We start from the raw sequence: 72,089 nt of genomic DNA on the forward strand, positions 1-72,089 counted from the left end.
TTAAAACTTACTACTTCCACCACCAATAAACAATTCAGAGTGAAACCTCAGCCCAGTGCACACAGATTTAACAAATATTTCCAAGAGTGGAAACTCAGATTCATGACACTTGACCATATTTAGTCAGATGGAGAACAGCATTTTCTGTGGCCTGGCTTGTTCTTTGCAGTATTTATTCTTTTTAAGGACATACGATGCCAGTCACTTGCTAGTTATATTGCATTGTTCTTTAATCCTTAGATTCCTGGGTGGATTCCGGAACTGATGGGTCCTGACATCATGAAAAAATTCACCTTCCTTTGCTGCATAGCACTGTCTCTTTATTTTTCTTTTTTTTTATTGCAGCTGTCTCTCACTGATGCATGTGAAAGATATTTGAGCTGGACAGCTTAACCAAATGATGCATTTTGCTAATATGGTAGCTTCTCTATAGATTTCTTTAGATTTATATATGTTCTGGTGCAACTTATCAAACATTCTTATAGTGCCTTCTGGCTCACCATGGCTTTTGAAAGAAGAGAGGATCTTTTGTCATTTGAAAAGTTTCATATCTTTGATGTTTTTCATCCACTGGTATTTAGGTTCATAAGCACAGACTATTTTCTTCAAATTTTTCTGTTCACCTAATTCTTTTTTTCTCCAAAAAAGTAGTTTGTATGATTTTGATATTATCACATGTTCACTTGGAAACTTGGAAAAGGATAAAGAAGAAAAGAATCATCATTAATAATCTCACAGAGACTAATTTTGTTAAGATATTGGTATATTTGTTACTTGCAAAGATATTGCTATATTCCTATTCCTCTGCATTCTGTTCTTTCTTTAAAATAATTATATTAAGATGTAACTGACATAAAATAAGATTCACACATTTAAAGTGTACAACTTGATGAGTTTTAGCATATCTACAGATTGGTGAAATTATCGCTACCATCAAGATCATGAACATTACTACCATCACCCCAAAATTTCCTGGTGCCCCCTTTGTAATCCCTTCCTTCTGCTCTACCCCCAGGTAACCACGCATCTGCTTTCTTTCACTAGAGATTGACTTTTCTAGAAACTTATATAATTGGAACCAAACATTATGCATTCTTTTTTTTTTTTGGTCTGACTTATTTTACTCAGCATAATTATTTTAAAATTTTACATGCTGTTGTGTGTGCATTCCTGTTTATTGATGAGTAGTATTCTATTGTATGGATATGGCACAGTTTTTTTCTGAGCCTGGAGACCAACATTTGGGTTGTTTTTGGATATTTCAAAAAGAAAAACCTACCATAAATTAAAACTACAATGAGTTACCACCTTACTCCTACAAAAATTGCTGTAATTAAAAAGTCAAAAAACAATAGATGTTGGTGTGGATGTCAAAAAGGAGCAGTTTTCCATTGCTTGTGGGAATGTAGTTGGTACAACCAATATGGAAAACAGTATGGAGATTCCTTGGTGAATTAAAAGTAAAACTACCATCCGATCCAGCAATTTCATTACTGGATATCTACCCTGAAGAAAAGAAGTCATTATATGAAAAAGACACATGCACATCCATGTTAATAACAACAGAATTCACAATTGCAAAGATATGGATCCAACCTAAGTGCCCATCAACTGAGTGGATAAGGAGAATGTACTGTATATATACCATGGAATACTACTCAGTCATAAAAAGGAATGAAATAATGTCTTTTGCAGCAACTTGGATGGAGCTGGAGGACATTATTCTAAGTGAAGTAACTTAGAAATGGAAAACCAAATACCTTATGTTCTCACTTACAAGTGGGAACTAAACTATGAGGACACAAAGGCATAAGAATGATATAATAGAATTTGGGGACTCGGGGGGGAAGTTTGGGAGGGGGTGATGGATGAAAGACTACATATTGGGTGCAGTGTACACTGCCCAAGTGATGGGTGCACTAAAACCTCAGATATCACCACTAAAGAAATTATCCGTGTAACCAGAAACCACTTGTACCCTCAAAACCATTGAAATAAAAATAAATAAATAATGGAAAAGAGCTACTGTGAATACTCCTCTACAGGCCTTTGTGCAGACATATGCTTTCCCTTGGATAAATACAAAGAGTAGAATTGCTGGGTAGTATAGTAAATGTATTTTTTACTTTTTTAGGAAACTGCCAAAGTAGTTTCTCAAGCAGTTGTGTAACTTCACATTCTCATCAGCAGTGTATGAGGGTTCTAATCCTCCACATCTGTATCGGACTGTTTTCATGCTGCTAATAAAGACATACCCGAGACTGGGTAATTTATAAAGGAAAGAGGTTTAATGGACTTAACAGTTCCACCTGGCTGGGGAGGCTTCACAATCATGGTGGAAGATGAAGGAAGAGCAAAGGGACATCTTACATGGCAGCAGGCAAGAGAATATGTGCAAGGGAACTCCCTTATATAAAACCATCAGATCTCATGAGACTTATTCACCGTCATGAGAACAGCCTGGGAAAGACCTGCTCCCATGATTCAATTATCTCCCACCAGTTCCTTCCCATGGCACGTGGGAATTATGGGAGCTACAATCCAAGATGAGATTTGGTTGGGGAGACAGCCAAGTCATATCAACATCCTTGTCAATACTTGGTATACTCCACCTTATTAAATTCTTTTTTTAGCTTCATTTCCAGTTCCACTTTTTTTTTCAACTTTTATTTTAGGCTCAGCAGGTACATATGCAGGTTTGTTACATGGGTAAATTGCATGTCCCTAGGGTTTGGTGTGCAAATGATCCCATCACTCAGGTAGCAAGCACAGTACATGATGGTCTTACAATCTTCACTGCCCCCCACCCGAAGATCCCAACCCCCAGTAGTCCCCAGTGTCTATTGTTTTCATCTCTATGTCCTTGGGCATTCAGTGTTTAGTTCCCATGTATAAGTAAGAACATGTGGTATTTGGTTTTCTGTTCCTGCCTTTACTTGCTTAGGATTATGGCCTCTACCTGCATCCATATAGCTTTAAAGGACATGATTTCATCCTTTTCATGGTTGCATACTATTCCACGGTGTGTGTGTGTGTGTGTGTGTGTGTGTGTGTGTGTGTGTGTGTGTGTATAATGTTTCCTTTATTGAATCTACCATTGATGGGCATCTAGGATAACTCCATGTCTTTGCTATTGTGAATAGTGCTGTGATGAACACACGAGTACATGTGTGTTTGCGGCAGGATGATTTATTTGCTTTTGAATATATACCCAGTAGTGAGCTGGCTAGGTCAAATGGTAGTTCTGCTTTAAGTTCTTTGAGAAATCCCCAAACTGCTTTCCACAGTGACTGAACTAATTTATATTCCCACCAACAGTGCATAAACCTTCCCTTTTCTCTGCAACTTCTCCAGCATCTGTTATTTTCCGACTTTTACTAATAGCCATTCTGACCCCAGTGTGAGATGGTATCTTATTGTGATTTCAATTGGCATTTCCCTGATGATTAGTGATGTTGAGGATTTTTTCGTATATTTGTTTGCTGCATGTATGTATTCTTTTGAGAAGTGTCTATTCATGTCATTTGGTCATTTTAAAATAGGGTTATAGGTTGTCTCATTATTCTGCTAATAATTTCTTTGCTGTGCAGAAGCCTTTTAATTTTTTTTTTTTAAGATGGGGTTTCACTATGATGTCCAGGCTGGCCTTGAGCTCCTGACCTCAGGTGATCCACCCACCTTGGCCTCCCAAAGTGCTAGGATTACAGGTGTGAGCCACCGGGCCCAGCCACTTTTTAATTTAATGAAGTCCCACTTGTCAATTTTTGGTTTTGTTGCAACTGCTTTTGGGTACTTAGTCATCAGTTCTTTGCAATAGCCAGTGTTCAGCATGGTGTTTCCTAGATCTTCTTCTAAGATTTTAATAGTTTTAGGTCTTACATTTAAGTCTTTAATCCATCTTGAGTTTGTTTTTTGTATACTGTGAAAGGTAGGGATCTAGTTTCAATCTTCTGCATATGGCTACCCTGTTATCCCAGCATCATTTATTGAATAGGGAGTCCTTCCCCATTGCTTGTTTTTGACAGCTTTGTTGTAGGTATGTGGCTTTATTTCTGGGCCCTCTGTCCTGTTTCATTGGACTGTGTGCTTGTTTTTGTGCCAATACCATGCTGTTTTGGTAGCGTCATGCCTCTGACTTTGTCTTTTTGTTGTTGTTGCTTAGGATTGTCTTACTATTCAGGCTCTTTTTTGGTTCTTTATGAATTTTAGAAAAGTTTTTTCTAATTCTGTGAAAAATGACGTTAGTAGTTTGATAGGAATACCATTGAATCTGTAAGTTACTATGGGCAGTGTGACCATTTTAACAATATTGACTCTTCCTAATCATGAGCATGCAATGTTTTTCCATTTGCTTGTGTCATCTCTGATTTTTTTCAGCAGTATTTTATAATTCTCATTATAGAGATCTTTCACCTCCTTGGTTAGCTGTAGTCTGAGGTGTCTTATTCTTTTTGTGGCTATTATAAATGGGATTACATTTTTGATTTGACTCTTAGCTTGAATGTCATTGGCATATAGAAATGCTATTAATTTTGTACATTGATTTTGTATCCTGAAACTTTACTGAAGTTCTAGGAGCCTTTTGGCAGAGACTTTAAGATTTTCTAGATATAGAGTCATATCACCTATGAAGAGAGATAATTTCACTTCCTCTCTTCCTATTTGGATGTTTTTTCTTTCTTTCTCTTGCTTGATTGCTCTGGCTGGGACTTCCAGTACTACGTTGATTATGAGTGGTGAGAATGGGCATCCTTGTCTTGTTCTGGTTCTCATGGGGAATGCTTTTGGCTTTTGCCTGTTCAGTATGACATTGGCTGGGGGTTTGTCATAGATGGCTCATACTATTTTGAGGTATGTTCCTTTGATGCCCAATTTGTTGAGGATTTTTAACATGAGGGATGTTAAATTTTATCCAAAGCTTTTTCTGTGTCTGAGATGATTATATAGTTTTTGTTTTTAATTCTGTTTATGTGGTGAATCACATTTATTAATTTGCATATATTGAAACAATCTTGCATCCCAAGAATAAAGCCTACTTGTTTATAGTGAATTAACTTATTGATATGCTGCTGGATTCAGTTTGCTAGTATTTTGTTGAGGATTTTCACATCTGTGTTCATCAGGGATATTGGCCCAAAATTTTCCTTTTTATTGTATTTCTGCCAGGTTTTGTTATTAGAGTGATGCTGGCTTCATAGAATGAGTTCAAGAGGAGTCCCTCCTGCTTGATTTTCTGGAATAATTTCAGTAGGATTGGTACTAGCTCTTCTTATATGCCTGGTAGAATTTTGCTGTGAATCCATCTGGTCCAGGGCTTTTGTTGGTTGGTAGGTTTGTTTACTACTGATTCAATTTTGGAACTCATTATTGGTCTGTTCAGGGTTTCAATTTCTTCTTGCTTCAGTTTTGGGAGGTTGTGTGTTTCCAGGAATGTGTCAGTTTCTTCTAGGTTTTCTAGTTTGTGTGTATAAAGGTGTTCATAACAGTCTCAGAGGACTTTCTGTGGGGTTGGTTGTAACACCACCTTTGTCATTTCTGATTGTGCTTATTTGGATCTTCTCTCTTTTTTCCTTTGTTAGTCTAGCTAATATTCTATCAATTTTGTTTGTTCTTTCAAATAACTATCTTTTGGCGTCATTGATCTTTTTTGTATAGATTATCACATCTCAATTTCTTTCAGTTCTGCTCTGATTTTTATTATTTCCTTTTTTCTGGTAACTTTGGGATTGATTTGCTTTTGTTTTTCTGTTCTTCCAGATACAATGTTAGGTTGTTAATTTGAGCTCTTCCTGAATTCTTGATGTCGGTGCTTAGCACTTTAAACTTTCCTGTTAACATTGCTTTAGTTATGTCCCCAAAATTCTGGTGCATTGTGTCTCTGTTTTCATTAGTTTTAAAGAATCTTTTTTTATTTCTGCCTTAATTTCATTATTTACCCAAAACTCATTCAGGAGCAAGTTGTTTAATTTCTATGTAATTGTATAGTTTTGAGAGATCTTATTCATATTGATTTATATTTTTATTGTACTGTGGTCTGAGAGTACGGTTGGTGTGATTTCAACTGTTTTGAATTTGTTGAGACTTGCTTTCTAGCTGAACATGTGGTCAGTCTTAGAGTAAGTGTTGTGTACAGATGAGAGGAATGTATATTCTGTTGTTGGGTGGAGTATTCTGTAGATGTCTATTAGGTCTAATTGGTCAAGTGTCAAGTTCAAGTCCAGAATATCTTTGTTAGCTTTCTGCCTTGATGATCTGTCTAACACTTCAGTGGGTTGTTGAAGTCTCCCACTAATATTGTGTGGTTATCTAAGTCTCCTCTTGGACCTCTAAGAACTTGTTTTATCAGTCTGAGTGCTCCAATATTGGGTCCATATATATTTAGGATAGTTAAGTCTTCTTGTTAAGTTGAATCCTTTATCATTGTGTAATGCCCTTTCTTTGTCCTTTTTGATAATTATTGATATATACTCTGTTTTATCTGACATAAGAATAGCAACTCTTACTCTTGTTTGCCATTTGCATGATAAATCTTTCTCTATCCCTTTACTTTGAGCCTTTGCATGTGAGATGGATATCTTGAAGACAGCATACAGTTGAGTCTTGCTTCTTTATCCACCTTGCCACTCTATGCCTTTTAAGTGAGGTGTTTAGCCCATTTGCATTCCACATTAATATTGATATGTGCAAAATGTGGCACATATACACCATGGAATATTAGGCAGCCATCAAAAACGATGAGTTTGGGTCCTTTGTAGGGACATGGATGAACCTGGAAACCATCATTCTCAGCAAACTGACAGAAGAGCAGAAGATCAAACACCGCATGTTCTCACTCATAGGTGGGTGTTGAACAATGAGAACACATGGACACAGGGAGGGGAGCACTACACACTGGGGTCAGTTGGGAAGAAATAGGGGAGGGACGGTGGGGGGTGGGGAGATGGGGAGAGATAGCAAGGGGAGAAATGCCAGATGTAGGTGATGGGGAGGAAGGCAGCAAATCACACTGCCACGTATGTACCTATGCAACAATTTTGCATGTTCTTCACATGTACCCCAAAACCTAAAATGCAATAAAATAAGTAAATGGGGAAAAAAAAAGAGAAAAATTAACCCAAAAAAAAAAATTGATGTGTGCGGATTTGATCCTGTCATCATATTGTTAGCTGGTTGTTATTTAGATTTGATTGTGTATTTGCTTTGTAGTGCTAGTGTCTATGTACTTAAGTGTGTTTTTTATGGTGAAAGGTATCTTTCTTTCATTTCCATGTTTAGCATTCCTTTTAGGACCTCTGGCAGGTCTAGTGGTAACAAATTCCCTTAGCATTTGCTTGTCTGAAAAGTATTTTATTTTTCCTTTACTTATGAAGCTTAATTTGGCAGGATATGAAATTTTTTGTTGGAATTTATTTTCTTTAAGAATGCTGAAAATATGCCCCCAATCTCATCTGGATTGTACGATTTCTGCTGAAAGGTCCACTGTTAGCCTGATGGGGTTCCCTTTGCAAGTGATCTGCCCTTTCTCTCTAGCTGCCTTTAATTTTTTCCTTTTGCATTATCTAGGAGAATCTGATGACCATGTCTTGCATAGTATCTTGCATAGTATCTTAAATTTACATGTTAACCTCTTTAGCAAGATTGGGGAAATTTTTGTGGACTGTATTCTCAAATATGCTTTCTAAGTTTCTTACTGTTTCTCCTACTCTTTGAGAAATGTCACTAGGTTTGGTTGCTTCATAGTCCTATATTTCTTAGAGGTTTTTGTTCCTTTTTAAAAATCCTTTTGTTTTTCTTTATTTTTGTCTGCCTACATTGATTCAAAGTAGGAGTTTTTAAGCTCTGAGATTCTTCCCTCAGCTTGGTCTATTCTGTTATTAATACTTCCATTTGTATTATGAAATTCCTGTGGTGAATTTTTCAATTCTACAAATTCAGTTTGGTTCTTTCTTAAGATGGTTATGCTGTCTTTCAATGGTTGGATAATTTTGCTGTTTTCTTGGAATGCGTTTCAACCTTCTCCTGTGTTTCATTGAGCTTCCTTGCCATCCAGATTCTGAATTCCATGTTTGTCATTTCAGCCATTTCAATCTGGTTAAAAACCATTGCTGGAAAGCTAGTGTGGTCATTTGGAGGTAAGAAGACACTCTGGCTTTTAAAGTTGCCAGAGTCCTTGTGCTGGTTCTTTCTTATCTATGAGAGCTGGTGTTCCTTTATCGTTTGAAGTTGCTGTCCTTTGGCTGGAGCTTTTTGTTTTTATGTTCTTTATTTCCCTGGAAGGTTTGACTGTGGTATAAGTTGGATATAGTTGATTGGCTTCATTTCAGGATGATTTCAGAGGACCAAGACGCAGCTTGGCACTCCTGGGCTATGTGCTGTAACCCAGCAGGATTTGGACCAGGCCCACAGCTTTGTCCTCTCGCACTGGCTGAGTTTGGGGGGTGGGGGACAAAATGCTCCCAAGCTGCTAGCAAAAGTGCTTCATTGGGGGTAGTAGCAAAAGTGCTCCATTTGGGTGGCAGGGACTGCTTGTGAAAGTATTCTAGCAGGGCAGTAGTGGGAGCCAGTGAAAGTGCTCTCGCAGAGTGGCAGGGGCCACCAGTAAAAGTATTATGGTGGTGGTTCCTGGCACAAACACTCTGGCAGACCATTGGAGGCTGTGCTATGTGCCTGCTCCCATGGGAGTGGCCAGGCAGGAACCCTGGGAGGGACTGGTGGATGGGGGATGCACAGATCAGACTCATCTCAGTCCTGTGGGAAAGATGGCCTTGCTGTCTTCAGGTCCAACAGATAACAAAGGTCAGAGGCACTTAGAGGAATAAAAAGAGCCTTGGGGGATGGGCACCTCTGGCTGTGTCCCTTTGCCTCTGTCCCCATGCCAAACTCCCTGGGCTCCAAAGAGACTCAGAATCTATTCCTGCCAACTCTGCAGGCAACTCCCATGCTAACTTAAATGTCCATGGTGATGTGGGATCGACTGCAGCTAGGACCCTGCAGGTCTGTGGTAAGAGTGGGCTGCCCTGCAATCATTTCACTTGCTGTTTCCTTAGGAGTTACTTAGTGCCGGGAACAAGCCCCAGCACTCAGCAACCCTGCACAGGGTTCTCAGCTTCCTCCCCATTTGGACCCATTGTCTCCATCATCTCTTCATCTGCTCTCAGTGCTTCCTGTCAGAAGATCTGTTCAGAGTATGCTTGTCTACTTGATATTCTGGTCTCTCTCAGCAGGAGAAGCTCTTCCTGGCTGCATCTTCTTGTCTACCTTCTTAATTTGAGATGTTCTAGTGGATGGATAATGTATATCTCATTGTGGTTTTAATTTTCATATACTTAATGACTAATGCCATTGAATACTCTTTTGTGTTCTTATTGCCATCCATGTGTATTATTTGGTGAAATACCTATTCAAGTCTTTTTTACATTTAAAAATTGTACTGTATATCTTATTATTGAGTTGTGAGTGCACTTTATATATTCTAGATCCTAGTGTTTTGTCAGATATGTTTGGCTAGTATTTTCTCCCAGTGTGTTGCTTGTCTTTTCATTTTTGCAATAATGGGTTTTGAAGAGTGTCTTTGTCTGTTTGGGATGGCATAACAAAATGCCTTAGATTGGATAGCTTATAAACAACAGACATTTATTTTTCATAGTTCTGGAGGCTGGGAAGTCCAAAATCAAGGTGCCAGGAGATTTGGTGTCTGATAAGGGCTCTCTCCGTGCTTCATAGATGGCACCTTCTTGCTGCATCCTCAGAGGGCAAAAGGGGCAAGGCAGCTCTCTGCCTTTGCCCTTTCTCTTTTCATCCAAAGGATGATGTAAGGAGGGCCTTTTTCATAAGGGCACTAATACCCACTCGTGAGAGTTCCACTCTTATGACCTAATGACCTCCCAAAGGCCCACCTTCTAATGCTATTAACTTGGTAATTAAGATTCAACATATAAATTCAGGGGGACATAGATATTCAGACTATAGCAAAGAGAAAAGGGTGTTAATTTTGGTGAAATCTAATGTGTTGATTTTTCCCTTTATAGCTTGTACTTTTGTGTGTCCTATTTAAGAATGTTTGCTAAACCCATAGCAATTAAGATTTTCTCCTATATTTTCTTCTGTATGTTTTTAAAGTTTTAGCTCTTCAATGTGAATGTATGATCCATTTTGAGTTAATTTTACATGCGATGTGAGGTACGGATCCATATGTGGTTCTTCAATTGTGGCATTTTGAATAGTTTTGTATCATCCATTAGTATTCATACTAGGATGAACTTGGTATCTCTGCTCTGCCATTGACCAGTTGTGTGACCTTTGATAAGTCGCTTTGACTTTCTGAATTTCAATTTAAAGGTCTGTAAAATAAGAATAATAGCTATTGGCTCCATTTATCTGACAGGGTTGTTATAAAGATCAGCTTGAGATAAGTAATATCATTTATGATTTTTTTCTTTGAAAAGTTGAAAACTTGGGAGTCAACTCCTCCCTTCCCATCATCCCCACACTCAGGTACCTCTTAGAAATTTGTTGAATCTTGTCTTCTCACTGCTTCTACCTCACTGTCCTGGTTCAGAGCAGACTCTTCTCTCACCTAGATTGTTGCAATACCCTACTAACTTATTTGCTGCTTCCAGGGTCTTGCTGTCCTCAGACTTGACCTCTCTGCTGCCCCTGGGGTGATCCATCAAACCTTGTTGGTCATGTTGTCTTCAGCTTACCCTGTATCACCTGCAGGGTCAAGTCCAAGTTCCAGATCTTGTGTCCAGGCCCCTCAGGCTCTGGCTCTGCCTCACTTCCAGCCTCATCTCTCACTGCTCTCAGCCGGGCATTTTACCTGTCAAAACATACTCCCTCCATGCTCCCTGAGCACGCATACACACGCGCGCATGCACACACATGCAGAAGCACACACCTGCACCATTGTTCACCTCTATCAGTCTTGACTCCGGCTATGAGATTTGCTAGTTCTCTATGTTCCCAGTGTTCTACGGGCCTTCCTCTATGCCCAGAGCATCACATCACCTTTACCACATTGCATTATAAGTACCTCCTTGTGTCTGTCATAATAGAATATAAATGACTCAAGGGGAGGACTATTGTTTTATTCATTTTTAATTCTTGACATCCAATATAGAGTCCTGCCCACAGTAGAACCAAGAGTTGTTTGAAGATCTAAACATGATACCAGGAAAGGGATAACTATTATTGTGAAGAATTATAGCACTTTGGTGCAGAAATGGCTCTTAGAAGTCGTTCAGTACTGTGGTTATGGAACTGTCTCTGTTCTTTGAAATACACACTGAAATATTTAGGAGAAAGTGGCATGACATGCGCAACCTACTCTCAAATAGTTCAGAAATAATAAAGGTTAATTATAAAGCACATGTGACAAAATGTTAAAAATGGATGACTCTGTATAAAAGATACCCAGGAGTCCACTGTACTGTTCTTGCAAGCCTGTCAGTTTGAAAGTATTTAAAATAAAATCAGCCAGGCATGGTGGCTTGCACCTGTAATCCCAGGACTTTGGGAGGCTAAGGTGGGTGGATCGCTTGAACCAGGAGTTTGAGACCAGCCTGGGCAACATGGAAGAAACCCGTCTCTACAAAAAATATAAGAACTAGCCAGGCATGATGGTGTGTGCCTGTGGTCCCAGCTACTTGGGAGGCTGAGACGGGAAGATGACCTGAGCCCAGAAGGTTGAGGCTACAGTGACACATGATCATACCACTGCACTCCGGCCTGGGTGACAGAGAGAGACTTTGTCTCAAAAACAAAACAAAACAAACAAATAAAAAAACACATAAATAAAAATAAAATCATTTAAAGATTACCTTTGGATTGATTAAATAAATGACGCTCTGCCCGTACAAGGGCATATTTGGCATTCATGATAAGAAATATATTTACTGGCATGGAACTGAGTTCATGATATGTAATTGATTGAAGAAAGCAAGTTGCAATATGATCTCGGCTTCCTTAGGACAAAACAAAAATCTCCTGTCCTAAAAAAGTCTGGAGAGATGCACATCAAAATGTTAATTCTGATTATTTCTGACTTATGGAATAAAGGGTGACATAAATGTTCTTCTTTTTACCTATATTTCCTACTTTTCTACAGTGTACATGCATTAATTATGTAGTAAAAGTTAATTTAAAAAACATGAAGAAACAAATGATAAACAAGCTTTAAAGCCACCCAAATGCTTGGACTGATGTTGGAACCCTCTTAGCTGGGGTACCTGCCTTTTTTTTTTTTTTTTTTTTTTGTGAGACGGAGTTTCGCTCTTGTTGCCCAGGCTGGAGTGCAATGGCGTGATCTCGGCTCACCGCAACCTCCGCCTCCTGGGTTCAGGCAATTCTCCTGCCTCAGCCTCCTGAGTAGCTGGGATTACAGGCACGCGCCACCATGCCCAGCTGATTTTTTGTATTTTTAGTAGAGACGGGGTTTCACCGTGTTGACCAGGATGGTCTCGATCTCTTGACCTCATGATCCACCCACCTCGGCCTCCCAAAGTGCTGGGATTACAGGCGTGAGCCACCGCGCCCGGCGTACCTGCCTTATTTAGTAACCTCTTTCTGGAGCAGAGATTCAAATTGTTTCAACTTCACAAATCACACTGTGGTGATTACAAGGAAGAAAAACTCTTTATGCACCATCCTCTGTCTCCTCCAATTTTGCCGCCTTCAGTTATTTCTAGCACATTTGGTATTCTAAATTGTTCTCCACGGATTTTAAGTATTTTCTGACACTGGTGATTTGAAATAGAGTTTTCCACTGCTGCTGTGCACATTCTCGTGGACTTGTCCATAACTAATTGCAAGATTCTGGACACTGGGGACTTCATTGAGCGCTGTAGGTATGGCAAGCATCACGACACTCTTCTAAGCTTCTATTCTCACTGTTTCTCAATAGGTGCCCAGGAATGATTACTGTATCCCTGACCTGCTTAATTTTGAGGCTTGAACTATCCAGTAATCATTTTTCAGAGATACTTTCTCGGAAATCTGTTGCTGAGAGGGCAACTCTAGCCAAGGCAAAAAGCACAACAGTTGTGTTATCATTAGTGTGTAGATTTAATTTTTATCTAATCTAGTCTCTCTTTCAGAGCCATCTTTAATGGCTGATTCCACTTCTTGATGTCTGAAAAAGCAGATCATTATCTACCACATTTACCCTTTAAGATTGTATTTTCCTCTTAATTGAGCATAATGTCACGGTCTTCTTATTTTTACTCAAAATGTTTTAATGAATTTGTTTCACATCCATCATTTTTTTGTCTTGAATTTTTCATTAGCTTCTTTAACGTTCAATTTCTGAATACTGATTTAGAATCTTTTGCTTGTTATACATTGTGCCTCTTGAGACATGGTGGATTTTCTTGTCATTTTGACACTGATTTACCAGAATGAACTTCCTGTGAGAACACTGTAGCAAAGAAATTATTCTGCTCTGACAGTAGATGATTTTCATTATTTTTATTTTCCTCACTTTGGGAGCCCAGTGCATGCACATTGAAATGTGAAGTAGCAGCGATCTGAAGCCAAGTGGGTCTGGGCTTTTTCCTAATGTGAACTCTTGCTAGCTCATTATATTAGCTTCTTAGATTTACAGATAGGCAACTTGGTTGGAAATATCATTTTTAATATTGGTATACTGCCAAGTGGCAAAATAAATATAGCATGGGGTAAAGTCTTATTTTGATATTTGCTCAACTTCACATATTGCTAGAATTGAGTTCTGAGAAATTGTTTTTATTACCTACATCATTTGTCCTTTAAAATAAAGTCAAATGAGCTAAAAAGCAACATAAAGCTAATCAAAGGAAAAACTCAGCATTCTCAAGGTCATGGTTCTTCAAAATAGGAGACTGTCCGAAAATCTCTCCTCCCATTTTTATCTTAATGGCCTCCAATTTTTTTTTTTGGAAGCAAAACAGCTTGTATGTTTTAAATAAATTTATTTACCTATGTGGTCATCTCCTCTAGGTTTGGAAGTACTTGAAAAACCTAGACCTAAAATTATACTCAAATGGAAAATGGGACAAGTTCATAGTCATAGCCATGCAAAATAATAGATAACTGAGGCAGAAATCTACCTAGGTAGGGTGGTAGTTTTTTATAGTGAAGAACCCTGAGTTTCATCAGCAGCCTCAAAGCCTGGAAGGAGTTGGTGGAGGCATGTGCTTTTGCTGTAGGTGCCACTGCTACCAAATACTGACCTTGGTGCAAGCTGGAAGCCAGTGAGCCAGGAGAGGTCCAGATATCTGTCCTTTGAGCCAGTCCTTGTATATCTCTGAAAGCCACAATTTTCATTTCCAGTATTGCCACTCAACTGAGCTCTCAGTGTCTCAGTAGTTTCCTAACTGGTGTCTCTGCCCCCACACTTGACTTCACTGGTCCATTTCCTAGAGTGCTGATCTTGACATAAAAAGTGGTCATGCCTCTCCCTCCCCCCAACAGAAAAGCTTCCCATTCTCTCAGGATAAAATCCAGTTCCCATGTGATTTAGCCCAGCCTCCCTCTCCTGCCTCATCTGCTACCTTGTTCCCTTCCAATCTTATGGTCCAGCCACAGGGCCTCACTGGTTTAGGTTCCTCAGAAGCTCTTTGCTCCCACCTGCCTCTGTCTAGGTCAGGATCTTTTGTTATTGCCTCTCATACAACCATATACAGTTGTCCCTCAGTTTCAGCAGGGAGTTGGTTCCAGGACACCCTGCAGATACCAAAATCCAAGGGTGCTCCAGTGCCTGATATTAAATGGCATAGTATTTGCATATAACCTATGCATATTCTCCTGTATATTTTAAATCATCTCTAGATTATTATTGTACCTAATATAATGTAAATGCTATGTAAATAATTATACTGTTTTTAAAATTTGTATTATTTTAATTTTTTTATTCCTTTGTTTCTGGATACTTTCTTTCTTTTTTCTTTTTTTATTGAGACAGAGTCTTGCTCTGTCACCCAGGGTGGAGTGCAATGGTGTGATCTTGGCTCACTGCAACCTCTGCCTCCTGGGTTCAAGTGATTCTGCTGCCTCAGCCTCCCAAATAGCTGTGGTTACAGGTGCGCACCGCCACGCCCAGCTAATTTTTTTGTATTTTTGTAGAGATGGGGTTTCACTATGTTGGCCAGGCTGGTCTTGAACTCCTGACCTTGTGATCCACCTGCCTTGGCCTCCCAAAGTGCTGGGATTATAGGCATGAACCACCATGCCCAGCCTTTTCCTGGATATTTTCTATTTGAAGTTGGTTGAATCTGAAGATGCAGAACTAGCAGATACGGAGAGCCAACTGTGCCTTTCTGTAGAACACTCACGTTTAATTTGTGATGGAATGTTCAATATTGTCTCTCTTTGATTAGTGTGGGGTCCAAGAGAAGAGAACCTTTTAACATGATGGTATCACCAGCACCAAATCCAAGGATAAAGTTAATGTATTAGTCCATTTGCATTGCTCTAAAGGAATACCTGAGACTGGGTAATTTTTTTAAACAATAGAGGTTTATTTGGCTCATGGTTTCGTAGGCTGTACGAGAAGCATGGTGCCAGCATCTGCTTCTGGTGAGGATCTCAGGAAACTTTCATTCATGGTGGAAGGTGAAGGGGAAGGAGGCATCACATGGCAAGAGAGAGAGAGAGCAAGAGGTGCCAGTCTCTTTAAACAACCGGCTTTCATGTGAACTAATAGACTGAGAACTCACTCATTACCATGGGAAATTCATGAGGGATCTGCATCATGACCCAGACACGTCTCACTAAGCCCAATCTCCAAATCTGGGGGTCACATTTCAGCATGAGATTTGGAGGGGACAAATATCCAAACTATATCACTTAAAATTGGTAAAACTTAAGTCAAAGTCTAGATTGATTTACCAGTTTCTGTTGAGGAGTTGAGGAGATCTTAGCTCCACAAATTGATTATGTTTGAATCATTGCCACCAAGAGACCAAGCGAGACTTCTGGTGGTACCTCTTGAGTAAATTCCTGTTATGACAATGCAGTAAAAAATAGTTACATCTTATAATATTTACCATGCAAATTTCATTGGCTTAATCTTCCTCTGGCTCAGTGGCTGAACTGGTCCCCTCTCCCCTTTGAAGCATCCCTCAGCTTTTCCTGGAGGTTTCTAAAGTGTAATGGTTGCCACCCTTCATCCCTCTGGCTCGTTCCCTCTTGCCCTGCTCCCTAGTTTTGATGTCTGTGACACTGGACACCACCAGAAGGAACAACACAGTGGCCTTTATTGATAATCACCACTGTCCACATCCTAGCTGGTTACCAGGGTCCCGATACAAGCAATCTTCCTAAATAAGGGAAAAATCTGGCCCAAAGGCAAATATAAGTCTCCACCCATAGAGACCAAAACCATTTGCAAATTTTGAAAAGCAAGCAAACAACAATAACCATAAAAATCTTTAGGGTCCAGAAATTAGCCAGGACATAAAAAACATGCATTGCCTTAATTGTCACAAAAATCCACTCAAGTGTATGTTACTATTTCAATTTTGAAGATGAGAAAAACTGGCTGAGCACAGTGGCCCACGCTTGTAATCCTAAAACTTTGGGAGGCTAAGGCAGGTGGATTACCTGAGGTCAGGAATTGAAGACCAGCCTGGCCAACATGGTGAAAACCTGTCTCTACTAAAAATACAAAAATTAGCTGGGCATGGTGGCAGGCACCTGTGATCCCAGCTACTCAGGAGGCTGAGGCAAGAGAATTGCTTGAACCGAAGAGGTGGAGGTTAGATTGAACTGAGATTGCACCACTTTACTCCAGCCTGGGCAAAAGAGTGAAATGCCATCTCAAGGAAAAAAAAAAATGAGAAAAACTGAGGCTCTGGGACATTGAGTGACTTATTGAGATCACACAGCAGCAGGGTCATGAATCAAATTCAGATCTAATGACCCTAAGCTTTTAACCAGTATTCTGTACTGCATGATGCCAGTAATAGAAATGGTTGACATATCATTTATTTCCATTAGTCTTCCTGAGCCCTGTATACCTGAATCATTCTGTGGTGACAATATTAAAATAGGCTTGACTGAAGATAAATTATTTTCAAAAAGAAACACAGAGTACATTCTTAAGTGCTAGTTTCATCTTAATCTTTTTTAACTTTATACATGTTCCCGTTTAAGGTATTTTCTATTTCTTTTATTTTTTCTTTAAACAACGTTTTTTAGAGACAGTGTCTCACTGTGTCATCCAGGCTTGAGTGCAGTGACACAATCATGACTCACTGCAGCCTTGAACTCCTGGGCTCAAGTGATCCTCCCACCTCAGCTCTCAAAGTGCTGGGATTACAGGCATGAGCCATCACACCCAGCCTCTGTTTCTTAATGTGAGTATTTCTCCTTAAAACGACATAATCTGCTACCACCACGCAGTCAGAGGCCTCCTCGTGCAGGGTCCCAAGGCCTGAGTTACCCTTTAGCTGCCTGTGCGATGCTCCTTGAGGACTCTGCACAGTCAAAGGTTCATGCTGCCCAGCCCGTGTTTATTCTGGTTTAAGGGGAGTGTGGGGATGGACTTCCTGCCAGAATCCTGCCCTGATATTCCAGGTAACTGACCACAAGCCATGGCCCATTCTATGCTATTTATAGAGTGACAAAAATAGCCTCACCCCTTCGAAAGGCATACCTGTGCCATCTGCCCACTGGCCTCCTACAGCTGACAGCCACTTTCTCTCCCGACATCAGGAGGAGGCAGGACTGTGTCCTCACACAGACCCAGCAGCACTGGGTCCATCACGTGCATGCCTCCTGCTCCAGAGGGACCCAGGGCTTCAGAGGGCACCAAAGGAGGGCTTCAACACAGGGGTCCAGGCAGAACCTAGGTATAGACGCGAGGAAGGAGGTGGGAACTTGGGAAAAGGAGAGAAGATAAGTCCAAGCCCCATTGTTGGAGCTGGATACAAAGTCAGGCTGGGATCGTAGGCACTGCTGGTCTTATTCTGAGCCATGGTTGCCTCGGAGACTCATTGGTCCTCAAGTTTGAGCTGGTGCTGAGTCTGGGAGTTAATGAACCTAGCCAGGGAAGTAGGGGTAGGATCTTGGGGGAAGGAAGAAGGAGCCACATTTATCCCACTGCTTATCTCTCTAGTGCTTTTTTAAAAATAAAATTCACATTCAGCCATTGAAAAAATAACATGTTCTCTTATTTCAAAGGCAAATTATGTTCCTTTGGGAAGTTTCAAGTAAGCAAAAAGAAGAAAAAAAGTATCCACAATTCCACTGCCAGATAACTACTGAAAACATTTTGCAGTCTAGCTTTTAAACTTTTTTTCTAGGCAATATGTACATAGACCAACACGTTCTTATGTAACGAGTGAGATCACGTGGGGCAGTACATGCTGTTCTGTAACCTGATCTTTTCCATTGAACATCTTTCCATGTCAGCCAGTGGACGTATCTCCTGGCACCGTGGGTGACAGTGGTATACCCTGAGGGGGGCTGGCCACGTGACACTCATGGTAGGTGCCCTCCCTGAGTGGAGACTTGTAGCTCGTTTCTGCTTCCCCTCCATGAACAGTGCATCATTGAATGACTTTGTGTAGTCAAACTTTTTTTCTTTTTTTTTTTTGAGATGGAGTCTCGCTCTGTCAGGCTCTAGTTCAGTGGGTTGATCTCTGCTCACTGCCACCTCTGCCTCCCAGGTTCAAGCGATTCTCCTGCTTCAGCTTCCTAAGTAGCTGGAACTACAGGCATATGTCACCATGCCTGGCTTTTTTGTTGTTGTTGTTGTTAGCCAGGATGGTCTTGATCTCCTGACCTCGTGATCTGCCCGCCTCCGCCAACCAAAGTGCTGGGATTACAGGCGTGAACCACTGCATCCAGCCTGTAGTCAAACTTTATACAACCCATAATTATTCCTTCACAATGAATTCTCATAGTCAATGATAATTTTTATCAAGAGAAGAATGCAGTAAGACAACATGATTAAAATGTTTAAATCATCTGTGGGCCTCTTTGGTGCAGAGGAGCGGAGGCTGTAATTCAGCTCGATGCTTTTTATTTCTGATTCTGTTGAGCCTCCAAGTTTTATCTCAAGTGTCACCTTGTTCCTATTAGACAAACTTAAAAAGTGAACAAGACACAGCCCCTGTTCTTCGAGATTAATATCTAGCAGTGGAAATAAGGGACACAATAACTTACTATCAATAATAAATGAGTTTTCTTTCTCATTTAGCATAAAAGCGCCTGACTTTTCATCGTGAGAAGCAAAAGAAAAAGATGGACATAAGTATTTTTTGCCGTTAAAAGGAATGGCAAAAACCACAATGACTTTTGCACCAACCTAATATATTAATAATGGCCAATGTTTAATGAGAACTTACCATGTCTAGGAACTGTTAATATATTAAATGGTATATTTTTGTCATTTAATTCTCACAGTCAGCCTATGAGGTAGGTTATGCTGTTAGATTGAGGTAGACTATATTTTAAGGGATCATTCTATAGTTCGTTACTAGAGGTTTCTCTGGAAGTGCAGAGCAAGTAAAATAAAAAAATCAAATCAAAAGAAACAGAGGTACAGCGGTCTTAAGTAATTTGCCAAAGGTAATTCGGTTAAGTGGCGGCGCTGGGACTTGAATCAAGGCTCTTTGAGGCCAGAGACCTCTGCCACTGAAACAGGTCCCTTTGGGCTGGAAGACAGCATCATGGTGACCCAGAATAAGCACTGTGATTTAATCTTCTAGGAGCTGTGGCCTGAAAACCAGCTTGTAGTCATTCTCCATGCTGGGGTTCATGGTGGCCAGTGGGTGTACCTACCACACACCTACTGGCTTTCCTCAGATCCCAGTGGCTGCCTTGGCCGTGGAGAAAGTGGGCCACTCCAGTGTGCATTACCTACTTCCTCTATTTCCACCTAAGCCCACTGAGGAACTGCCCTCAATGGATCACCGTGACCTCAGTGATGGGTTTTTCTTTGGCCATCCCATGTTGGCACAGTTTGATACTTTGGCCTGTGCCACTGGTTCTTCAGTTCATGACTTTGTGAATCCAGCCACTGGCAAGCCAACAAGCCTTCCAGAAGGCTTCTGGAAGGGCCTCCTGCAGCTGATGAGGCCAGCTTCTGTGTGAATCATACATACCATACATGGAATTGTGCATGTCATAAAATAGCTTATTTTCTAGACAATTTCTTTTGATTCCTTTGCATATATTTTTGCCCTTAAAATGACTATCAAGTCATTAAAACTTTTTATAACAGAGTCATCTAGCTCCATTGATCAAGTGCCTGCCTGCATCAGGGCTGGGGGCTAAGGGCTTTCCTCCCTGAGCCCTGGCAGCCACCTTATGAGGCAGGTACTGTTCAGACCTCCCTTTTACAGAAGATGTGAACTTTGGTGCAATAAAGCCAGCTTTCTTTATATGTTGAAAACAACAAACTAGTAAACCTTTAACACTTTTCTATTAAATCCATAACCTCAATCAGTCACTCATGCCATCAATTGAAGTCTAGAAGTAACTATGAATAAAATAAATCTTTGATGCTGAAATACATAAGCACCATACTTGGGGGTCATAATAAAAATGACTGCCATTTGCTGAATGCTGAGGACACAAAATGCTTTATGGTCGTTGCTTCAATCCATCATCATGGTTTTTCATACAGCAGGCGTTATTTTCACCATTTTCCAGATGAGAACGCTGAGGTTTTAAAGAGGACAGCTGAGTCAGGTTCTAGTCCAAGGTCTATCTCCACCTCAGTGCCATAACCATGGATTTAATCTCTCTGGGCCTCAGTTTCCTGATTTGGAAAACATGATCCCCAGTGGCCTTTTCCATCTGGATTCTTGAATTCTTTTTGCCTGTATGGAGACTCTTCATCTGCTATGGAATTGAGTTCCAAATCCCTGCCACATATAAGTGTCTTTGAAGTACTCTCACCATGATAAAAACAATTGCCAATTGCTATTCCTTTGTCATTGATGCTATTCAGTTCAACCTAGTAATAGATTGATTTTGAGGTTTTAAAAATGCTTCACGTAATAATTCTAAAGCGTGGAAAGATGATTAGCGAGCAGGCTGGTGTTTGCAGGCATTGATTACCTGACCTCTGGCACTTGACCTGCTCAGGAGGCAACAGGGAGCAATCCTTTTATTTGTGTGTCAATTCCCAGTCCTTGAGCTCCTTGCACATGCATTATGTCACCTCATTTGCACAGCTACTCTGGGAGCTTGGTATTATGATGATGATCCCCACTGTACAACAGAACAGGCTCTTCTGGAAGAGGGTGACCTGCCGAGATCACAGCACTCCTGAGTGGCAGAGTTAGAACTCGAATTCAGCCAGGCCTTTGGACCTGTCTTTCCATGCTACCAACTCTGCATCTCATCACAGTAGTCCTGAATTTTCAAATGACACCACATGCTCTCCCACCAGTTTAAAAAATGGTGGTGATAGCCCTGTTGGTTCCACTAAGAGGCTCCTGAATGAGAGGCAATAGAGTGGAGTGGTTAACAGAGTAGGGTCTATATCAGAGAAACCTGTATTTGTATCCTTTATCTGCCATTTCTAAGTAGGGGAACCACACATCTCTGTTCACCCAAGACAGTCCTGGTTGTCCTAGCATCATGGCAGGCCATCCGCTAATACTTGTGGGCCCCATCATGGGAATAAAAATGGAGGTCACTCCATTATCATTCTCCCTACCAATGGGCTCCATGTAGGTGTGTGTTTTTGTTGCTGTAACAAAATATCTTCGACTGGGTCATTTATAAAGAATATAAATTTATTTCTCGAAGCTCTGTAGGCTAGGAAGTCCAAGAGCAGGGCCTTGGTAGGTTTGGTATCTAGTGAAGGCTGCTCTCTGCTTCCGAGATGGTACCTTGTTGCTGTGTCCCGACATGGCAGAAGGGCAAAAAGGAGGCCTAGGTAGTTCTCTTTAGGCCTTTTATAAGGGCACTAATCCTATTCATGAGGGCAAGGCCTTCATGAACTAATCACCTCCTGAAAGCCCCACCTCTTAATACTGTGAGAAGAAAATAAAAACTTGGGATACCAATTCTCTTTGCCAAAAGGAAAAGTTGAGCTGAAAGCTGAGTCACGCAAGAAGCTGCCTTTCCCTTTGCTCCTAAGCAGATACCTAGAGATAAAGTTTAAATATTTCCACAGGTAACTACTCTATATTCCCCTTATTGTAAGTAAAGTACCGATTTACTGAGCAGGAGAGGAATACACAATTGACTATTCCCCTGCCTGCTCCTTTTCCTTGCAACATGTGGATTTCCATAGCCTCTGTCTTTCCCCTGCAGCCTATTGTTCCCTTAAACATTGAAGCCCTTGAAATGATCCCTGGAGAAAGGCATAGACCAGACTGTTTCTGTGATTCTGTGTTTTGTTTTGTTTTTTCCTTCCAGGCATGTCCTTAACCTTGGCAAAATAAACTTCTAAATTGATTGAGACCTGAAACATACTTTTTGGTTTACAATATCATCACCTTGGGTCTTAGGTTTCAGCATATGAATTTTGGGGTGATTCATAGATTCAAACCAAAGCAGTGTGTGTGAACACCTCAGTCTGCAGGTTCACATCGAGTCCACCCCCCCAGCAGCTGCCTATTGGCCATTCTTTGGGACTAGAAGTGCCACATTGCCTGCCTTTTGGAAGATATACCTGGGTAAGAGGCTGACCCAGGCTTTGGAAGAGGCTTGAGGTCATTTGGGCAGATAGTTCTGGAATCATATGGGAACTTGGAGCATGGTGGAGAAGCAGGTGGCACTGGCCCTGAGTGGGCAAAATCCTTTGGCCCATGGAATTCTCAACCTGTGGAGAGGAACATAACGAGAGGAGGGGTGGAATGGGTCTTTACAAGTTCCAAAGTGGGGAGAGCAGGCTGTCCAGGATTCAGGAAGATACTGATTAAAACCCCTCCCTTTCATTGGCAAAGGTGTCCCTGTCTGGATAATCAATTATACAGTCATCTCATTTGTGAGTTGTGTGGCTTTGGGCATTACTTCCCTTTCTAGTTCCCTGATTTGTAAGATGGGAAATCCACTGTGGTAACCACAGATGCTGCTCACTAGTGCTTTCAGCATTAGGATTATACTCTCCTGCTCCCTTGAAGTTAGATGTGGCCACATGATTTGTTTTGACTGACGATGCCAGTGAGCATGTGTGAAAGGCCACTTTCAGGTGGCAGCATTGGATTGTCTGTGTGGGGTCTCCAGTGGATATGGGTGTCTGTGGAGATGCCCTGCTGAGCCCCCACACCACAGCCACCACAGACAGCAGGCCAGACCACAGCTGGCTTTGCAAAAAGCAAAGATTATACCTCTGTTGTTTTAAAACACTGAGGTGTTAGGGTTGTCTGTTACCGCAACATAGCCTGGCTTCTCCTCGATCCTACAAGTATCAATCTTGAGGGCTGCTGTGAGGGTTACATGAGAAAGAAATGTATGAATTAATGTGCTTGGCATAGTTTCTGGTACAGAGCTATTAGCGTTTATCCTAGGAGCAATGAAATGAGTAAACGCACTCACTACACAAACACCTTCGAGGTAGAAGGTAGCCAATCCTTACAGCCATTTTCTCTGATGGGCTTCTGTGGGAGAATCAGACTCTATTTTCTATTTTACATAAGAAAAATGATGGAGGTACTAAGAGCACATGGGATGGTGGGACACATTACGTCTAGGGTATGTGTCCCCAGCCACAGACCCTGGGACTGACCAGAATTGAGGATGGGGATGGCTTCTTTGGAAATAGCCCCAAGTTTGTGTAAATCTCATGAGTTTACTAATGACACAAACTTTCCAACCAGTGCTCAGACTTTTAATACTTCTGTGTGAGCCAAAATGGTGAACATTACAGCACTCATTGGTTTTTAGTGGGAAATTCTAGTGCTATAAACTCGTTTTAATACTACATAGACAGCCAAATCTCAATTGCATGCTCTTGGAGAAACCTAAGATTTTATTATGAAAGTGACAAAATAAATCTAGAAGGACAAAAAAAAAAAAAAAATCCCATCAGCCATTCACTACCTCACTCCATGAGACATTTTAGCTGAGCTGCTAACAAGCAGCCACATAGCAAATGTTTGCTGGGTACTTCTGAGACGATACGACTCATACATTTGCTAACAAGGGAACAGCTACCATAATCCAAGCAGGTGAAGAGAACCTTCAGGTATTGCCGATTTTCTAACTACATTTTTGTGACACTTGTATTCATTCGAAAGCCTACAGTAGGAGACAAGAGGTGCAAAATGTGTGTTCATGTTTTGCTTGGACAGACTATGGCTTCTAGCAATTAATGCTTTCAGTCACATTAGGCATTAAATAATGCTTTGTGACATTACAGTATTTCCCATTACAGATCAATTTTGTAGCATTTGTTCATAATCAGACTTGAAATGTTACCTAGAAACAAAATATGTTTTCCTTGAAACAGTCAGACCTTATTAGAAATCTAAGGTTTTACAAATCACCATGTTAACAGTTATGTCCCCTAGCTAAGGTTTTCTTTCTTTAAATAGTGTTAAATTCAGCCCCAGAAGCGCTGGTATCTTTCAGGGTTAGTCTTCTTATGTGCACTGACTTGAAAGGAAAAACTTAATGCTCCAAATATATTTAATGTCTTACTACATATAACTTAATAAATCAACTATATTCCTTTTTGGAGGTGAAAAATAATGTTATCTCCTTTTAAATTGTTGTGCTTATAATTAGGTTACACATATTATTTTCTCATTTAAAAAAATAGCTTCAAACAGCTTCTCATTCGTTAAAAAAAAATTTTTTTTAAAGCCATGTGCTTATTTCTAGTAAAGAGGAGTTATTCTCATTTCCTTACCACATAATCATATACTGGGGGTAAGCAAAGAAATAAAGAAAAAAACATATAAAATTCTGAGATTTGGAGCAGCACAACTCAAAGCTAAACAGAAGAGAACTCTGGAGTCAGGAACACTCAGAGCTGATGTCTTGCCTTGCCATTTAATCATTGTGGAATCTTGGGCAAATCGTTCAACTTCCCATTCAGCAATTGATAGCTATTTTAATATTTTTTTCTTTTTTTAAAAATTTGTTTATTATACTTTAAGTTCTGGGGTACATGTGCAAATCTGTTACACAGGTATACACGTGCCATGGTGGTTTGCTGCATCCATCAGCTCATCGTCTACATTAGGAATTTCTTCTAATGCTATCACTCCCCAATACCCCCACCCCCTGCTATCCCGCCCCTAGGCCGCCATCCCCCGACAGGCCCTGGTGTATGATGCTCTCCTCCCTGTGTCCATGTGTTCTTATTGTTCAGTACCCACTTATGAGTGAGAACATGTGGTGTGTGGTTTTCTGTTCTTGTGTCAGTTTGCTGAGAATGATGGTTTCCAGCTTCATCCATGTCCCTGCAGAGGATATGAACTCATCCTTTTATGGCTGCATAGTATTCCATGGTGTATATGTGCCACATTTTCTTTATACAGTCTATCATTGATGTGCATTTGGGTTGGTTCCAAGTCTTTGCTATTGCAAGCAGTGTCGCAATAAACATACATGTGCGTGTCTCTTAATAATAGAATGATTTATAATCCTTTGGGTACATACTCAGTAATGGGATTGCTGGGTCAAATGGAATTTCTATTTCTAGATCCTTGAGGAATCGTCACACTGTCTTCCACAATGATTGAACTAATTTACACTCCCACCAATAGTGTAAAAGTGTTCCTATTTCTCTACATCCTCTCCAGCATCTGTTGTCTCCTGATTTTTTAATGATGGCCGTTCTAACTGGCATACGATGATATCTCAATGTGGTTAATTATTTTTTCCTGAGGGATATTCCCTTTGATTAAAGCCATCAGCCTCTCACTCATTCAGCAAATTCCTGAGCATTGATTGCTGCTAGACTCTACTGTTCTAGGTCCCAGGAAACAGCAGCAAACCAGAAAATGAGACTGCTGCTCTCCTGGTTTGTATTCTAGCTTGGGAAAGAGAGCAATGTCCAAACAGTATGATGTCAAGTGGTGTCATAGCCAGAATGGCGCCCCCCCAAAAGATATATCTGCCTGCTGACCCCCCGAACCTGTGAATGTGATCTTACTTGGAAAAAAGGATGACATAATTAAGGATCTCAAGATGAGATCATCTTGGATAATCCAAGTGGGCTCTAAATCAAATGACAAGAGTCCTTATAAGAGACACACCAAGGAGAGACACAGAGAGTGAAAGGCCTTGTGAAGACAGAGGCAGAGATGACACAGTGGAGTGATGTAGCCACAAGGAAAGGAACTCCAAGGAGTCTGCAGAAGCTGGAAGAAACGAGGAGTCATTCTCCCTAGCGCCTTCAGAGGCAGAGCAGCCCTGCTGACATCTTGACTTCAGACCCTGGCCTGCAGAACCATGTGAGTTGTTTCTGTCACTGTAAATCCCCCACTTTGTGGCAATTTGGACAGAAGGCATGGAAATGAATATAAATGGTAATGCATGCCAAGAAGAAAATAAAATGGGGATGTAAGACATGGATTCAAGTTGGGATTACTTTAAATAGCTGGGTCTGGAAGGCCTCCCTGAGGAAGTCTCATGCATTATCTGAGGGCATGAGAGATGGGTATTCTGAATGTGAGGGACAGCAAGTGGAAAGGGCCCCACCTGGGAATGACCTCGGTGTGTCTGAGGACTAGAAAGTCTGTAGGGCCAGAACACAGGGGCTGTGAAAGGGAGAGTGGTAAGATGACCACGCTAGCAGGGCCAGATCCCACAGGCCTCCTCCTACTGGGCCTCGTGGGCCCAGGGAAGAAGTCCAGATTTCTAGTGGAAACATTTTCAGGAAGATTTTATAGTTCAAATGACCGAGAGAAGAACGGGCATTAAGTATATACATATATTAAATTAGTAAATATGAGTCTGTTCTGAACATCCTAGTAACTGGATGAACAAAACCCCAGAACCTTTATCATCATACTCACGGGATCCAACCCCACTGTTTTATGCTATATAAATAATAATGTCACCAACAGCATCTGTGAAGTCAAACACCACAGGACACAGTAGAAAATTTTTAGGGGAATCCTTTATTTCATTCACTTCCTCCTTACAAGGTGAAATTTCAATCTGTACAGGTTGTGTCTGCCAGTTCAGTGCATGGCTCAGAATTTCACCTTGTCCTCTTTCCTTGGCATAACCTGTTCTGGGGGTCAGGTCCGAGGGTCATGGATTCACTGGACTGGATGGGACACAATCCAGAACTCTGCTATGTTTGGCTTCGCAAGGATCCTACCACCTCATTCTAATCAGTGATCACTGAGGAAGTGCACTGTATTCCTATTCACTATTTCAAAGAACAAGCCTACCTTACTGGTTTATCAAGAACGTCCTCTGAAGTGTATTTAGGTTTATCATTTTCCTATAGTTCTTCAAATGTCAGATATTCATCTTTTCCCTACCTTTAAATTCCTATCTTTTTCACATTATCTTTCTTCATTGCTTTTTAATAGAAAAACAAACAAAGACATGGATTTGTTGTGCATGTTAGCAGATCCATACCGGAAAATGCATGGAGGTTTTATACCCACTTTCCAATAACAGCTCAGAGTATAAAGTCAAGAAGGAAGAATCTGAAATATTAAGACTATTCAGAAATAAGCTTACCTAGGATGATACCACTTTTGCTTAATCTGAATTTCTCCTTTCCAACTATTTAACAGTGGCAAATATTAAAAAATCTGGTAGTTAAAATACACAAAAGTCTCTTCATACTACTGTCTCCCCAACCCACCCAACTTCTGAAGAAAAGGGCTTTTTCAAGTTTTGTTCCCCTTTAAGTTTCAGTGGAAAAAAAAAAAAAAAAAAAACTTTAAAAAAGTCATGTTGTACCAGTATCTCCCCAGAGAGAACTGCAATTTTCCAAGGTTTTCATGTGTTTTGAGAGAAATCTTACTGAAAGAATAGTGATGTCCATTTTCCGGTAAATACTGAGTGAAAAACAATTTTTATACCCCAATCTGAGGTATAAACTTGCTTTTTGTGGGAACACAACTGTTGCAAATTAGACAATTGTAGCAACCATCCAAGACAATAGCAGAATGCCTGTGACAGTCTGCCATATTCTGGTGTCTATCAAAGCTCATCGTGATTTTTTGTGAGATCTTCCCCATAATTGGTAGCTTGGCTTCCAACAAACATGTTCCAGTTCTCCAGTATTTCCTCTTTAGTTAGCTTCTCATCCTATAGAAGAGATGAAAGAGCTCTGTCACGGAAGCTCTGATAACTGTACTAGTTCAGCATGATAATTATGTCATTTCATTGATATGCAACATTTAAAATACAATATTTAGTAATTCAGAAGCTGCTGGGCACCTCCTTCATCTACCATGACTGCACTGCAAAACTTCAAATCGGAGCAGCCTCTGGCTATAAAAACTGTGCTAACATGTGGCAGGGAAGTTCCCCAGTAATTCAGAAGTTAGAATCCATTCGTGTCCACAAGCAGTGTTGGTTTTCCCAAAATTGGCCCTCAAGAATACCACTTCCTTCTTATGGCCTCACTGCCTAACCTGACTATTGGCATAATCTGACAATGTAGGGACAATCAGCAAAGTGCGGAATAGGCAGGACTTATTTTCTAAAGTTACTGATTTGTTTATTTGGATGTTTATCAATAGATACTGAAGTACTACGCATTAAAAGCCAGAAACCTGAGCTTGCCTGAGGATGTCTGGGCTTTAATGGGAGGGACTTCCTTGTTCCTGACACATCACAGATGTTTGATAAATATTTGCTGACAATGAATGGATAAGCTCATCCTAGGGCAACATGGGGCATACTTCTTAAATCTGTGTCATGCCCACAAAGTTCTGGAATCCTAGGAGATGTGATTAATATAAGTCTGTGGCTCATAGCTGACTTTCCAGGAAAGCTGAGGCCCAATAAGCTTATTGTGTGTTATGGTATTAGTTTACAGGTTTCCACTGCGGGACAAGAAGGAAAAGTCAATAAAGACATGGCCACATGAGTCAATGCTATCGCCGAGAAAGCAAACAAAACCAATCTTTGGTAAACTGTCTCCCTTCCATCAGTGATCCCAGAAGAATGGGAAATACCTTGTTTTTGTCTGACTCATACACCAGATGCCTGGCCTCAGCCTGTGCATGATCATAATCTTGAGGGAGGATCCAGTGGCGAATCTCGTCTTTGTCCAGCTTCCCGTCCTTGTTCAGATCCCGGAATTCGTTAAACTGCTCCCGTTCTGATAAAACCCAGTCTGGTTCAGGGCCATTCTCCTCATGGGAAAACATATCCGCTAGAAGGGAAGGTTGCTGGTGGTTACAGAGAAAAGTGCGAAGGTAAACCACCCCCCCCAAAAAAAAAAACTTGACCTCCTGAGCTTTAGGAAAGGCGATGACCAATCAAGAGACCTAACTCAAACAGCTGGTAGGCAGTTTCTTAGTGATAATAGTGCAATAATTTATCCTTGATGAATGCCACCTGGTAGAGTAGAAAGACGCGAGTTTAAAAGAAGCCAAAAGACAAATCCCGGCTCTTGACTTAGTTTGGTGACTGAGCCACAGCTCATATGAGCTGGAGGCCACGCAGGAACATAGGCACTCTGCTTTCAATCCAGAGTCTTAACTACTGTGTGTATTACTATTGCTTATATCATTTCCACAGGGCTTTCACTGTCATTTTATTTCATCCTTATAACAATTCTACAAGATGGGTCATTATCCCCCATTGTACAAAATGGTAAGGAAAAGAAAAAGGAAATGTTTATGCATTGTTTGTGTGTCACTAGCTCTTCTTGGAAAAGAGAGAAACGCTGTGGGCAGTTTCTCTGTAATGGAAGCAGAGCTTGGAAATATGGGTGGTAAAGGGAGCAAGTAGTAAGCGAAGGAAAAAAAGAGACGAGACTCTTGACTACAAGGTAGACCCCTAACTGACATGTCTACACTGTTTTCAGGAAAGAGCTGTAATATGTATTAGCTAATTTGAGCTTCATCCAATCCTGCAAGAATGAGCTCAATTTTTTTCCCCATTTTACAGAAAAGGAAGCTGAGGCTCAAAGCCATTACATGATTACCCCAGGGTCACACAGCTCATCAGTGAAGAAGGTGGGGCTCCTAATTCCAGTGCCCTTCCGAATATACCTTCCACCACCCGCTTCCCACTTGTTGCCACCTGAAGAGAAGCCTCCCCAAAAAGTGAAATGACAAGTCAATACATTGGGTTTCTCAGACTACGAGTCACTCGGTATTTGATTTTCAAGTGCAGCGCCTCCATCTCCCTCTCTTTATTTAGTATAAAGAATGAGATGCTTCTTTTAGGCAAAGCCACTCAAAGAGTTCTGCCCCTGACTTTGCACCATTTCAATGCACAGTTCTAGAGGGCCAGGCAGAGCAAACATGTTCAATCAAAAGCACTACATTGTTTAAATCATGCAGCCATTGCTGTCAGTCTCATTCCACCCCACGGCCACCGTGAGAGGTCCACGCTTCTGAACTTCACCCTCGCACATGCACCCAGCAAGAGGATGGCTCTGCTACTTGTTCTGATGAGAGAGCTGTCAGCATCTGTTATTCTATCAGGGGAGTGCCACCAAGATCATTTTAATTACTATGGCGAGAGCTACCTGTCTGTTACCAATGACACACAAGGAACAGTGTTCGTTTCAGGATCAAATATAATTTCTAATGATTAGAGGAAACTTTGCTCTTCTTTGCTGAAGGCACTTGTTCTCTGTCTAGGGTGGCAAAGTAATACAACCACAAAACCAGAGACGGATGGCAACTCGGGCTCTGGGTTTTACATTTAAAGGTAATAGGGGCTTCGATTAAAAATCTGTACAAAAAGTATATATATTTCATTCCTCTTTTCATAGGTCAACACCTAAATCAAATGATTTCCCAGCTTTTACTTATTGAGATTTCGGAAAAGGGCTGTCGTGAGAAGGGGGCCTGCAGCTGGAGCCACGTGCCGTAGCGGCTGGTAAGGATCAGAGAGAACTGTCCTTGTTGCCTGCTCTAGCCCTTTCTGGCGGGGCTTGGGGTGGGGGGATTTGGGGCTACTGGCGAGGGCTCTAACGAGCAATGGTGGGTTCAGACCCAAATACATTAATTTAACTCTATGGGACTCCTGACTGAAGGATGGAAAACGAGGAGCACAAAATGACCATATTATTGGGCAATTGTGCACTCTGTAAAGCATTCATCTCTCTTAAGAAGAAGGCCTTTCTGTAGAGCTCAGACACATAAACAGTTCTGCTAGGCACAGCCGTATCTACTCAGAGCTTCTAGGCCCCATTGACCCAATCCAGTTTTAGAGTCTGCCCTGACACTGATTCCTCTATCTTTACTGTAAGTCTATGGGATCTCCAATGCCCTTTTCCAAAGGTAAAACCAGGCAGTGTGACAAAGGGCAGCTCTCAGAATCACGGGGCCAACTGTTGGGCAGCCTAGTGTAGGGCCAGCTTTTTCATCTCTTCTCCACTGAATGAGGTCTAATAATACTTCCCTGATACCACACCACTAGGGCTGATGTGACAAGCAGGCTGGAAGTTCACAGGAGTGACTTACAGACTTGCAGCTGTTGCTAAAAGAGACATCTGGGGAAAGAAGCCAGACGTGTGGGTGGAGGCATGTGGCCCCGCTGGGATAGCTGAGCAAGACTCCAGGCCAGCACTCACCGATATACTCATCCTGATCCACAAACCCATCCCCGTTCTTGTCGATGTCCTCCAGGGTTTCCTAGGAAGCAAAGGGTAAAACAGAATGCAAGATGGCCGTGAGCTCTCAGGAAGTCTGAGAATTCTATTGCCCTCCTTTATCCAGCTTTTATGGCTGAATGCTTGATGACTTCTGGCTCATCTCCTTATTTCCCTGGGAACTAGTTTCTCTTCTGAAAAAAAAACAGGCAATAGTTTCTGTTCCTAATCCCCCACCCCAATTTCAAGAGCAGAGGGCTTGCTTCAAAGCAAGATGCACCTGTAACCTCAGAGGTGCTCTGCCCATATCAGGAGGCCCTGCCAGGCCAGCCAACTCCACCATTCAGCCAAAACACCCGCTGGGGAACATGCAGGAAACCCAGTGTGAGAACCACTGGATTAGATGACCACAAGAACAGACTCCAGCGCTAACAGGACTGTGAATGTTGGCGTCAGAGAAATGTGAAACAGTGGACAACTAAAAAATAAAAGTGCAGCCGACTTTCTAATATAGTATGCTCTATATTTTGTCTACTTGACCTCTTATTTAGGTTTTTTGTTTGGGTCAGTAATTAAATGAGTCTACTGTCCACTGGCACAGCAACTCAGTGACATCCTGGGTCAAAACAAAGAGCCAACTTGAGAGCAGAGAGCCTCTCCCAAAGGCTTGTAGTTCACTGTGGCTCATTCCCCACCTGCACTGTCCTCTGCTGCATTAGCTGTCACTACATGGTTGCTGGGTGGTAAAGAGAAAGGATTCTTGGAGCCACCGCCCAGCTCTTACAGCCATGGCGATCATGAGGATGAAGCATAAGTGGACCCTTCCACCACCTAGAAAACTAAAACCATCTATAGTTCATGTAAACAAAAGCTCTAGCCATCTGTTTCCCAGGATTGAAACAGTTGGAAATGGCTTGGTGCATCTGCCCAGGAAAACAGGTGATGGCATGTATTTAATTGTTATGGAAAATGAAGACATTTGAGACCCAACAAAACACCACGGCAGGCAACTACATTCTGCGGCCTTACAAGCGTAGTCATCCCTCGAAGCCCAGGATCTGATCCACCCACCCTCCAAAGACCCACCCTCAAAGGGTAGCAGCCCTTCCAGCCATAATTCTTACTTTACGATCCCATACAGTTTTAACAATCCCATGCATTCCATTTCTGAGTCTTTTTCTAATTCCCTTAAAACTGAAAAATGCGGCAGAGACTAGCTAGCTGCTCACTTAACCCATTTGTCCTTTCTGGGCACATATCTAAACTAGATTTCCCAACCTCTTCACATCTAGGAAGGACCAGTGGACATAAGTGAAGGAGTGTATCATTCCCTGGCCAGAACAGTAAAGAAAGACAGTATCTTCTCATTTCCTCTCTTTTCCTTTGTCAGCCAGCCGGATGTTGCAGGATGACTTTGAAGCTACAAGATGGCAGAGCACAAGCAGGAGTGCTTAGAGGAGAACTGGGCACCCAACAGTGCTCAGAGAACGGCCCAGGAGATCCATCCGGCTAGAACAAGCTTTGATGGTGTTAAATGGCTACAAATGGAGGCTATTTGTTACAGCAGTCAGCTTGCCTTGACTAATTTACTGGGTAGATAGGTGTTCCAACACACCCCGCTTCAGAGCCCTTCTGCAATTCCCTTCAGGCTGAAAAATGTTCTCTCTTTGGAAGAGTCAAGATTTAAAGGCAGCTTTCTCCCCCAGTCTTTTCCCGGCCCAGGCTCTTCACTTATCTTACCAAAACCACAATTTCCTTCATATGCTCAAACTCCTCAGGATGCAGAAAGGCAGTGAACTCCTCCCGAGTGGCGGTCAGGTCACCATCGAGGTCTGCAGCTTTGAATCTTCTCTCATCACGTGGCAGCATCTTTCTAAAGGTGTGATGATCTGAAGAATCCTGAAACTCCGCGGGGTTTCCTGCAGGATGTATATATGCAGAAATGTTTTTAAATTGTGCTGCCAACAGAGGCGTTTCCTGCCAGACCACTCATCCTTCATGCTCAGATAGTACACATAGGGAAAAAAGGTCCTGACCTACTGAGTTCTTGAAAACATTTTATGTCAGAATGCCTCTAATATCAGTCCCTTCAAGCCACCCTGTGGGGGAACCACGTGCAATAATTCCCCTAATATGCTAGGCCTCATGGCATATTAGGGGAATTCTGCATGTGGTTAAGAGCGCAGGCTTTAGAGCACACTACTGCCATACTTCTCTTTGCAGAACTCTGCTTTCATCATCTCATCCTTTGATCTAGAACATGGCTACCTGGTACCCACAACATCTTGTCCCAACACCGTGCCTGGCTTTCAAGATCTCCCCGATTCTGGCTGCATGCGTGCATCTTTGGTTCTCCTTGGGCCTGTTTCTTCGCTGTCCTTACCATGCACCCATCAGGTCTGTACCCGGTGCCTCTGTATCCCACTTCTCCTTCATTCCCTCCATCTTGTTCGTCTTGGATCCAAACCCTTACTGCATGCATTGCTGCATCTTTGCCCCTCCAGTTGACCCACCTTCCTCAAATATAAATCCATTCTCTAAGGTCCCCGTTTCCAAACCACCCACACCAGGAAGCCTTCCCTGACTGTTCTGGCCCACTCAATCCTTGCTATCCAGAATTAGGTAGCATTTTGAAAGTGTACCACAGACACACCTCCCTTCTGCTTTCCGTGCGTGCATCGGAGATGAAGTTGAGATGGGGTTGCAATCTGAGGGAGGTTTTTTTTTTGAGATGGACTCTCATTTTGTCACCCAGGCTGGAGTGCAGTGGCACAATCTCGGCTCACTGCCACCTCTGCCTCCTTCAAGCAATTCTCCCGCCTCAGCTTCCTGAGTAGCTGGGACCACAGGCGCATGCCACCACCCCCGGCTAATTTTTTGTACTTGTTGTAGAGACAGGGTTTCGCCGTGTTAGCCAGGATGGTCTCGAACTCCTGACCTCGTGATTCACCCGCCTCGACCTCCCGAAGTGCTGGGAATGACAGGTGTGAGCCACCACACCTGGCCAGGATTTTTTTTTATTAGCCCTCACACGCCTTCCCTCCCACCTGCATCTTCACTCAGCGTAAGCGACTCAGTACATTTGAGTTTGCAGAGGAGGGTGTTACACAAGCCGGTTCTACTTAGGAGGCCGTGACATCTCCCTGAAGGGAGTGGATATGATGAGAGAGGAGAGAGGCTACAAAAAGCTTGTGAACCGGGCCCCCGCTGTGTCATTGCTCCCGCAGCACCTCTTACCTAGGTAGTAACCATAGGTGGCTTGTTTGTATTCTTCCCAGGAGATTTTATCATCCTTATCCCTATCGTAATCCTTCCAGACTTTGGCGACATTATCGAAGATGTATCTTTTCTGCACCCGTTTGATCCAGGTTTTCAGCTCCTCAGTAGTGACAAAGCCATCTCCGTCATTGTCGATTCGATCAACAATCTTCCTGCAGTACAAAAAAAGAAAAAACCCACACACATGCACAAGGCTATTATCAACTCTTGTGTGATCCTGGTCCAGCAAAAGATCAAACACCTGCGCAATCTAAAATGCACAAACAACCACAGCAGAATCAATGATCCAAGGAGGCTGGAAGGAAATCTTCAAGCTTATCCTTCCACGGTTGATGTGCTGTCCCCCGACCAGGGCTAAGGGCAGACACCGCTAATGGATCGCGCCGCTCTGTCCTGATAAACCTAGAAGAGCTCTCTGAATTCTCAGCACGGTGCTCTGGTGATGGCCACTACCAATGGATCAGAGCTGATCTGTAAGATGAACCCTATTAATCTTCTCTGTGCTAGTCCAACTCCCTCACTTTGGAGTAATGGAAACTGAGGCCCAAAGAAATGGAATCACTTTTCTAAGATTATACAGCCAGTATCTGGTAAAACTGAGGTGAGAACTCAGGTCTTCTGGCTTAAGTTCAATGCAAAAAGTGGAAACTTTTAGGTAAATCAAAAGATACAAATTGAGTTGTTTTTTTTTTTTTTTCAATCCCACCACCATGGACTCAAAGACTTGAAACCTAAAGCAGGAGGAGACCAGCTGGTGGACACAGCACAAATGTCAGCGCTGAAGGGGCCTTGACATCATGGAATCTATTCATGAAACTTGACCAGCTGAGCCACTCTAGGAGCCTAAATCCTTTGCTCTTAGGGTAAAGACTCCTATACCAGCTCCACAGCTGGCCTAGGTTTCAGAAACTTCCCACTGGACTCCACTGAGGCACCCTAAATGCTGGCCCAGAGCAAACTTCAGGCTGGGAACTCACTCTCGTAGCCTCTAGACGAGATGGTCCCAAACTAGGACAGCATCTCAATAGGGAACTTCAGAAACACCCACAAGCTATTTCCATTGTTTAAAAAAGTTTCACCTTTGTAGTCCATTTACCTGGGAGGAGGTCACACAGGCTAACTCTAGATTTCTTTGTTTTGGGCTGGAATTCTATCAGCTTCAGTGGTCAAACTTTCTTACTTGTCAACAGACCTTCTGATAGACAATTAATCTTTAATTAATAAAAAGTGGGAAACAAATTCATCGGTACAGTTTGCTAGTTTCATAGAGAAAATCTCCTATAACTTTTTTTAGGTGGGGGGAGGGTACAGAAGACAAGGGGCGGAGTGAATAATCAAAGTCCGCACCTCCTACCTGAACCCAAGAGTCCAACCTCCTCTTTCTCAGGAAGGTGTAAACATCACTAACAGCTTGAAAGTGCCCTTTTATTTGCCAGCTTAACAGGTCTCAATCCTAAAAGATAGGCTGGACCTGTGATCCAGTGCTTTAGAAGGCTGAGGTGGGAGGACTGAGGTGGAGGGCCAAGAGTTTGAGAGCAGCCTGGGCAACATAGTGAGATCCTGACTCTACAAAAAATTTACAAATTAGCCAGACATGGTGGTGCATCGCCCGGCTACTCAGGAGGCTGAGGTGTGAGGATTGCCTGAGCCCAGGAGGTCGAGGCTGCAGAGAAATATGATCGCACCACTGTAAACCAGCCTGGGCAACAAACGCTGTCTTAAAAAAAAGAAAAAGAAAAAGACTAAAAGATTTCTTCCCCCAGGAAATCATAGCCAGACACAGCAGAATTCCTTTAACATTGTGCTGTGGTGAGCCCTGTTACATGCCAAGCACTGCTCCAGTCCTGGGGACAGCATGGAGGCATGCCAGTGGGTTACCCAAAGCCAACTGGGAAACAGGATCTCAGACTAACGATATTAGACTCTATAATCCTCTTTTGTGGAAAGGACAGCATCTAATCTATGCCAAATTAAACATCTAGGACACAGCTCAGCCTAACACATAGTAGGGACTCAACAAATATTTGTTGTAAGAATAAAGAAAATCTTAACCTCTCTCTTTAACAGTCGCAAGTGAGATCCTGGGAAAGGCAGCCAGAATGGAGATGAAGCCCAACACTTTCATCAGAACACCTGGATCCTCGTCCTGCCTCTGGTCCCCATTATCTGTGTGGTCCTGGGCAAATGTCTTGACTCTCTGAGTTTCTCCATCTATAAACTGAACACCTACTTCACAAGGAATGTTGTGAGGAATAAACGAGAGAATGCATGCCCTTCCTCACGAAAGACAATCATCTAGATCGGGGCAGATGGTAGCTGCTACGCAGTAGCCATTCAAATGTTTGTTGCATGAATAAATGAAGTCAAGGTGTTGAAACAAGGAACAAACCCAGTCCAACTCCATTATCATTTGTTCTCAACACCAGCAGGCAACAGAATGAGCAAAACCTCTCGATGGGACCTATGGCCACTTGGAGGTACCCTGCTAGCTGCCAAACAGGGCTGGCGGACTCTGCTGTAAATGATGACTGCCACATGGGACTAAAGGTGTCAAGAGAAACCAGGTATGGGGGTCTGTATGTGAAATCATCCAAACTTTAAATGTTGGCAAGTAATTTACATTTTTTTCTAAGACTGTGTGGTATATTTGTGACTGTATGCAGCCTACAGGTTCCCACTATGCAAACCTCTGGCCCAGGTGTCTTCAGGGGCCTTAGAGTTGTCACAGTTTCAGAACTGAGAAGTGATGGTGACAAAGTTCCCTAGATCCAGCCACATTCTCAGCAGCCAGTCTTGGAGGGGACCACTGAAACAGAAGCTTTGGACAGAAGGGCGGCTTCTCACACTCAGCCCCATCCAAACTGGACCCATAATTTCTAGCACCTGCCTCAACCCCAGATTTAACTTACAAGTGAATGGTGCATTCCACCACACATCTAGTGGCTCGGTCCAGAGACCCAGATGTCCCCATGATTCCTGCCTCCCTCCTCGCCCCGTCATTGAGTCAAGAGCAAGTGCTGCCAGTTCTACTTCCCACTGGTGTCTAGATTCATCCCCCCACTGGAATCCAGAGAGGCCAAGCCCCTTCAGCATTCACCTCCTCTCCCCTGCCACTGGTCTAGTCTGTGCCTTGATTATGTTCTCTGTGTGCTGTCCTCCTGCCATCCTGACTTTGCCAATGAGTTTTGGGGGTTATGACATTTTGACAACGTACAGCACAACCACTGATCTCCATCTCACCAAGGTCCTTCCTGCTGTGCCCTTGGTTTCCCCTCCATTCCCACCTCCCTCTTCTCTTCCCTTCCCCTTTGCAGACTCACCACCCCTCATTCCCCAGAATACTTTTCAAAACCTTTAGAAATGGGCTGTTCTGTCTTTAGGAATGCCTTCCCCTGCTGTACACCTGGCAACCTCCAAGTCATCCTACAAACTCTCTATCAGGTGACAGCCTCAATCCCCTCTCTGTAACCTGCAGCCCTGGGGGCTCCTTCTGGATGTGCTCACCAAAGGTTTTATGGGCCATCATTGCAGCAATCATGCATAACATCTGGTCTGTCTGTGCTTCTCTCCACCTTTGCTTACAAGCACTTTGATGCCTAGAGCATAACGTTTCATCTTTGTACCTGCCAGTTATCTAAACTGGGGCCTGGTACACAGTAGCCATTCAAATGTTTGTTGCATGAATAAATGAAGTCAAGGTGTTGATACAAGGATCAAACCCAGACCAACTCCACCATCACTTGTTCTCACTACGAGGCTGCACTGTCATGATAAAGGCATTAACTGGAAGCTGTAGGACTGCATCTTATATAGTTTCCCAAATCCCAAAACCTCTCCCTGTCTCCTCTCCAGTGCAATGTGGCTACCACTCAGGGCTCCAGGATAAATTAGTCTCCAGGTGCCTCAAAGCAATATAATAGACTGAAATCATCAATGGCCCCCATTGTTAAGTCCTAAACGAGAAGAGAAAATACTCTGCCAGATAAAAGGTAATTGTTTGAAGGTGACTTTGAAGTTCAAAGTTTTTTTTATCAGAGCAGGCAGATGGTGCACCTACACAATAGCTAGAATTTATCCTCATATTCCAATAAACACCTTAGCCTTTGGAGGCCCCCAGGAACACAGGGATGGCTGTGTTCTCTTTCATGTGGCAGAACATGAAGATCCTCCACCCCCAGGAATCAGGTTCTGGGATATCTGAGACCTGGTGCCCAGTAGGCAGGGCTGCTGGGCTCTTCCCCAGCCCTGCTTCCATCTGGGACCAGGCTGCCTGCTGGGTCCTCTGTGCAAGGATCCCTGGATAACTCTGCACACTGCCCAAGTGTCTCCTCAGGGGGACCTGGGGAGGGTGTACTGAAATGCACCAAAGTTTTGTTTTCCGGATTTGGTTCCTGTTTCAACTGACTTTAACAGCCCAAGTCAAAATCCACCACCACTGCGAGCACCCTGCAGATTTTTGCCCCCAACAAATCAGTGGCCAAAGAACTGAGTGCTTCTGCAGAATCTGCTGCCAACAGAAACCCGTTTCCATTCCCTTTCCCTCGTGTTTCTGATTTCCAACTGAGTGTCCCTTCTCAACCGGATTCTACACTAGATTTTATTTTATTTTCATTTTTTTGAGACGGAGTCTCACTCCGTAGCCCAGGCTGGAGTTGAGTGGTGAAATCTCGGCTCACTGCAACCTCTGCTTCCCGGGTTCAAGCGATTCTCCTGCCTCAGCCTCCCAAGTAGCTGGGATTACAGGCGTGCGCCACGACACCCGGGTGATTTTGGATTTTTAGTAGAGACGGGGTTTTGCCATGTTGGTCAGGCTGGTCTCGAACTCCTGAGCTCAGGTGATCCGCCAACCTTGGCCTCTCAAAGTGCTGGGATTACAGGCGTGAGCCAACACGCCCGGCCTCCTTACGCTAGATTTACAGGGTGATTAGTCAAAAGGCAAGACCACCCCGGCCGAGACCAGGAAGCATGCCTGTCGCTCGCCTGCGCCTTCATCTTTTATCCATTTATGTTCATCCCCGAGGCCTTCTTGGCGAGTGCCTCAAGCCCTTCTCCCCGGGAGTTGGGGGATAAAAGAGAAACTGCGAGAGGGTGGGCATGTCACTAACAGGCCCCTGTGGACAAACTCTTCTTTTGTGCACTCTCTCCCCTCCCTTCTGATGCAACCCAGGGGAGGGGGCGGGCCATCGCCGTCCTGGCTCCCGCGGCCGCTGCCACGTTCTCGCCTCCCCGCGGGAAGCCACCCCGGCCAGGGCGCGGCGGCGATCTCCACGCTGGGGTCCCGGCGCCCTCCAGCAACTTAGCCAGAGCTCCGGCGCCGAGCCGGGCAGGCCCCCGCCATAGGGGCCGCGCGCGCGATTTCGCTTTCGCTTTGGCTCTGGTATCCCGCGTGGCTCCCGCCCGGGCGGCCCCTGAACACCTGCGCCGCCCCCCGCGCGGCCGCGGCCGCGGTCTCACCCCAGCCTTTCCTTGCTCTCGTCCGGGGTGAGCTGGTCGAAAGTCTTGGAGTCCTCCTTGCCCAGGAAGGCCTCGTGGTCGTACTGGAAGCTCTGGTTGTCCTCGGGGGGCCGCTCGCCCAGCTCCGAGTCGGGCCGCACCACGCGCTCCTTGCGCACCGTGGGCTTGGCCAGCAGCGCCCGCGGCGCCAGCGCCAGCGCCAGCAGCAGCCCCAGGGAGAGCCCCAGGCGGCGACCGCGGCCACCCCGCGCCATCGTCCCGAGGAGAGGGCGGCCGGGAGGGAGGCGCCGAGAGGGCGATAGCAGCAGCAGCTCGGGAATGGGGGCTTGGAGCGCGCCGGCGGCGGGGCTAGGGCCGGCGCGGAGGAGGGGACAGGCCAGTCCCTCCGCCAGTGCCCGCCCAGCGCCCGAGGCGAGGGGCGCGCCCGGGGCCTCGGGCTGGGAAGCTGCAGGCCGCCGGGCTCACGAGCCCATTGGCCGCTGCGTTGCCGGGGGAGGCCGGGGCCGCGGAGCCACGTCGCTAGCCCGAGTGGTGGGCGCGGGGCTCGGGTTTCGCCTCGGCCCCTCCCCGCGATCTCGTCTCTGGGGGCGGGCCCGGGCGAACTGGGCTGGGGACTGGAGGGCTCGGAGGAGAACTGGGAAGTTCTTTGTCAAGCAACAGATGTTCAGGGTAAAATTCCCTCTGACTTCCTACAGTTCCGGAAAACTGTAAGGAAGGAGGCGCTGCCCCTCCTCAACTTCCAACTGAGACCCCGAATCTCAGCCCCAGAGCCTGCTCTGAGATGTGTTCCCAAACCCAGTTCAACCCCAGTTAGCAAAATTTGGAGTCTAGTAGTTACAAACGCGAGCCTGGAAGGAGACCAAGACGGGCAAAGTCCCCTGGAAACACGGATCGTACACTCAGTAGTCAAGGAGGGTCGAGCGGGGAACTTCTATATGACCGAAAGTCCCCTAAGGGGAGAGGTCTTGTGCGTTCCAGCTGCCAGGGGAACGCAGGCCCCACGCTGGTAGATAGTCTGGTTTCCCAAATGACGTCAGGATTTTTGATTTTTATGTTTATTTCTAAATGTTGGTAACTTATTTTGCAAAAGCACTAGGTGGATCCAATCTTACCTGTATTCAGTTGGTAATGCCATCAATGCAGACATCTGTCCATCTAACTTACTGGAATGACGGAGATGTGCTCTATCTGGTCTGCCCTGTAGATAGCGTGGCTGTTAAGCACTTAAAGTGTAGCTTAGTGTAAGTTAGGCATTGAAATTTTAATTTAAATCTAAACAAATATCCACACTGGACTCATGGTTACTGTATTGGACAGTGCAGGTCTCGAGCAGTAATTCTTTTTGTGTCTCAGCCTTGTTGAAACTCATTGCAAGCCATTGATCTTCTTCCAGAAAAATGCACATGTAGCTACTGACACGGGTGTTTGTTTAATGAGTTGGAGGATTCATGGATCTTTTGAAGCCCCACCTATGAGCCCCAGGTTAAGAATCCCTAGAAGGCCCCGTGTGGAGGCTCAGGCTATAATCCCAGCACTTTGGGAGATCGAGCCAGCTGGATCACCTGAGGTCAGGAGTTCGAGACCATGGTGAAACTACACCGCTACTAAAGATACAAAAATTAGCCGGGTGGGGTGGAGGGTGCCTATAATCCCAGCTACTCGGAGAATCCCTTGAACCTGGGAGGCGAAGGCTGCAGTGAGCCGAGATCATGCCATTGTGCTTCAGCCTGGGAAACAAGTGCGAAACTCCATCTCAAAAAATAATAAATAAATAAATAAAATCCCTAGAAAACTGAAATCATAGTTGAAGAGACAAACCCACCACAACAGCTGAATAGCTGTACTCCCAGAAATTTCCTTCATCTTGCTCTGCCTCCCACCTCCATCCCTGATGTTTTCAAAAAGGTCTGGGATGTGCTTCTTGCCCTTGCAATAAAGATGTCGTAGCAGCATAGATGCAAGTCCTTTTCTTGTGAAGCCCTCCTTCAATCAATTAATACATCGTTACTGTCTTCCTACTACAGCCTAAGCACTGGACTGGGCGCCGAGGGCACAGTGCAAACAAGATAGTCATGGTGTCTGTAGAGCTAGAGTGTATATGAACAGATGTTCATTTGTTCATTCCTTCGTTTGTTCGTTCCATAAACTGAGCACCTGCTAAATGTCAGTCTGTGCTGGATTCTGGCTGAGTATCCATGGATCACAAATCAGCATGACAAGTGCTCAGAGAGAAAGGCATTCAGTGCTCTGGGGGTACTGAATCGATCCAGGCTTGAGAATCAATCAGGGAAGGCCTCCTGGAGGAAGAGACATCTAAATTGATACTGAAGGTAAGTAGGATAAGCTAGATGGGAGGATATAGTTATGTGAGAGAAGGATAAGATCCTGTATGAGCTAGCAGAGGACAGTTCCACGTTTGAGGTAATGTCTTTGTGACCCTGTACATCTCCACAGGCTGGCAGTGAGACCTGGGAATCCAGACCTTGGAGCCTCCCCTCTTCCCCACCAGCTGACTTTGCATGGGACAAGAAGTACTGTGCCTGAGACCAGACATGCTTCCCACAGCCAGTCTAGAGGCCCTGAGTTTCTAGCAAGACAGAAGCATTACCTTGGGCGTGTAAGAGCTCCCTGCTGAGCTGCAAGTCTTCTTAGGTAGGCGGCTTAGTACCTTCTGTGCTCATCAGGCCAGCAGGATATGAATTGTTGAGTAAGGGAGGAGAAGGAGGAGTGGGAGGAGGAACAGGGAGAAAACGATCGGGGCTAGAAAAAGAAGGGGCTAGGAAGGGGACCGGAAAGTGAGTGGAGACTGGTGACTGTTTTTGCATATTCACAACTTTGGCCACAGGCTGGCCTGGGTCCCTGGGATCAGTCCAAACTCTCCAGAACGGCATATCTTTTGCCCTTGTTATAGCTGGCTTCCTGCCAGACACTGGTGGTTTCCAACAGTTAAGATTGTTCCAGAGGTAGTCTTGACTCCTGTGGGAATTACCAGAGTATTCTAGCACTGCTGTGAATCCGCAGTAATTTACATAATTTCCCCTGGGCTTGCCTACACTCTTTTCCTTTATATTTATTTTCATCTTCCACCCTACCATCAGAGTTCAAGTCCTCCCAACCAAAGGACCAGGAAAGTGATGAAACAGAATAGTCAAGGTATTGCCCTGTGTAATTGCTTTCTTTCATTTTCATCTCCCCCATGTGCATGCTTGGGGAGAGTGACTAGGTGCATCCTCATGGCTTATGCCTTAGGTTAACCTCCCTTCTTGATGAAGCAGGGGAACCAGAACAAGAGGAGTAACGTTTAGCAGAGGGTTGAATCAGTGAAAAGGAAAAGCTAGTTGCAAATGGGTTAACTGATCAGCTTAGGGTATGCTGGTTTCCTGCATCTGACTGAAAGTAACACCATCAATGACAACAAGAATCCAACAAGAAGTTACTGAAACAAGAAGAAAACTTTGGCATCTCATGTAACAAGAAGTCATGAGTTATATCAGTTTCAGATTGGTTCATTCCAGTGGTTTCAGGACATGATCAAGGAATCAGGGTTTTTTTTGTTTTTGTTTCTTCTTCAGAAACAGTGGGGGAAAGAAATGTTTTCTCCCTTTATTTGGAAAATAAACTTTCCCAGCAGACTTTCCCTCATATCTCATTGGCCAGAATTGTGTCATTTGCCTATGCTGGATCCAATGACAGGCAAGGGGAATGGAAATTCCATGGTTTATTTCAACCAATCAAGACTCACTCCTAGGGGCTGGAAAGTACTGTATACAACATCCTCTGAAGCACATGATTAGGATTCTGTGGGCAAGGGAGAACAAGCCAGATAGCTGTGTCTGCCATATGTTTAAAAGCACTTTGGACATCTCTACCTCCCTTCTGCTTCTCCACCATTCAAAATTACATGAACTTTTCACATCCTAACTCAAAGGTCACCTTCTCCACAAAGTTTTCCCTTATACTTTAAATCAGAATTAATTACTTCTTCATCAATATGCCCAGAGCCTTTGTATCTCACACACTTTTCACAGTTAGTTTTATATTAATTTTTCTTCCCTCCTAATTCTGAATTCCTTGAGAGGAGTGATCAGAAATCCAGAGCCTAGCATATTTACTGCCTTCTGGCAGAAGTTGATCGCCATAAGACAGATTTGCTGTGAGGTCAGGACCGTATTCTTTTGGCTCACCGCTGTATACTCAACCTAGTATAGTACCTGGCTCACAATAGGTGTCCCCAAATATCTTCAATGAATGATAAAATAATAATAGCTGCCGACTTCTGCTTCTGGTCAAGCATATCTGCCTTTACTGCTTTTGTCATTAGCCTGAATAGAATAGAATGAAGGAGGGACTGGATTTATCCTCCCATTTGAAACAAACAAACAAAATATATGAAACAACAGTTTTCAAGACACTGGACATTGGGCATTGAACGACATTGGAAACAAACTAGTTGAGTCCTAGGATCACCCCAGAATTACCTTGGCAGAGTTGCCAGGCCACCAAGCAGAAAGCGAGAACTCAGATGGATCCTGGCAGCCTCCTTAAGTTGAAAAGACAGCGGTGAGTGTCCAGAGAGACCAAGTCAGCCGTGGTTCTTAAGAGAGTACTGGAGAGAAGATGGCTGCACAGAGAGAGAATCCCAAAGCTCCATGGAGGATCTCCTTGGCCAACAGCAAGTGGTGAACAGTGCACGCATGTGAGGCTGAGGAATGAGCCATCTGAAAGGATTAGAAGGAACAGTGGGTGCCAGCCATGGTACCTGTCCCCACCGGTCAGACTGAAAAAACTCATCAATCGTGGGGCACTGGGTACTTAGTAAGGCCTTCCCTCAGTGGTGGGGAATAAGTAACCCTAGACTGAGCACTCCTCCAGAAAATGCCTCTCAAAGCACAAAGGCAGACCTGAAAAGCTCAAGAAAACTTACAGAAATAAATTTTAAAAATCAAGCACCCAACAAGGTGAATGAAATTCACAATTTTTATACTCCAATCAAAGACACAACAAGGCAGGAAGACACAATGAAGAGGGTAATCAGTCTGTAAAAGCTGACCCAGAACTGACACAGATATTAGAATTAACGGAGAAGAACATTAAAACAATTATTGTAATTGAATTAAATGTTTTAAAAGTTCAGAAGAGCCAGGGAAGATACAAAAAAGACACAGATTGAAAACCTAGATATCAAAACTGTGAAATCTGGGATGAAAAATATACCATATAAGATTAGCAGAAGGTTAGATATTGCAGAACACAATATGTTTTCACTAATTTAATACTTTATTGAATAAATACAATAGCAATAATGCATTCAAACGCTTTCTAAAAAATCAATTTTAAAGGCCTTTCTATTCAGGCTAATGACAAATGCAGTAAAGGCAGATATGCTTGTTTAACATAATTGGCTTATTTTATGTAGCATTTTTGTCTTTTAGTCCACAAGTATATTATTAAATGATAGAGAACATCCAATGCAACCATTTCCATAGGACTAGAAAATAAATTTCTAAGAAGGAAAGATGTTCCAGAACCCATCTTTTATGTCTACTCTCACAGTCTAAAGAAGATAAAAAACCAATGACTTTCTTCACAAGAGCTCATGACTAATGTCACTGCTATCAAACTCTGTCTCTCATCCATTTTGAGCATTAAGATTCAAATATTGCCAAAGGAAGAAGCACAATGCACATTGTGATCACTTATTCAGCAGCAGCCAGCACTGCACCCAAAACTGTCTTACTTAGGAATTAAATAAGGTCAGCCACATGCATGAGCATCTCCTCCACTGTAGTATCCTGGAAAGTCTCATTGTAATGAACCGTTTTCTTGTCTTCTTCAGCAACAGTTTATATCCACACCTTTCCTCCCAAGCCCACCCCCTCTGCCAATTCGCCTCTCTCTTTATTCTAATCGTGTACTGTTTCACTTGTGATTCCATGTTCTAAATTACGTCGATGGCATTTCTGAGTGCCACCTTGCCATCAACTGCTACTGTTGACTCCTGTGAGAATAGTTTTCACAATTAGTGGGCACAGCATAGTTTGTAACTAAAGTTACTCATCGCTCATCAATCACACGAGCCGACAAATCAGTAGTGACCAGAACACATCTTGACCCTGATCAGAAATCCCTCATGCAAACATCTCTTTCCTGCTAGTCCATATCATCATGCAGAGCAGAAACTGTGAAGTCCCTGGTGTGCATTTTCTCAGTGAGCCAGCTCACCTTGCATCTTGCCCTGAGAAAAGTCACAGCCTGTGTAATGGTCAGTGTCTTATAGAAGTCAGAAAGTGTGTCTAACTCTCATTCCTACGGTATTTCAAAGAGAAAGGTAATAGTCATTTAGTTTTCAACTTCCTTTTGTTAAATATTCATTTTGTTAGATCTGCTGATATATTGCACCAAATATTAAGACAAAGGTCACTGGACATTTAGAAAGAAGTCCCCCAGTCTTTACAATTAGAAGAAAATATTAATGAACTTGGAGGGATAGCAATAGAAACTGGCCTAAGTAAAAGACTCAGAGAAGAATGAATTGTAAAAATTAAAGAGCATTAGTTATCTCTGCGACACACTTACATTTCTGTCTTCCTTGAGCTGCTGTGCCCACCACAGGAGGAAGGGGCCGAAGATGTGTTGGTTGGTAGGGTCTCCAGGGAGGTAGAGCTATCCCACTGAACCCAGGAAGTGGGATATGCCACCTGGAATTATATATATAATTCGAGTCTGTGAAGGGGAAGCAATCAATATATATATTTGAAAAAATGATGCCCAAAATTTCCAAACTTTATGAAAATTATAATCCGCAGATGCAAGAAGCTCAATAAGCTCCAAGCTCAAGAAATGTGAAGAAAGCTCCACTAAGGCATCTAATAATCAAATTGCTTAAAACCAGTGATAAAGACAAGATCTTAAAAGCAGCCAGAGAAAAATGATAAGTTAGGAGACTATTGTCAGCATAACAAAGATAGCAACTGTGATGCCTTAAAGCAAGTTATCTTGATTTCTGGGGCTGTGGACTGAATTGTGCCGTCCCAGGTTTCATATGTTGAAGTAGTAACACCACCTCCCCTCTGCCCCATGTGACTGTATTTGGAGACAGTCTTTAGGTAGTAACTAAGGTTAAACGAGTGGGCACGACAGCTCATGCCTGTAATCCCAGCACTTTGGGAGGCTGAGGCAGGAGGATCACTTGAGCCCAGGAGTCGGAGACCAGCCTGGGCAACATGGAGAAACCCTGTTTCTACAAAAAACACAAAAAATTAGCCAGGCATGGTGGTGCACACCTCTGGTCCCAGTTAGTCACCAGGCTGAGGTGGGAGGATTGCTTGAGCCTGGGAGGTTGAGGCTGCAGTGAGCCATGAGCATGCCACCGTAATGTAGCCTGAGTGACAGAGCAAGACCCTGTCTCGAAAGAAAAAAGGAAGGTCAAATGTGGGGCCAGCCATAGTCTGATAGGACTGGTGTCCCTATAAGAGGAAGAGAGAGGTCCTTGGAATGTACGCACCAAGGAAAGGTCATGTGAGCATGTGAGGAAATTGTGAGAAAGTGAGAAAGCGGCTATCTGCAAACCAAGAAGAGAACCTTCATCAAAAGCCAACCACGTTGGCACCCTAATCTCAAACTTCCAGCCTCCAGAACTGTGAGAAAATACATTTCTGCTGTTTAAGCCACCCCACCTGTGGTATTTTGGTATGCCAGCCAGAGCAGATGAATATACCTGGTAATTATATTTCATAGTTGTCCATGGCCCTGGTACACCCAGGTTATGTGTAGATGGAGAAGGGGATACCAGTTGAAAGGGAGGGAGCCTAAAAATGCAAGAAAGAGAGGGTAACTGATAAAGCACTGTCCTAGATCAATAGAGCCCTTTGGAAATGAAAAGAAAACTAGGGACTCTCACCTAAAAATTGACATAAAGATTCTGCATTGCTTTCTGAAGTTTCATGGGTCACCCTTCTCGGGGGTAGAGGAGCTTTAATGCTTCCCTGGCTCTGTATGGGCTGGAAAGATGAAGCCACTGCCATCCACAGAGCTCAGGGTTACCAGTGGGATCAGACAGGTGGGTTCTGCTACCTGTAATTCTTAGTGACTCCCGGATGAGCCGATGTTACCAAGTCTCCTGTACAGGGTGCTGCAACAGCTGATGATGACTTCATCAACAAAAAGTACTAGAAATATGCTCAGGGTTGTTGTGGTTAAGCCAAAGGATTTTAAACTTTTTAAATGCTGTACTCTACAGAAAAGATTTTTTTCTCCCCTTTGAAAATTGTACAAGTGATACATGTTCCTATGGAATAACTCTAAAACATAGATAAACAGCAAATGAAAATCACCCCAGATCCTACCATCTGAAAATAACCTCTTTCAGCATCTTGTGTATCAGACCCAACTCGTTCATATGCAAATGTATAAATATATGTTTTATGAAAATGGTATCATATTACATACATTGTTCTGCAACCTGCTTCCCATTCCTCCTACAATTCATCAGTATATTGTGAACATTTCAAGTCCAGTCAATATTCATCTGCATCAGAATTCTTTTTTTGTTTTTTTGTTCGTTTCTTTCTTTTTTTTGAGATGGAATCTCGTTCTGTTGCCAGGCTGGAGTGCAGTGGCCCGGTCTTGGCTCACTGCAACCTCCAACTCCTGGGTTCAAGCAATTCCCCTGCCTCAGCCTCCCAAGTAGCTGGGACTACAGGCGTGCACCACCATGCCAGGCTAATTTTTTGTATTTTAGTAGAGACGGGGTTTCACCAGGTTGGCCAGGATGGTCTTGATCTCCTGACCTTGTGATCTGCCTGCCTCAACCTCTCAAAGCCGGCTTCAGGCTCCAGGGAGAATGTTGTGCCTCCTCCTTGTGGTGTCCTGTGCTCTGCATGTTCAGAGAAACTTCTTTAGTAATGGACGATAGGAATGATCCCTGGAAGTCTTTAGATCAGCTTTCTTAATCGCTGCAAGGTATTGCACCATTCCTCAACTGCTGGATGTTTAAACTGTATTTGTTATCAGATATCTGTTGACATGCTAATCCCTTGTTATGAGCAATCTCAGTGACTTCATTGGTGTTCAAGAATAAACTATGTAGTTTACAAGTGTGCAGGGTCTTAGCTGACCTGGGCTCAGCTTGGCAGATCTCTGCTGGGCTGGGCTGTCTCATGCCTCTGCAGTCAGCTGCTGTTGGCTGGGCAGTCTTCCTCATTTTGACGTGCCCACTCACAAGCTTGGGACTGGTTGGCTATTGGCTCTACTAGGATGGCCACAAGTGGGATAACAAGAAGAATTTGGCTGTCCCAGGTGAGTTATACTCCAGGAGGCTAGCCCAGGCATGTGCTCATGATCACTCAGGAGAGGAAGGCCTAAGCAGAAATATGCAAGTGCTTTTATAAAGATCTGCTGTGTCACATTTGCTCGCATCCTGTTGGCCGAAGCAAGCCACGTGCCAGTGACAGAGTGGACTTACAGGGCAAACAGTGTGAACACAGGAGGGGTGAAGAATGATATATTAGGGTTCTCTAGAGAAACAGAACTATTAGAATAGATGTATATATGAAAGGGAGTGTATTAAGGAGTATTGACTCACACGATCACAAGGTAAAGTCCACAGTAGACCTTCTGCAAGCTGAGGAGCAAGGAAGCCAGTCTGAGTCCCCCAGCCTCAAAAGTAGGGAAGCTGACAGTGTGCAGCCTTCAGTCAGTGGCTGAAGGCCCCAGAGTCCCTGGGAAACCACTGATATAGGTCCAGGAGTCCAGAAGCTGCAGGACTTGGAGTTCGGTGTTCAAGGGCAGGAAGCATCCAGCACAGGAAAAAGATGAGGGCCAGGAGACTCAGCAAGTCTAGTCCTTCCGTATTCTTCTGCCTGCTTTTATTCTAGCAGCTTTTCCTCCCAGACAGAAGGATGAGTTGAATTTCCCTAAGGGAAGGCATTCAGCTGAGATTGGAAGTGAAAGAAACTAGAATATGTAGTCCCAAAATATGCCACTTTAACATAAATATTTTTGAGCAAAAGGCAATTAAGAAGCAGCAAACAGAGGAAAAGCTCTTTCTATCCTCTCTCGCTTTTCCACCTGAAGACAGGATGTAAATTCTTCTTTACTGGGAACAGCTGTTATCCACTCAGATATAGCATGGGAGTCATCTGCAAACAAACCCTACTCCATTACTTTACTTCCATGTGTTTGCCTTCCCCTAGTTTCCCACCTCTGGAAATCTACAACTGCTTTCCTTTGTCTTGTCATTTCTCTAAAATTTACTGTTCTTTGTTGAAGATGTTGTATAAGCCAGAGTTCTAAGCCACTTCTTGGAGTGACCTTTGTGAACAGAAAATTCCACGGCCTGCAAAATTGATTTTGCCAAAGGGAAAAGTTAAGCTTTGGAAATGGAGTCATGTAACATGGTTATTTTTCTTCTCTGATGCATGTCTGTTTCTCTCTGACTTTTGTGTTGAGAGTTATATTTTGCCAGACTTTCTGTTCTTCTTTCAAACCTAGACTAAATGACTTTAGAGACAGAGTCCCTTGTGACTGTGACCTCTTCTCTACAGAATGTTAAGCAAACTCCTTAAAGTGTAATTGAGTGTAGCCAGTCAATCTTATATCTGTATGTTAGCCTTTGGGTGGAAAATGTTGTAATTCTGTTCAGTGCCTCCAGTTTTGTCTGTACAAATGATCTTCACTTTTCCCTACACTGAGAACAGCAGTCACTATTCCTCAGTGTCCATGTGTCCTGGGATGGCCACCTTCACACTTTGTACTTAACTCACTTGAACTGGATCTTGAGCCTTGTAGTTCTTCTCCTGTGTGTGATGTGCACTGCACATGTTAATAAACTTGCTTGTTTTCCCCTTGTTAATCTGTTGCTAACAGGAGTCTGTCCCAACTATAAATTTATGAGGGTTAAAGAGAGATTATATTTCCTCCCAGACAGACAGATGAGTTGGATTTCCCTAGAGGAAGGCATTCCTAGGGCAGGACGAGCATGTGCAAGGACTGTGATAGAAGGAAGCAGGTGCAGACAGGGATGTGAAGGCTCCTGCCGCTGCAGTGGAGAGAGTCCAGGGAAGCTGGGGTGAGATCACATTGGAGAGGTACAAGGTAAAGGACACTGGGCATGCCTCTGCAGCAGTACCTACACCCTTCTTCCTTCCAACGGAACCCTTGTTTTGTTCAGGAATCCATATGTCCCCCAACACATCTTTCTGCATCAGGAGATGCTAACTTCACTGCCAGTTCCAGGTAGTTATCCCTCTCCCAGTGTATTAGTCCATTTTCACCTGCTGATAAAGACATACACGAGACTGGGTAATTTATAAAGGAAAAAAGGTTTGATGGACTCACAGTTTCACATGGCTGAGGAGGCCTCACAATCATGGTGGAAGAGCAAGGGATGTCTTACATGGTGGCAGGCAAGAGAAGAGCTTGTGCAAGGGAACTCTCCTTTATAAAACTATCAGATCTCGTGAGACTTATTCACTATCAAGAGAACAGCATGGGAAATACCTGCCCCCATGATTCAATTACTTCCCACCACATCCCTCCCACCAGACATGGGAATTATGGGAACTACAATTCAAGTAAGATTTGGGTGGGGACACAGCCAAACCATATCACACAGTGACTGGTTTAGTTATAAGGGTAGGCCCCAATTCTGGCAAAAGAGAAATTAAGGGAGACTTCCAAAAAAGTATCCTCCCTCCTAAGAACAAGTCACAAGAAAAGGAGAGAGATCCTAGATGGCTGATCACTAGCAGTTCGGGATTGTAGCTCCCACTGAAAGAGCAGAGAACGAGAGGACGCCACACTTTCAGATCAATTTTTGTTGCTCATGCACCAGGAGATTCCCAGCGGAGGAGCCCCACGTGTTGCCAGCGCGACTCTTGAGGCCGGTGAGGCGGTTTTGCCGCTGCCCTGGAGCGGCGGTTCTTGGTGCAGAGTCAGAAAAACACCATCAATCGTAAAGCCGCTGTTTTGGCCGGTGCAGTGGGTTGCTCAGATTCTAGCGCCGGGAATCAACAGGTTGGACGTCCATTCAGAAACCCAACTATAAAGACGGTAATTATAAAGACCACAGATGGATAAATTTATAACGAAGGGAAGAAACCAGCCTAAAAAGGCTGAGAATACCCAAAATCAGAATGCCTCTCCCTCTACAGGGGATCACAGTTCCTCATCAGCAACAGAACAAGGCCTGATGGAGAGAGACTGTGTTCCATTAGCAGAAGCAGGCTTTAAAAAGTGGATGATAAGAAACTTCTGGGAATTAAAAGAACTTGTTCTAACCCAATGCAAAGAAACCAAGAACTTTGAAAAAAGGTTTGACGAAATGTTAAAAATAACACACAATTTAGAGAGGAATATAAGTGAATTAATGGAGCTGAAAAATACAACACTAGAACTTCCTGAACTATGCACAAGTTTTAACAGCCGAATTGATCAAGCAGAAGAAAAGATATCAGAGGTCGAAGACCAACTTCATGAAATAAAACAAAAAGACAAGATTAGAGAAAAAAGGATAAAAAAGAACGAGCAAAGTCTCCAAGAAATATGGGACTATGTGAAAAGACCTAATCTACGTTTGATAGGTGTACCTGAATGTGACGAAGAGAATCAATCCAAGCTGGAAAATACGCTTCAGGATATTATTCAGGAAAACTTTCCCAACCTAGCAAGGCAGAGCAATATTCAACTCCAGGTAATACAGAGAACACCACAAAGATATTCCTCAAGAAGACCAACCTCAAGGCACATAATTGCCAGATTCACCAGGGTTGAAATGAAGGAGAAAATACTGAGGGCAGCTGGAGAGAAAGGTCAGGTTACCCATAAAGGGAAGCCCATCAGACTCACAGCAGATCTCTCAGCAGAAACCCTACAAGCTAGAAGAGAGTGGGGGCCAATATTCAACATCCTTCAAGAAAAGAACTTTCAACCCAGAATTTTACATGCAGCCAAACTAAGCTTCATAAGCGAAGGAAAAATAAAATCTTTTGTAAACAAGCAAGCACTCAGAGATTTCATCACTACCAGGCCTGCTTTACAAGGGCTTCTGAAAGAACCACTGCAAATAGAAAGGAACAACCAGTATCAGCCTTTCTAAAAAATGCCAAAAAATAAAGAACATCAACATAATTAAGAAATTGCATCAACTAATGGGCAAAACAGCCAGCTAACATTAAATGACAGTATCAAACTCACATATATTGTTATTAATTCTAAATTTAAATCAACTAAATCCCCCAATCCAAAGACACAGACAGGCAAAAAAAAGCCAAGACACATTGGTATGCTACATCCAGATCCATCTCACATGCAAGGATACACAAAGACTCAAAACAAAGGGTTGGAGAAAAATTTACCAACCAAATGGAGAGCAAAAATAAATAAATAGAAAGCAGGAGTTGCAATTTTTGCTGATAAAATAGACTTCAAAGCAACAAAGATCAAAAGAAGCAAAGAAGGATATTACATAAAGATAAAAGGATCAATGTAACAAGAAGAGCTAAAGATCATAAATATATATGCACCCAATACAGAAATACCCAGATATATAAGACTTATAAAGAGACCTGGACTCCCACACAATAATAGTGGGAGACTTACAGATCAATGAGACAGAATGTTAACATCGATATCCAGGACTTAAACTCAGATCCGGAACAAGTAGACTTAATTAACATTCATAGAACTCTCCACTTAAATACACAAAATATACACTACTACATCACACGTATTTACAGGTTTAAATGAAATATTGGTTGGCTGCTTGTTAATTATTTTCTTCTCTCTTTTTTTTATGTCTCTATTATTAAACACAATTACAGGCATACCCATTTTTAGACTGCATTCTAGCCCGGGCAATAAAGCAACACCCCTGTTCTCTCTCCCTCTTCCTCTTCCTCTTTCTTCCTTTCCTTTATTCTTTTTTTTTCTTTTTCTTTTTTTTTTTATTCTTTTTCTTTCTTTCTCTCTTTCTTCCTCTTAAAAAAAAAAAAAAAAGATATGGCCTTGCTCTATGCCCTCAAACTCCTGTCTATAACCTCAAAAAAAAAAAAAAAAAAAGAAAAGAAAAGAAAAGATGGCCCCTATGTGTTCCCCTGAGTGTTGTAAAATCTGGATGTGAAGCAGCCTGGGCCTGCTGCAGCCATCTTCCTCTCTCAGGAGGAAGCCAGCATGGAGAATGACAGAATAGCGATATGGAAAGACTCTTTCTCCTTGATAATGGTTGGGTTGCTGAATCAATCTGCCATCCTACCTCAGGACTTCTGTTTTATGAGATACTAGATTTCCTTATTGTTTAAGCAAGATTGACTTTGAGTTTCTGTTACTTGCATCAAAATGCTGTAACAATAAAGAAGAGGGTAGACTGTGTTACTGATATGGTTTGGCTGTGTCCCCACCCAAATCTCATCTTGAATTGCAGCTCCCATAATTCCCATGTCTTGTGGGAGGGACCCGGTGGCAGATAATTGAATCGTGGGAGTGGTTTCTCCCATACTGTTCTTGTGGTTGTGAATAAGATTCACAAGATCTGATGGTTTTATAAGAGGAAACCCCTTTCACTTGGCTCTCATTTCTCTCTCTTGCCTGCTGTCATGTGAGATGTGCCTTTTACCTTCTGCCATGATTGTGAGGTCTCCCCAGCCACGTGGAACTATGAGTCCCTGAAATCGCTTTTTCCTTATATGTTACCCAGTCTTGGGTATGTCTTTATCAGCAGTGTGAAAACGGATTAATACAATTTCCTATTTATGTTGTAAGCTATGTTAAGGATTTTTTTTTCCTTTATCCCCAGATCAATAAAAAGTCATGAGAGAGTTTTAAGCAGAGGACATAATTCACGTTTTTAATCTTGCTGCTGTGTGGAGAGCAGGTTCTAAGGGTAAGAGTGGATGAAGGGAAACCTGTTAGCAGGCCTTTCCTTCAGGAAGGGAATATGGAATATCTGCCTTGGGCCCCACACTTGAGGTGAGAGGCTGCAAAATGAATATCTTTTTAATGAATCATCATTAAAATTTAATTTTGAGTTTCTGTGTTTAATAATATCTCCAGGAGCCAATAAAAGATGCCAGTGCCAGTACAGAGTGGCACCTTTTCAAGGGCCAGTACTTTGGATAAACTCTGCACTGGCTGGAGTTGCTATGGGTCCCATCTTCTTCTAGGGATAACCCCAAAGGGTGGCCTGGATAGAGGGTGACAGCAGTGGAGGTGGGAAAGAGGGGGAAGAAACATTTTAGAAGTAATATTTTGGTGATAGAATAAATAGACTCAATCAGAGAGAGAGAGGGGGGACTCTCAAGTTTCTGTGCAACTGGAGGCAGTGAGGATGCCATTAGGTGAAATGAAGAAATCCAGAAGGGGCCCACTTTGGGGAAGGGGCCGATTCTGAGTTTAGTTGAACATGTTAATATACCTTTGGAATATTCAAAAAGAGGTTTCCAGAAGGTGGGATATGGTGCTCAGAGGACAGGTTTGGGTTGGAGCGAGTAATACTTTAGTTATGTCCATTTTAGGAATTAATTGAAATCATGGACCTCCATGTGAAAGGGTTTTGAGAGAGAAGAGACTTGGAAGAGAAGAAAACCTAGGACGAGGCCTGGAGGACTGGGCAGAGGAAAATGGGGCCTGCGCAGACCACTGAGAGGTGTTTGTCAGAGAGGTAGAAAGGGAACAGAAAAGTGGCTTGTTATGGGAGCAAGGGGTCAGAGTATTTCAAAAACGAGATAATTCACAGAAGTGCTGATAATTGTTGAAAGGCAAAGGAGAAGTGTGATAGTCTCCAAAGATTGCCCCAGGGAACTTTGTCTCCTGAAATTCACACCGTTGTGTAGTGACACTGAATGGGGGCTGGACTTGTTCAATCACGAGACTGAAGCAGAGTGCAAACTATGTGACTAACAAGGCCACAGAAGTCCTTGCAACATCCACCTTGGTCTCCTGAAATACTTGCTCAGTGCCATGCCAGCCCCCATGTAAGAAGTCTATTTACCCATAAACCACCATGCTGTGAGGAAGCTCAAGCTAACCATGTGAAGGTACCCTACAGAAGGGCAAAGAGAGAGAGGGAGAGATCCCAGTCCCCAGTTCTTCCATGCCAACCTGGATGGCAGCCATGTGAAGAAAGAAGCCATCTGGGATGTGAGGCCTTCAGATGACACCAGCCCCATAAGAGGCCCCAAGTGAGAACTGCTCAGCTCATTTCAGTCGATCCACGGAACTACGAGAGGTAAAAATAAATTCCTGCCTTAAGCTACTGAATTCTATAATTGGAATAAGATGGGAATCGATAAAAGAAATATCTGTTTGATTTGAAGGTGTGGAGATCATCACAGTTCCTGGGTGTGACAGGAGCAAAAGTCAGATTTGACTGGGTTGAAGAGAGGGTGAAGCTGAAGAAATTAAGAAAGCAAACGTAGCAGCTTCCTGGAGACTTGTTTAGTCATGGATGGGGAGGAGGAAAGTTTGTAGCTGGAAGAGGATGTGAGGATGATGGAGGGTTTTTCTGAAAGTGCTCCCTACCACGTAAGTACGTTTAAAAGTATTCTTGATTTAAAAAAAAAAAAAAAGACAGAAATACGGGGGATAGAGACACAAGTTATCAGCACTTTAAGGATATGATCAGCCAAATCAAGAGTGTGGGACACCTGTGTAACAAATGGCCCAAGAAATCAATGGCATCCTAAAAATATAAAGGCAGGGAGAGTATTAGAGGACAAAAACAAGAGACAAAACAGTGAGCTACAATATGAGAACCTTGTCTGGCTCTTGATTTGAACAACCTAACTATAAGTAGACATCCTGTGGAGACAATTGGGAAAATAAAATATGGACTGAGAATTAGGTGGTATTAAGGAATTGCAGTCATTTAGCTGTGATAATGGCCTGGAGGTTATGTTTTATAAAATTGGCCCTTATCAATTAGAGATGCATGATATGATGGCCCAATATACAGAATTTTCTTTAGAATATGACTAGGCAAGAAGGCTTACGCCTGTAATCCCAGCACTTTTGGAAGTGGAGGCAGGTGGATCACCTGAGGTCAGGAGTTCAAGACCAGCTTGACCAAAGTGGTGAAATCCTGTCTCTAGTAAAAATACAAAAATTAGCCAGGCATGGTGGTGCACGCCTATAATCCTAGATATTTGGGAGGCTGAGGCAGGAGAATCTTTGAGCCCAGGAGGCGGAGGTTGCAGTGAGCCAAGATAGTGCCACTGCACCCCAGCCTGTGCAACAGAGCAAGACTCTGTCTATAAAATAAAATAAAATAAATGTATACATTGATAAAATTCTGGTAACTGTTGAGGCTTTCTGATGGGTAAGCAGGAGTTCATTATACTAGTTTCTCTATTTTTGAATGTATTTGAAAATTTTTATAATTGTTATAATAAAAAGTTTTAAAAACTATACTGAAACACATTAAAAATGATTTATAGATAACAATCAGGTTAACATTCAATTGTGGTAGCCAAGTATATAGTATGTCTTCACTGATGTAATGACGCTTTTCCTGGGATATTGGAGAGAATACTTACACTAATTGTCGCTAATGATACCCTACAAAGCAAAAAAAAAAGAGCCAAAGGGAAGGATTGGTAGAGAAGAGGCGACTGAACACCCGGAAGACAGGAGACATGTTGATAGTGTAACGTTCCAGGAAGGAGTTGGGGTGGGATCCTGAGTTAAGGTGAAGGAAGGGGCCCATGTAGACAGGGGTACCTGTGTTGGTGTCTGGAAGAGGAAAGGCGTCTCATTTGGTAGCCTCGAAATCTCAGAGCAGTAGAAGTGAGACCAGGTGGAAGAAGGTTGGGGGATCGACAATTAGGAAATTGTAGTTTGAAAAGATTTGACCAAGTTATTGAGGAGGATGGGGAGTGTGTTTACTGGAGGAACACGGAAGAATTACAAGGACATTTAGAATATTAGCAAGGGTTGTTATTGAAACAATGGACTGGGGACCTTAAGCTGGACACGTTGAGAACAATTGAAGGAAAAAGCCCACGGACTGAGAGGAAAAAGAGGCGTTGCTAGTGTGGGTACCCTGATGATGTTGAAGAATGGAACTACTTCCAGCCGGGCAGGTGCGGTGGCTCACGCCTGCAATCCCAGCACTTTGGGAGGCTGCAGCGGGCAGATCACCTGAGGTCGGGAGTCCGAGACCAGCCTGACCAACATGGAGAAACCCTGTCTCTACTAAAAATACAAAATTAGCCGGGTGTGGTGGCATATGCCTGCAATCCCAGCTACTCGGGAGTCTGAGGCAGGAGAATCGCTTGAACCTGGGAGGCAGAGGTTGCGGTGAGTGGAGATCGCACCATTGCACACCAGCCTGGCAACAAGAGAGAAGCTCCGTCTCAAAATAAAGGAAAAAAAAGAGAAAAAAGAACTACCTCCAGAGATTTGGACTTGGTAAGTGTGGGTTGGGTAGCGTGCACCTGCGTGTTTAATAAGGAGTCCAGGTGATTGTAATGAAGGTGCTCCTGGTTCTTAGACCATACCTTGAGAAATGCTGCCTGATGGTTGGATGGACAGTGAAGCCGGCTTCTTGGGGCTGGAGGCCTGTCATTTCCGATAGGAAGCATGCAGGACAGACAGGAGAACATGGATCTGTTTGTTATTTTTAGTGGCTCTGTAGCTTTCTTGGCCTGATGGATTGCAATTTGGGGAGTGCAATTTGTCCAAGTGGGCACTTTTCCCAGGGTCCTAGGTGAGCTCGAGCACAAATGTGGGTGGCCCTGAAAGGAGCCCTGTCTGTGCTCTCCCTAGGGACTTCTCATGCAGGGACTTTAACCACTGGGGGTTTTGTTGTTTGTTTTTGCAATTTTTGATTCTAGAAATGAAATTGAGCTTTCAAAATCAACCAACCAATCAACACTGTTGAGGTTGGCATATTTGGGCTAATTGTTTTCCTTTTCATTTAGACTTATTACCCACCGTGCGTGAGGTAGCACTTTCAAGTAAATCTTTGGTAATTCCCAGGAATAAAGCAATTGCCTTCATTTCCCAGCAGGGTGTACTAAAGTGGGCTCATTTGCAAAGAGAACAGGAATAGCAATTTTTATAGCTGAAGGCCTGGAAGAAACTGCTTTTTTTCTGACAATCATAATCCACTCATGCTTTAAAAACGTTTCAAAAATCAAAAGGACTCCAAGAGTCTGGGATATGCTAGAAGAATGTATTAAGACATAGCTTGTTTGCCAATTTATCTTGAATCTAGATACATTTACCTCTTATTTCTTCTCTCTTGCAACTTCCTCAGCCACAGACCTGATGAGTTGCCTGGTGTCAAAGAAGTAAGCCTGCCTTGAATTAGTAGAAGCAATAGGAGTCAGGAGAGAATTGCATTCTTTTTTTCTGGTCTCCACCGTGATTCTCTGATTCAAATCTGCCGTGGCAGAATGAAGGAAAGGCGGGTGCTACTGTAAGCACTGCCCCAGCAGAGGCCCTGAGGGGTACAGGTCATGTGGCCAACGACAGAAGCAGAGCCAAAGCAAAGCTGGCTGGGTGTGGGGGCTGCTGAGTAGAGGGGCTTTGACTCATGTCTGGGGAAATCCTGAGCCATTTAAATGAGCCATTTAAATCTGACAGACAAATTGGTGTTTTAAGAAGATTTACCAGGCAGTGATGTACAGGATGAGGTGGGGGCGGAGCTGGGGCGGGGTTGTGGGGGTGAGATGTTAACAGAGGTAGGAGGAGAATGAAGCTAGAAGATTAAAGACTCTGCTTTGAGTCAACAAACACTTACTGAGCACCTGCTGTGTACCTTGCCTTGCTCCAGGCACCACCTTCAAGCATGCACCCTCTCAGTGAGTAGAATTAGCATCTGCCCTTCGTCCAAGCCAGAATGCCGGTTCCTTGGTGATGCCTTCCTCTCCCTTTTCTCCCCAATGGATGGAGTCCTGTCAATGCCGCCTCTTACCCCTGCCTCCTCTCTCCTACTGAGCCACTGACATCTCTCACTGGATGCCAAGCCTCCATTTGGCCCTCTGTAACTCCTTCTCCACCTGGAAGTTATAGGGGTGAACTGGTGGGCATAGCCTAAAATATACGGAGGCAGACCACTGTCCCCAACAGGAACCCTTCAGTGGGCTTCCCACCGTCCTCAGGGGGAAGTCCAAATTATTTAACAGAACCAGGAGGCCCTTGCTATCTGGGTCCTACTTAGCTCTCGTTTGTTTTCAGGGCTCTTGCCCTGAATCTCGCCCTACCTTGAATCTTGTGATTCAGCTGTGCAAAAATGCTTTCAGTACCTCCTCTGAAGGGTCACATTCTCTTTCCTCTTCCCTGTGGTGATAATATCCTCCTCTGTACTCCTCCCCACCAACTTATTCTTCAGAATGCATTTAGAGACCCCTTCCTCCCAGAATTCTTCCTGGTCCACCCAGCACCCTCCTGATACATAAACTGTGCTTAGTAAATATTAGCCAAATGGAATGAATGACTTTACCAGAACCTGGGTTAGGATGAATGACCTTACCAGAACCTGGGGTAGGGACAGGCGAGAGGTGTTGGGCCCATTTTATGGATAAAGATATTGAGGTTCAGAGAGTGATTTAATCATTTGCTCAAGGCCTCTCAGCTTCAATCCGCTTCCGGGTGCTGATTTTCCAACCAGGGCTCTTTCTTCCTCTTTGCAACCACAGGAATGGAGGACATTAAAGGAAAGAGTCCAGGGCAGTGCATTCCAGTCTGGCTGGTCGTTCAGCAAGCTTCCAGGAGGGGCCGCTGAGGGAATGAATGCAACAATAGGTGAAGAGCCTTTGATATTTTAGGAAGGGATTTCATAAACAGGAGTATTATTCAGGTTAGAGATTGGAAGGGGCCAGGAATCCAAATGAATCATTTTCCAACATAATTTGAACATTGATTTCACTATGTATTATTCAAAACACAAACCCTCTGTTTCTGAAAGCTGAAGGATCTAGTTGTATGTGTTCACTCATTTTTTTTCTTCACTCCAATAAATGCTCTTTGCCTACCTTTTTTTTTTTCTTTTTTTTTTTTATTGACTGGAGGAACCACATTGCAGAATGATAGATATTGTTCATTTAACGCCAACATTTACTTCTCCCCTAAACTGGCGTTCTGTTTGTGATTGATCAGACTTCTCCCCCATTTAGCACCCATGTAAAGCATTGCAAAAGATTGAGTCTGCAGCTCGGATAACATTTTTGCAGTGGTCTATTCAAGCCACAGTAGGCATGCCGAGTGGCATGGAAGCTTTTAATGAAACGTTGGCGGATATTAGGGTTTTATGGACTGGAAAACAGTACAAATCAAAGCACTTTGCTTACTGTTTATCTATTTAGAACATTTTTATTTTCTAAACCTAGCCATGTTCATCCAGCGTTTTGGTTTGTTTCTTTACATATTGATTTTCCTGTTCACTGGCATGCCCTGATGAAGTCAGAGCACTCAGGGGTGCTGTCTAAACTAGCATGGGACAGGAACAGGAGCACTGGGGTGCATTCTCTGCCCTGAGACCCCTCAACTCCAAGGATAGAAGAGAGCAGTGCTCACAGTATTTTCAAAAAGAAAACTTGTCTTTCCCCTGTGTGGTTTTTCCCTTGAGTCTCGGGATAGCTAGGCCCATGATTTTAGTATCTCTCAACCTTTACATAAAAATCCTATAGCAGAAGCTGTGTTGTCTCCTTACATTTTATAAGAAGATGTAGTAGACAGGGTCCCAGTAGGAAACCAAATCCATCAGGTGGTTTACCCAAGGGTTGGCAAATTTTTTCCATAAAGGGCCAGATAGTAATATTTTTGGCTTTGCAGGTCACATATAGTTTCGGTCGCAGGTGTGTTTAGACATACCTAAACAATGTACGTGGCTGTGTTTCAGTAAAACTTTCTTTGCAAAAGGCAACTGGGAGGATGGTATTTGGCTTGTGGGCTAAAGTTTGCTAACTCCTGGTTTAAGTGAAAAGACATAAGGGACAACATACAGATAGCTGGTCAGGGTCAAAGGAACAAACACAGGATGCTGAGATGTCTAGAGACTAGCAGCAGCAGGAAGCTATTACTCCCTCAGAGGCTGATAGACATGGTGTGACCAGCACCCAGAGGGAGTGAGTTCTGGAGAGGCACTAAGGCAAAGATGATGCGGGGAAGAAATACCCCAAGCTCCTCCTCTTCCTTCCTTCAGATCTCCTGCTCATGCCTCCCGTTGTCTGACCAAGTAAGGGGCCAGCCAGCAAGGGGCCTGGTGTTAAAGTCCCCGGGGGTCAGCATCTCGGAGCACAGAGCAAGTGAAGCTGAGTGGAGAACGGATCAGGGAGGAGGTGGGATGGATGCAAAAGGAGACAGAGCCACATGGAGATGACTATTTGGGGACTAATTTATTTTCTTTTTTCTTTTTTTTTTTTTTTTTTGAGTTAGAGTCTCACTGTGTCACCAGGCTGGAGTGCAGTGGTGCAATCTCGGCTCACTGCAACCTCCACCTCCTGGGTTCAGGCAATTCTCCTGCCTCAGCCTCCTGAGTAGCTGGGACTACAGGTGCGCACCACTACACCCAGCTAATTTTTGAAGTTTTAGCAGAGACAGGGTTTCACCATATTGGCCAGGATGGTCTCGATATCTTGACCTTGTGATCCGCCCGCCTCGGCCTCCCAAAGTGCTGGGATTACAGGCGTGCAACACCATGTCTGGCCTTGGGGACTAATTTCTTACACCCACTCCTTTTTGAAGTGAAATTCAGCTTGGCTGGCAGCATTCCCTGACCCTGGCCATGCACCCTGACTTTATTCTGGAGACCTAACAGTCCCCCTCACATGATAGGTATATTATCTAATTCGAGCCAATGAGACATAGACACAGAACTTTTTGAAGTGTTGGGAAGGTTAGTCTCTCCATCCAAGGTTTGAACTTTGTCAGCCAACTGAGCACGTGGTGGGGGCCTCACCAGGGAAGAGCCTGTGGTCAGTAAGTACAAGGGAAGGCAGAGTGCATAGGGGTAGGAGAAACCTCAGTCCGGATACTGTCTGTCCCTGAACCCGTGGGTCAAGCTGTACCTGAAATAAATACCTCATGTCTCAATCATGTGAGGTAATGCATTTCCCCCATCCCATCCTCACCTTTTGTTACCAAGACTAGTTCTCTGGCAACTGAAAGGACTCCTGCCTAAGAGAGAAAATCCAGATTTGTTTTTGGAGCCAAGGTCTGCCCATTCCGCAGCTATGTGAACTTCAGATGAGTCACCAAAGCATGCAAGAAATAATGATTCTTCTATGTGCATAAATGTTTTCATGTGTGTATGCAGCTGCATTCAAGCAATGATATTTATTGCTAGCATGCTCATTTCTGAGACACACAGAAATATTTCTGAATATCAATGTGCTATGAACCTCATGGGTCACAAAGGTAATGCATAGGTATGTTGAGATAACCATAGCAACCCAGCAGGTTCTGCAAGATTATGTCATGCAGATCACAGCAGCTCAGTGACATCGATGGAATATGGTACCTGCCTAGGTGTATGTTGTTTGGGTGACTTTTCCTTTGCTTGAACAGAGGGCTTCTTACCATGCCACACCTCCCATCAGTCAGTAATTCATTCCCCAAATTTTGAATTTTATGGACCAGTAAAATGTCCAAAATAGAGAACTGGAGGAAAGTTGTCGACTCTTTATTTTGCTAAGTCAGGACATTTAACAAAAGAGGTAAAACAAACAACTACCATCTACTCTCACCCTCATTTTATGAAAGAAAAGACACTTTCACAGTCTGAAAGTATAGAATAAAAGAGAAGCCCTTAAACAGAAGCCATTTATCTTTAAGAAAAATGCATGACTTCAGGGATGCTGTCTCGCTGGGCGCTTGTGCACAGCTGGTACACCTGGATGAGGGGCACGCAAGGCTCGAATCCAGTTCTCACTCTGCTTGCCAAGCCATGCCCCCCCCTGCACGGGCTGTGTCCACTTGGATGAAGAGGCTTGCTTTTCTTTACACAAAACCTCTCCCTGTTTGCCAAGCTGGGTACCGACAGGGCTGTGTTTGCCCAGAAAGGGCAACCTTCTCTAATCTGTGCAAAACACTTTCAGACCTGGCAGCCGCCCTGCACTACATTGTTCTACTTTAAAAAATTTCACGCGGGCTGTGCTTTGACTAGTGCCTGGCACTTAGTAGGTGCTCAATAAATATGTATTTAATGGATGTTGAATGGCTGATGGGAATTCCATCAAGGACCCATCCTGGTCTGCAGGTTGACATTAGGGACCGTGGTGGGAGTGTGGAGTGAAGCTATGGGGGTCAACTTTGCGTTACTTTCTTACCTCATCAGTGTTCAAACGGAAGGGAGTGGAGAGCAAGATGAGAGAAGCCCCTCCTGCTTCTTCACTCTTTGAGAGGACCATAAGGAAACCAGCCTTGTGTTTGCTATGTAACTGTTGTCTCATTTAACACATTTTGCAGCTCAGGCAACTGAGCCTTTGAAGGACTAAATAACCTGCTCTAGGATGAGATTTTGACTGCAAGTCACAAATATGACTGGGATTTGCGTAGAGAGTTATCCCAGGCTCTTGCACACAAGGAGTGCATCTGTGGACACCTGCCCTGTGTCCCTAGGAAATTGCTCAGTTGTAGTTTTCGTGGTTAGAGTCTCCCCATCTCATTTTTCACCACCTCAGTCACTGGCAACCCCTATCAGCTCCCTGCTCCCAACCCATCTGGAGTCATGGATACCATGACCTGGAGAGGGTGTACTAGTTTCTAAGGGCTACTGTAACAAATTCCCATGCATTTGGTGGCTTAAAACAATTCAAGTTTGTTCTCTCACAGTTCTGGAGGCCCAGAGCCCAACTTCAGTGTCACTGGGCTGAAATCAAGGTGTCGGCAGGGTTGTACCCGGCAGTGTTGACGGACAAATCTGTGCTTCTTCCTGCTTCTGGAGCTATGTTCTTTGGCCTGTGGCCCCTTCCTCCGTCTCCAAAGCTAACAGTGCAGCATCCTCAAATCTCTCTCTACTTCTATTATCACTGCACACCTTCTGATCCGGTGAGCCCGATACTGTAACCGGGTTTGTTTTTTGGGTGCTGGTGAAGCACAGCTCCTCCGAGAGAATGTTGTAGGTTCTTGGTTTCTGCCCTCTTAAGAATAAGAGAAGGGACCACTACAGGTGTGCAGTAAGCTCATAAAGTAAATATCGGACCCAAGAAGTGTTGCAGAAAGGTGATTTTATTTATGTAGAGAAAAGAGAAGAAAAGGAGAAGAGAAAGACTTCCATGAAGAGTGTGGGAGGGGATTCCAGAGAGCTGGAATTCCAGCGTGGGTGAAGAAGCAGGGGAATTTATCCTGGGAGAAATTCCCACCTTCCCAAGTTCTTCTGGCCAATGAAAGGAGTTCCTTTAAACTTCCGGTGGAATGACAGACTCTTAGTTTCTTCCCGTGCCTGGGAAATTCAAACATAAACTGTTAAATCTCCCTGATAGAGAGAGATGGGAGGGGGGCATGGCGCTTGGAAATTCTTGCCCTTAAATCTACGCCCCTCGTGGACCTGGAAAGAGAACACATTCCCTCAATACCCTGCCTCTCCTTTTTTTAGGGACATGTGATGGCATCCAGGGCCCACCCAGATAAGCCAGAATAACCCCTTCATCTAAACTCCTTAATTTAATAATGTCTGCAGAGACTTAACTATATAAAGTAGTCCCAGTTGCAGGGATTAAGACCTCTGGCCATTATTTAGCTTACTACAGAGGGTAAATGACCTGCCCAAGGTCATGCAGCAAGGATGGGGTTTGAACCCAGGCAGACTCCCTCAAGCCCACACTTGACCACCCAGCTGTCCTGCTAAAGGGATAACAGACTAAACCATGGTTCATACCAAGGATGGGATGATTTGACATCCAGACATGGCTATTTCCATGAAGCTATTAAATTGCCTAAATCGTTTTGGAAGTGAAAGCTAAATTAACCAGCTCACCCCTCTGTGCAGCTAGGCCAGGCCTCTGTCATTTTTCTTTTTTTTTTTTTAAGTGGACTTACAAAGAAACACAGATTTGTTCTGCTGTTTGTAGCTCAGTGGTTAGACTCGGGACCTATTAAAAAATTTGAAATATCTCCTTAAGGGGGATATCTATCTACCAGAGACGGGAAAGGGAAGGAAGGCACTTAAGGAGGGGCAACAATAAATGCCAAGGAACTGGATTTCTTCTCGGCCACAAGCCTTTCCTCCAAGCTGAAACCAGTGGAATCTGGTGTTTCCTAGGGGACCCAAGGGCTGATGAGTACAGAGGTGCCTGATTGTCTATTCACTGCTTGAGCAGCCTAAAAATCTCCTCTGTCTGACACTTTTTTCTTGCTTTGTCCTGTGTTTGCTAGTCACGGAACTGAGTGAAAAGAGTGAACAGATGGTGTGCAATCTCAATGATCTAATGATTCCTATCTTAAAAGACCAGGCAATGGGTGAACAATTCCATGCTTAACATTTATTGAGAATCTACTATGTGCCAGACACATTATATAGTATGAATCTTCCTTAACCCCATTTATAGATGAAAGAACTAAGGCGTAGAAAGGTGAAGTGACTTGTCTAAAATAAGACAGTAAAGCAAGAATTTGAGCCCAGGTCTGTGTGGCTGCAGAAGTCATGGCCCATCTGACTGGTTTTAGAAGACCCACATGCTCCCATTCTTGCTTCACGTGCTCTTTAGTGTGGAGAAAACCTGTCCAACTGGTGGCCCCGGATGGCTTTGAATGAGGCCCAATACAAATTCATAAACCTTCTTAAAACAGTATGAGATTTTTTTGGTGTGTGATTTTTTTTTTTTTTTGGCTCATCAGCTATCACTAGTGTTAGTGTATTTTATGTGTGGCCCAAGACAATTATTCTTCCAATGATTGGACAAAAGATGATAAGCCAAAAGATTGGACATCCCTGGTAGAGGTTTAGGGTCTGGCCTCTGGAGGCAGAGCACAGGGCTCAGACTCTGATTCACCTCAAGGCTCCATAATCTTTGCCAAGTAACTCAGCTTCTCTGTGACTCTAAGACATCGACATTCATAGCACCTTCTTCAATAGAGTTCTTATTAAAAGGTATTTGATTGATATAAATAAAGTACGTAGAACAGTAACTGGCTCATCATAAGTCTAGCTATTACTATTATTATTACTATTGGTACATCCAGTAACTTAGGCAAGAGAGAGAGTTTACCATCAGGATGTCACTAAAGGTCACTGACGTCAAGCCATAACTGGGTACAACTACTAGGTAATAAACAGGGCAAAAATCCACCTCTTTACCTGGTAAAAAGCATACAGTTAATACAAATAAGCAAGTAACCCCGAAGCCCGGAAGAACTGAGCAATGATTACAATACAATTGTATTTTCTTTTCTTTACTTTCTCACCAATTTTAGCTGAGAAGTACCCCCTTAGCATCTGTGATATGTTTTCTAGAACTCAGGGTCTCTCTCAGCAGTAACACAATATGGGACCTGCACAGACCTGTGTTTCCAGCATGATCGAATGTCTGTGTGACAAAGGTGGATTCTCAGTCACTTCCCCATTCACTGTGATGGGAGCAGACCTCACTAACCACCTTGCATAGCCTATGCATCAGAAACAGAAACAGTCAGGAGGCTGCTGTGTGCCTAATGCTGGCCCGGGTGCTGCCAGGGAGTCAGAAAGCAAATAAAGCATTGTCGCCATCCTCCAAGGTGACTTTTAGAGTCAAATCACCACACATGAAGTCAGACAACAATGTGAGCTCCAAGTGTTAGCACAGGGATATAGGTTGGGTCTGGCTATGCGGTGGCTGCAGAGGTGTGAATGTGCCCCAGAGGAGGTAGGACCTGAGCTCGACATTTGAAGAATAGTTGGGATTTGGATAAGGAAAAGAAAAGGAAAGGGCATGCCATGAGAGGGGACCGGCATCAGCAAAAGTGCTGATGGGGAGAAATTCAGATTGAACCAGCAACTGCTGATTCTGGACACTGCACATTATCTCTTTGTTCACCCACATCCTCAGGGTTTCCTGCTGGAAGCCTGTGGTAGCGATCACAGAGGAACCCTTTCTCACACTGGTCTAAATGTAAAGATTTACTGTTTGGAGCTCAGATACGAGACTGCTGGCACATGTTGTCAGACATCCAGCTGTGGAGTTGGGATCAGGTTTTTTAGAGGAGGAGAACGAAGAAGGCTAGGATAATGGAGATGTAGATGACGAAGGCGTAGAACTTGTTGAAGAATAAAGAGCGTCAAGAGTGAAGTTGCAAATTTTAAAAAGAAGGCAATGAGTAAGTGGAATAACCTGTTTTGCAAAAATCTTACTGTGGCTTGACTGCTTTTGCCTGATGACTCTGTCTCACCTGAGTGGGGAGATTTAGTTCATCATCCATTCCCTTTGGGGTCTGCTTGTCTGTAGAGACCATGTGCTTGGCTCTGCTCTTGGCTGCAGGGTAAACGTGGGAGTAAAGGCTTTGTCCTCATGCTTGGGATGGAGCCTGTAGCTTTTCTAGTGATGCCTGTTCTAGGGGCACACATCTGATTAGCTCTGGGGTTCAATGTTGGGGGCCTGTGGTAGGAGAGCTTACACGTGGCCAAAGACAACTGAGCAGAAGTGATAGGGTCACTTCTAGGTGGAAGCTCTGAGAGTCAATGTGGGGCTCACCATACTTATGTTTCCCTCTCCTCCATGATAATTGACAATGTTCCAGATGGAGTCTGTTCCAACTGCTGTGACTCGAGTTAAGGCGCCATGGAGCAGATCCTCAGCTGGCTTACAGGGGATCCATAATATGAGAGAGAAATAAACCTTTGTTATTAGCCAAGAAGACTCCTGAATTGTTTATTACGGCTGTGTAAGCCACCTCTCCTGCCTAACACAAGGCCTACGTTTGCTGCTGCGCATCTGAGCCACTTTATCCAGCAGCCTGTCAGTAGTAGATTGACATTTGCATCTCCGGCTGACCTACTCTTTTTCCCTTTTCTTGAGCTCCTTTGTTATTATTTGGATTCCCTCACACTGTAACAAGGGCGCAGTCTGTGAACTCCAGGTAAAAATTAATCTTGCATCTCATTCTACAAAAAGGAAAGTTGGAAGCATCAACAGAAAATGTATGGTGAGTTTTGATGCTGTGAAGTGAGTGGAAGATTATTTAGATAAATGAATTAATCTGATTGAAATGGTTCCCAGAAGTAAATGTCAATGAACCAGACGTGGTAATTTCTTGCTCATGAAGTAGTGTTAGTATGCATGTGACTTGAAGTTTATGTTAAAACACAAGCTCCGAATTACCTCTTGGGCCGTGGATGGTGTATACAGGACATGTGGCCACTATGAATGGAAACTGTTTGTGTCAAATATGGTTAGCTCTGGCAGGATGATGGCCAGACTTGAGATTCCTGGAATTTAGTTGTGAATCACAAACAATAAGGCAAGTCCAGAAACATATCTTTTGTGTAGAACTTAACATCAAGCTACCTGTAAACATCTGCTAAGCAACATCCAAGTGACTTCTGTGTGCTGGTGGCTTCGCTTCAGTGCTTCAGAATAACAAGTACGGCTTTCAGAGGGAACAATTGCTCTCTTAAAATGTGTGTGTGGGAATCTTAGGAGATAGTTACCCAGTCATATGCACATTTCCAAAAATGGGTTGCTGTTAAAAATGTGTGCCCAAAAAAGGGATTAAACAAACAAAGTCTCAGGAAAGTGCTGAGTTAAAGTTTTTATGTTTTGTTTTGGGTTTTGTCTGTTTGCTTGTTTTACTGTTCTCAGAGGCTCTCCGGAGGGGTTATGCAATAGTAGGAAGCAATTTCCTAAACTTTTTTGACCACAGAAAAATCAACCAGTCAATTGATCGATTGATAGATAGATAGGTAGACAGACAGATGGAGGAGTGTAAGGATGAAGGGATAGATATGGGCATAGGTAAATAGAAATATTTAGCATTTCATTCGACTATTTGTAAATAATAAAGAATATTAAGTGAACTTATATAATAAGTATACCTTTGACTAGATAAATAGACTTCCATTGATGTGAGCTCTTACAGTGAAAATTAAATCAACTGATCAATTAGAATGCTCTTGGGCACAGAAAACAAATGTCCATATAGAAGGGACTTAAACAATAAGGTTATCTGTTATCTCACATAGAAGTCTGGAGGCAGAGTGGTTTCAGAACTGGCTAATTCAGCAGCTCTACAATATTATTTGAATTTAAATGTTTTCTTTCTTTCTGCTGCTTCTTTCTAAAGCATGAAGGCAGTCTCTCCCTCTGAGTTGCAAGACGTTGCTGCAGTTTCTGATTCTTACACAAAGCAGACACAATCTTCCACAAAGTTAGAGGGAGGCATTTTCTCTTGTGTGGCTTTTTTTTTTTTTAAGGAAAGAAACTCTTTCCTAGTAGCCCCCAGCAAACTCTCCTTAAATCCACACAGCAAGGTTTGGGGTGCACATCTGTGCCCTGGATGCAGTGAAAGCTGGGAAGGGAAGTATTTGACATTTTAAGTCTACATAGTGGAGGATGAGTCCTACCAGCAGCGGGGAGTGGGATGTCTCATGATTGTTGGTAGGCAAGCAGCCAGTAGTGTCTATTATATAATTGCAGGATCTTAGTGTATTAGTCTAGGTTCCCAGAGAAACAGAACCAATAGGGCATATATCTGTTTCTATCTATCTATCTTTCTATCCATCCATCCATCTGTTCATCTATCCATTATCTATCCATCATCTATCTATCTTCTATACATCCACCCATTTGTCTATCCATCCATCTGTTATCTGTCTAATCTATTTATCATCTATCTATGATTCTGTGTATCTATCTGTGTATCTATGTATCTATCTATGTATCTATGTATCTATCTATCTATCTATCTCTCTATCTATCAATCATAAAGAATTGGCTCACAAGGTTATAGAGGCTGAGAAGTCCTCAGATCTGTAGTCATCAAACTGGGGACTCAGCAAAGCAGATGGTATAGTAACAGTCTGAGTCCGGAGGCTGGAGAGGATCAATCAATATTCCAGCCTTAAGACAGAGAGAGCACATTCTCTCTCACTCTACCTTTTTGTTCTGTTTAGGTCTTCAAGGGATACGATGAGGCTTATTCACACCGGAAAAGACCATCTCCTCTACTTTGTCTACTGACTCAGATGTTAATGTCATCCAGAAACCCTCTCATCGAAATACCTAGAATAATGTTTAACCGAACATCAAGGTACCCAGTACAGCAGTCAAATTGACACATAAAATAACCATCGCACTTAAGCAAGTTAACTTGTCAAGTCTTAATTGCCTCATTTGTAAAATGAGATATCTAATTGGGTTGTTGTGAAAATTAAATAAAATAACATATTTACTTAGTATAGCATCTAGTACAAAATTTGTTCTCAATACAGATTCTTAAGCATGAAATTGAACTCACTGTAATAATACCAGAAATTTCACCAACTCTCTCTCTTATGCTGCCTCAGGGCCTCAGCACCCTACACATGCTGAGTCAGTCATGTCAAGCAGCCCCAAAGGGGTATCACACATGAACTTGGAAATCAGCCTGTCCTCTGCAATTGCTACACAGCTATGGTATTTTTCTCTTACCCTGGCTCATCGCAGATGTCGGTTGCCTGCAAAGCCACTTAAGATGAGAATACTAAAGTCCATGCCACACATGGACTGTACCGATCCCTAGATGGCACCCTTGAGGATTCCAGAGCTGGGTTCTCAGCAAAAGTTGGGGGAAAAGCCCTCCAAGTTGCATAGAATCCTACATGAAA

At 43.3% G+C, this 72,089-nt stretch overlaps 1 protein-coding gene and 1 non-coding gene across 2 annotated transcripts; both read right to left on the bottom strand.

Moving 5' to 3' along the window:
- Window positions 1-26,997: 26,997 nt before the first annotated feature.
- On the bottom strand, window positions 26,998-40,990 carry RCN1 (reticulocalbin 1). Its single transcript, XM_032282353.1, has 6 exons — window positions 40,376-40,990; window positions 34,880-35,073; window positions 33,383-33,561; window positions 31,625-31,685; window positions 29,046-29,245; window positions 26,998-28,170 (listed from the first exon to the last, which is right to left on the bottom strand). Exons 1-6 carry the CDS (start codon window positions 40,627-40,629, stop codon window positions 28,063-28,065), a joined length of 996 nt encoding a protein of 331 aa, XP_032138244.1. The 5' UTR covers window positions 40,630-40,990; the 3' UTR covers window positions 26,998-28,062.
- Window positions 40,991-46,763: 5,773 nt separating this feature from the next.
- Window positions 46,764-46,876, bottom strand: LOC116555231. The gene has a single exon (XR_004270433.1). It is a non-coding gene; the product is annotated as a small nucleolar RNA SNORA81 (small nucleolar RNA).
- Between the last annotated feature and the right edge of the window lie 25,213 nt (window positions 46,877-72,089).

Source organism: Sapajus apella, unplaced genomic scaffold, assembly GCF_009761245.1.
Source record: "Sapajus apella isolate SASKATOON/1434 unplaced genomic scaffold, GSC_monkey_1.0 scaffold14, whole genome shotgun sequence".
Lineage (NCBI taxonomy): Eukaryota > Metazoa > Chordata > Mammalia > Primates > Cebidae > Sapajus > Sapajus apella.

Coding starts and splice junctions, on each gene's coding strand:
- RCN1 (XM_032282353.1), bottom strand. CDS start 40,629: ATGGCGCGGGGTGGCCGCGGTCGCCGCCTGGGGCTCTCCCTGGGGCTG. Junction 33,562..34,879: donor CACCTATGGTTACTACCTAG/GTAAGAGGTGCT, acceptor TACATCCTGCAG/GAAACCCCGCGGAGTTTCAG. Junction 31,686..33,382: donor TGAAGGAAATTGTGGTTTTG/GTAAGATAAGTG, acceptor TTTGCTTCCTAG/GAAACCCTGGAGGACATCGA.